Consider the following 72089-nt stretch of genomic DNA (forward strand, 5'->3'; position numbering starts at 1 on the left):
GGCATATATCAAGTGCCAATTTGATACTTGGTATGGTTCAAGAGGAGGCAAGGCGTAGAAGCAAAGACAAGGCCATGATAGCAAATATGCCATGTCCAGAGAAGAGTACAGAAGCCAGACTGGCTAAAGACGAATCAGTCACTCTGGATTTTGAACTGTAGGAAGAAAAGAACCCTTTCCCTTTGTGGCTAAGAAGGCTACTCTGACCTGTCTAAGCTAATTCTCACATCTTAATGGAATTGCCAGTGGAATTCGGGTTTCTAAATTTTCTACCTAAGTTTAAATCTTTAGTCCCCTATTTGCTGAGTTCACTTAAATTGGTCTTAGTGATGCCTGCACAGTGCCAGACCAACAGGTCAATACAGCCTAAAAGTTGATAAAGGCAGAGGAGAAAAATACAAATGATAGTTGACTATGGGTTATTGAATGAATAGATGAGTGAGTTCAATTTTTAAAACCCTGATGTACTAATGATATGTATTTTTGTAGTATAAATTTATTTATATTCTGAGATCATATATTAATTAGCTTTCTAAGTCATGCTGTGGTAACAAATGGTTCCAAAATCTCTGGGTTTACAGCAGTATTTATTTCTCACTCACATGTATCTGCTGCAGCTTGATTTCAGTTTACTTCACTTAGATTCTAATTTCAGGACCCAGATTGACAGATTGAAGAAGCAGTCTTGCGGCAGAGAGGGTGAGTGGTATCACCACATTCTGGCCACATTTAGAATTCTGCAAATTGGGGGCATCTGGCACTTCTGCTTACTTTATATTAGCTAAAGAAAGTTGTGTGGGACAGAGATACATACTTCTACCACAGGGAGCATTTTAAGTTGCGTATCATTGGAAAGTGAAGTACAATTCTTCTACAAATGAAGAAGGACATGAACAATTGGGAACAAAAACATAACCATAAATATCTGAATTAACATTTTCTAAAAATTAACATACAACTATTTTGCCCCCATTTCTTAATGGAAAATGTAGCCTAAAGCTAGCATGTCATTTTTACTTCACTAAAACAACCTCTACTTCACAGATGTGTAAAATTGCACTGTTTTACCTGCTTGAGCTTCTATGGGACACTTCAGAGGCTACTGCCCATTCCTAATACATCTCAATCAGACGGAGTGGCAGATTGTGGTCTTTCTCTGAGATCTTACTCTTGGATATGCCTATTATTGCTCAGAGAGTTTAATGGGTTTCCCCAAATCAAGATTTATTGATAAGATTCTAGGTGCTCGTAATATATGTTAAAAGGCATGCATCGTAGTGACCTTGCTTTTAAAGAATTGCCTCAAGTAAAATGCAGACTGTGTAGTGGATAAATCAGTCACTGTCCAGGGTCTTTGGAAAGTATGACTATCAATACAGCTGGAGCAATGAATGAACTGGGTTTGCTTTACATCCACAGGGCCTCTCCAACCGTCTCCGTCTGTAGATAATACTATAAAGCCAGTGTCTGAGACATCTTTGTTTTTATTGTGGCAATATATCTAAGCCTTCTCTTTATCTTAACTAATCCAGTACCCCTGAAATATGATGCTGCGTCTCTGAAAGAAAGAAAGAAAAAAAAAAAACCTGATAAGATAACCACCTAGAGTGACATTTATATAATTGTCCAGTCAGAACTCATTTCCAGCTGCCTACATGGAGCTTGCTTCACTGTTGTAGCTAGGAAACAGGGAAGGCAAATAGCTGCTTGTGTTTGGTGCCAACCTTCTGAACTAGTCATGCTTAAAGGAAAGCATTCCTGTACTTGCAGTTACACAGATTTGCCTCCTAAAGTCTCATTTTTTTTTGAATGATAATTAGAGGGACCTGCCATTTGAAATCAAACTCCCGATGTAGATTCAACAAGAAAGTGTCTTTATAATTAATAAAATTCCACATGTTTTCCTCCAATTTGTATAGATGCCCCCAAACCCTCTATTTTAACTGAACTTTTAATCTCAAAATTCAGTTGGGTTTACACCAGGGTGGCAGCTGATGTGTCTGCAGCCAGCAGGGATTTTCTGCATTTAGTAGGACTGGCCTAGAAGCTGTTGCTATAAATTCCCATCTGGAGATTTCAGGCAGTCTTTCTAGCCTCTCTCTCCAATTAATGGTTTCTTTGTTTATTGACTCCAGGCACCTCAAGACTTTACAGGTATCAAGAGTCTGCCTTAATGCTCTACTTTTAAGCTAAGGTAACCAGTAAGGAAGAAAATTTACATGACATCATTCTACCCAGTTCTTTCTGATTTTATACGGTATAAAGCTTGGCCTTATTTATAAGCTGTGTTGTTCTTGTCTCCTTAATATCCTTTGTTTCCATGGCTCTTACAGGAATCTAGGTCTACTTACCTTTCAGCATTTCTATTCCTCGAAGCTTTGGAGAAGAGCTTGCACATCTGTTATAGACTTTGAGATATAAACCCTAGCCCCAAGTTATATGGAAATTGGCCTGGGGCCTGGTGGAGTCAACTCAGAGCAAGGTTGACAGTACCTCCACTTCAAAAGTTGGAGTCTTGAAGAAAAGCCAGTCTCATTTGCTGCCACATAAATAATCTTTACTCTGTCAAACTAAAGGTCATTTAAATGGTGAATTACTCAGAGCACAGTTTCAAACTCTTGTGAGTTACACAGACTAACTTAGCCTTAAAGATCTGCAGTTTGGGATAATACAAAAGTTTTGAGGGTCAGTACAAATTTAATTATTCCTTGATACTCATTCCTCAAATCCTGTTTTTTGTCTGACAAAGATCAAATTCCTGAGACATACTATGCAAGAAATTCATAATCAACACTTAGGAATAAGCACTGTTTGGGTATAAACTTCCATTAAATTTTATATATATCTGTGAACATATATCATAAAATTGAGATCATAATGTAGAAATAATTATTTAATTTTTGAGAACATGATTTTAATGACTATACAGTATTTGATAACATAAACACATCTTAATTTATCTAGTCCTCAACTGATATTCATTTAGATTATTTTCACAAGTTATCAGAAATAAGACTGAAACGAACATCTTTATGAATAAATATGGGCTCGTGTGTCTGATTATTTCCTTCTATTTAACATACATTCCTAGAAGTAACTCTTTGAACTCTTTATGTAGCACCTCTGGAATTTAAAACTATATCTAAATAAAAACTTAAAAAAAAGTTTCAAATTATATGTATATATGCACACAATTGCTTAGGTGTTTTTTTGTTTTTTGTTTTTTGTTTTACATTTTTCTAATCTTTCTTTGAATGAATACACTTCATGTTCTACAAGAGTGCTTCTAGAAGAATCAAATGAGTAATACTACAGTTTCGCTGACAGGAAACATTCAGAAATATTTGAAGAATTGTGAATGAATAAATGCATTAATAAATGACTTATCTTCATGCTAACACGGCTGGAAATTCATACTATCTTGTGTTTCTTTTTTTTCTGTCTACCACTCCCTATAACCACTGCCTACCTCTTCTTTTACACATGAATAAGACATAAGGCCAATAACTGGAGGGCTGTTTTCTGTCTGCTCTCAACCAAATCTCCTACATGGTACTACTAATGGAATGTTAGCAATACAAAATTACTGCTCCCGAGGTACTACACAGCAGCTATTTTTGATCCCTCTGTTGGAACAAAATCTGATGTCATTATGTTAGACATTCTCTGTCTATTCTATGTAGCATTTCTATCTGAGAATGCCTCATGTTCATTTTATATTGAAAGGAATTTTAAATAGAACCTCTGACCTATTCTATATAAAAATATGTTTTATCACAACCTTTATGATACTTTCAAAAGCTCTTTGGAAATCTAACATGTGAGTAGCCTGTAAAATACTTACCATTCCTTTTGACAGTGTCAGATGAGAAACATAAGCTGTAGCTTTGGAAGCCAATGGAAAGCCTCATGACTTCAGAATCTGTCTTATTGGCCCTTGTATGAAGCCCTTGAACTCTGACAGGTATTTTATTTTTCCTCCTTATTCCTCTCTGAATCAAAGCTCTCAAGCCTATAGTCATTGTTAGCTGTCTTTGCTTTTTTCTTTTGCTTTTCATTTACATGTTCATTGGAGGGTGGTACAGGAAAAGTGATTCCTTCTCCTGGAAAATGATAGGCCATAGACATGTTTCCCTTCCTCTTCTTGTCTTTTTAGGTGAGAGCAGGATTTTAGATGCTCTGCTAAGACAGATATAAGTCATTGACTTTTATTTAATTCTTCCTGTGGAAGAAAATATTCTTGCAGGATCAATTAACTGCCTTTATTTCTGATGAGTACCAGGCAGCAGGGAAAATCCATATAAGAATCTAATAATTAAATAAATTAGAAGCAGACCTGCCAAGAAATAGAGAAAGGACGTTCACAGAGATATGCTCTGACATATTTGAGGTGATTTTCTCCTTAAATTATAATTTTGTAAGCAACTATTTTATTTCTCCTAAAATGAAGAAAGAGACAAAATTTCACCCTTCTCCCAGTAGGTTAATGACCCCCAAAATGATACCATGTAAAAATCCTGACTGAGACACTTAACTTTTTTTCTTATTGATATACCTCCTGATATGGTTAGGCTTTGTCTCCCCACACTAATTTCATCTTGAATTGTAATCTCCCAGGTGTTGAGAGGAGAACCTGGTGGGATGTGATCGAATCCTGTGGGTGGTTTCCTCCATGCTGTTCTCATAATAGTGCGTTCTCACGAGATTGGGTGGTTTTATAAGTGTTTGGCAAGTTCCTCCTTCATTCACTCTTCTCTCTCCTCTGCTGCCAGGTGAGATGTCCTTGCTTCACCTTCTGCCATACTTGTAAGTTTCTTGAGCCCTCACCAGCCATGAATAACTGTGAGTCAATTAAACCTCTTTCCTTTATAAATTACCCAGTCTTGCGTATTTCTTTATAGCAGTGTGAAAACGGAATAATATGCCTCCTTTCCATTTTTATGAACAGATTGCAACTAAGAAGGAGATGTTCTGGATTCCACTCTCAATTAATTTGCAATTCACTGGATACAACCGTGGAAAAATTACTTAAATTCTTTCAGTCTTCATCTTTAATGCTGAAGCTATTGATAACCTTTATTAAATATTTAACTTTTGATTTTAATGAAGCTTGATTTGATATGATAGTATCTTTAGTAGATATCTATTTTTGCACCTGCACAGATTTTATCCATTCATCTGATAATCACATCAACTTTTCCTATGAAGTACCACCCCTCATTTTACTTTTACCATGTTCAGTTAGGGGTAGTTTACTACACCCCTTTCTTCAGAGGTAGACCTTTCACTGAGTAGCATATTTTTGGATTCACACTGATTATTCAATGAGACGTTTGAGACGCAATCAGAGTAAATGAGAAACAATAAGGTGTTGGCTGGGATTTATGGGAAAAAAAATTCCTTATCTTTTCCTTGGGATTTGAAGCTGAAATAATAGCGATTTTTGGACTGTGGTAGGGTGAGGATAGAGTTTCTAGGAACTACTGCATGAAACCACAAAATGAACGCAGTTAAATGGAAGAAAGACTCAAGAGAGACAAAACAAATCCTGATAATCAGTTGAGTTCCTATAATGCAGCCATGCCTAAAGATAGAATATTTGCTAATATCAGAATTTGGTGTATTTGTGTGTGTGTGTGTGTGTGTGCACATGTGTGCATGCTAATGCCAGGGTATCAGTTGAAATTGTTTTTAGTACAAGTGAAAAAAACAAATTACTACAAATGACTTAAATAATAGAGATAATTTATGGATTTATATAGACAAAAAGTACAAATATTAAAAGAGCATTAGATTTGTTTCACTTATGCAGCCTATACTGTCATTAATATCCACATTCTTTTGATTTCTCTAATCTGATTTCCGCAACAAAAAGTTTCATATAAAAACTTGCTCCCTTATAGCACTAAGACAGCCAGTTGCAATCTGATTTACATATTTCCTTGTCCAAGGCAAGGACAGATCTTCCTTTTTCGTAAACCTGTTAGAAAAGTATTTTCCTTACAAAATGCTACATATTTACTAAATTCAGTGAAATGCTCATTTTTGCATAGTTCCTGTGGCCAGAGGATTGCCATAGTTGAAGAGCTTAGAACCAGATTTCCTGAAGCAATAACTGTGGCCTTGTGGCTTTAACAAGTCTGACCTCACCTACTCAGATGCTGCAGTGAGTCAATCTCATCCACATTCCATGAGGATAACATAATAGGAAAGTGGTAAACGTGATGTTGGGAGACAGCCACGATGTCTGCCACAGTCAGGTCAGTATAAAATTTTTGTCACTTACACGTGACACTATTTTTCTAGTAGAGTATCTCATTTAATTTGCACTTCAGTTTACACAACACCTATTTGAAAGCTGTAGATCAAACTTGGGGGAGAAACCGGAAAGCGCAGTTGCTGTATGTTCTTATTCCATCCTTCCTCTGACCTAAAAATCTAGATGAGACAAGAGGGGAGGACTGTTTACAGAAAAATGGTTTCTGGAAAGTGGATTGGAAACCAAATAAAACAAGAAAAGTCTGTCAAATCCAAAACCTGGGGTCAATCATTAGACCTGCTCTCTACCCTGTATCTAATCCAGCCAAAGCCTCCAATAGATCTTGGAAATTTCATCTGGGCTTCAGGTAGCCTCAAATCCTAGTAAGATTTAAAAGTAAACCCTTTAATAGAGTTGCTATCCTTCGGCTTCAGATCCAAATTGTCTCTATGACACTGCTATCCGGGTGTGGAGCGTCGATCCACCAGGGGCCATATTCCACCAGCTGTAATGCTAACTTCCATGGTCAGAGCAGACCAGAACCAAGATGACAGCCTAGCTAATGATAATGTGAACTAGGAGACAAAGACACTCGGGGTCTTCTGCTGTTAAACACTGAGCTATAAAGTTACAACAGAGATGCAGAGGAGCTGAAATCATGGTAGAACAGACATCACAAACTGTATGAAAGAAACTTATCTACAGAGAGCAGAATGGAGAATGAGCACACAGAAAAATAAGAAAGGATCTTGTGATTCTGGAGGCAGAAAGATGGAGAAGGGCCTGTTCACTGACTTTCTTCCTGTGAAATACAGTTGTACTAAGGACTCTAAATTCTGACAGTACTGCCACCCTTACCCTATACATGTTTGCTAAAGCTCTTAAATGAAATTGAATGTTTTTCTTCTTTTAATAGTGAACAATATTAATTTAGTTAAGCCTCGAGAAGACATATACAAAAAATAAATATATAGGAGATTGATGTCTCTTGATACCTATTATTAGACATCCCTAAAGAAAAAAAGTAATACAGAATCATAAGGGCCCTAGCTGAGAGAAAGTCTTAAAGGCATAGAAATGATGGTCTGAAATAAACAAAAAACTACTATTTACTTTGCCTATAACATTTCATATGACCTTATTTAATCCTCATAACAACCACATGACATGTATATTATGATCCTCATTTTTTCAGATAAGAAACTAAGACTCAAAAGGCTTCATAACTTGCACAGAGGAAAGTAGCAAAGTAAAAATTTCTTCTACAACCTCAGAGGAAAAAGACTCTTTATACCATTTTTTCTTTCTCCTTCCTCCTTTCATAATAAAGATTAGTAATCTTCATATATCAAAGTATCTCTTTCAAGCCAGATACAATTTATGATTTTATTATTTGTACAGGAAGTATGTAGCCAGAGGAAATTGCAAAGGCAAAGGCACATAGGTGTGTGAAGGCCCAGTGTTTGAGAGAACTACATACAATTCCAGTTCTAGAATAGAAGGTTCAACCTTCTATTGAAGGAGTGGTTGGTTGCTGATGATGCTGCAGAAGTGTAAAGGGGATCAATTAATAGAGTCCCTTCTGAGGGATTCTAGTTTTTTTAGGTTTGCCTATTATAATACAAACTCTCTTAAGAATTTAAAGAAGGGGAGTAGAGAAAATGCCATCAAAGGCATGAGGATGTTGTTGCTGAGCTACAAAAACTACATAAAACATAAAGATGCACACACACACAGAATGACAGATGAAGTCTTGCACTGGAACTTTAAGACAAGAAGAAAAGGGATGTGGAATGATGTGACAGTATCTCTACATGCTGAATTTTATTTTTAAACATATGGTATAGTTCTGCATAGGCATAATAATGCTAAAATCTTCACAACTAAATTCAGAGCTCTTTTGTTAAATATTTTGTATAATACCAAAACATTTCTTAACAAGTTCACAAAATGAAATTGCTGATGGAATAGGCATTGGCCTGATGAGCACATAAAAACAAATGTTGCTCCTAAGACCGAGGTAACCTGGACATTCAATTCCCACTCAGTCTGCAAGCTGGTTCTTTGGGTGCCACCTCCCTAGACACTTGCTGGTGTGTAGATGGATGGTGTTAATTTCAGATTGGGAAATCTCATAATGCTGTCCTGAACCTTGCAAACAAGGTCGGACATTTGTAGAAGCTGTTGCCCTTCACAGAAACATATGCTTGTTTATTTTGTCTGCGTATTTTGTCTACAAATTACCTCAGAATAATTTTATGTGTGTCAGGGAACATAATAAATGTTTCCATGTTTAAATTTTCTACGGTTTTCAACAGAAAAAGCAGAGAACTTCCTTGGTTTAATTAGAAAGCACCTTGTCATCAGGCTAGAAAGCATCAGTTGTCTGATGTATAGCTGAAAAGGATGTATGTTTATGATAATTGGTAAAGGTGGCATTTAAACTCGTTAAGACCTTATCTAATAAAAATTGGGAGATGGATGATAGTCTTTCAACATCTCCTAGCGCCTTTTCACTCGTGATTACCCTGTGATGCTTCTCTCCTCCTCGTGTTTTTGTTCTTTTATGTAACTGAAGGATGACTGACCTTGGCATTATATTATCATCATCTAATCAAATTCAACCATTATTTCCTCAGCAGTAGTTATGCACAAAACTGTGTAGGTACTGCAGAATAGGGTCACTGCCCTTAGAGAGCATTTAATTTAGATGAGGAGACAAGGCATTTACAAAAGAAATAGTTTAGTAACAACAAAAATGTGAAAAGCTACTATTACAGAGCTGTTTGGTAGTTTGGTTCCTGCCCAGAGTTTACATGACATCCAAGAAGAAACGGTAACATGGAGCAATCAAAATTTGTAACTAATATTATATCTCCTCATCCCATTGTCACTAACATAGAATCTGACAGACTGAAGATTCAGAAATGACTCCAAGGTATTGGGCTTGGGTGACAGTCAATTATTACATTCTTCACAAAGACAGAAGGAAAACAAAGGGAGCTATTTTTAAAGAGAAAATGCATCTAAAAAACTGCTCTGATTATGTTATTATCCTATTCAAAAATGTCCATGATTTCCTGCAGGCTGCTTGTAGAGTTTGGTAGAGCAAAATGATTACCTTAAGCAGTCTTCATGCTAGGGAGTGGTGACACAAGATGTAATAAACTGTACTCTCTGCCACTGAACTCACTGTAAATAGAGAGTCATGAAAGTGGGTGAACACCTTGAGAAAAAGAGGGCTGTGGATCAATCTAAGAAGAATTATCAGAAAGCATACACACCAGTCTTCTGGAATACCATTAGTGGGGAAAAGTCACAGAAATGAAAGCAGTAACAGTAGATATGCACGACTCTGGTTCTTTGCAGTCTGTGGCAGCACACAAAGACATATTAGACTTCTAGAGAGGGACCTGGCCCTTGGCCTGGGTGTTTCTAAGCTCCTTGACTGGGGAGGTCCCCATCTTTCATGGCATGATTAGGAACTGAGATTCAACACTAGTATGATATTGCAGAACCTAGACTCAAACCTAGCTAAACACTCATTGGTTGAGAAAGCACCAGAGTCTCCCTCCCCGGGAGCAATCAGGAAACTAGGTCCAAGCCTTGAGACTACAGCTATAAGGCTAGCGGAGTGCTGTTCTATCACTCCAGTATTTATGGTTGTGGGAGTCTTATCCCCACGACCAACATGATCAAGGTGTGGGACACAAGTCCTCTAGTTACAGCTATTCAGCCCGGCAGAACCTTGCCCTGAACTCACATTACAGCACTGCCAAGATTGATTGCCTTACGCATTCAGTGTATCAGTTTCTATGAAGCTTTGCTGCAGCCAGTTTAGAAAGAATCAGTCTTTTTTTTTTTTTTTTTTTTTTTTTTTTTTTTTTGAGACGGAGACTCGCTCTGTCACCCAGGCTGGAGTGCAGTGGCCGGATCTCAGCTCACTGCAAGCTCCGCCTCCTGGGTTCACGCCATTCTCCGGCCTCAGCCTCCCGAGTAGCTGGGACTACAGGCGCCCGCCACCTCGCCCGGCTAGTTTTTTGTATTTCTTAATAGAGACGGGGTTTCACCGTGTTAGCCAGGATGGTCTCGATCTCCTGACCTCGTGATCCGCCCGTCTTGGCCTCCCAAAGTGCTGGGATTACAGGCTTGAACCACCGCGCCCGGCCTGAATCAGTCTTGTAATAGCCCTAATCTTCAAATGTTAAGAAGCAAAATTGGATTTGGGCAATTCTAAATTTAGGGGTCAGGAGAAGGCAGAACCACCTAAAGAGGCAGAAAGAGTATCCAAAGAAGTATAAGGTGAATGAGAACGAGAGTATTCAGGGTCACAAAGGCAAAAAGAGAAATGAATTTCAAGTAAAGAAGGACATTTAACTTGCTCAATGCTAGTGAGGCTATAGGGAGAATGAAGCACAAAAAAAAAGATGCAAGATTTAAAAAGAAAGGGGTATATTAATGAGCATGTTTCAGTAGTGTTATACAGTTAAAAACTGGATTAAAACTAGATTAAAAGTTGTTAAGAAATGAAGAGTGATAAGAAGAAAAGATGGAAACGGGCAGGGAGAAGAAGGCAATAGTTTGAGATAGGAAGAGGAAGCAACAACAATCTTTTATCTACCACAGAGATAACCTGACCTCTTGTGAGAGGGGCTATGGAGGATGGAGAAGGTTAAGCTGGTTAGAAAGAAATTGTGTTCTCTGACAAATGGTTTCCAGTTCTTATGAGTTAACATATATCAAAATTAAAGGACATCAATGAGGTCTTAAATAAGGTGATTGCTTTCATTTGATTAAGACTAATTTTATGATTCTTTACTCCAGCTTATGAGAATAGTTCTAGCAGTGGTTTTTCAGTCACCAAGCCTAGCTAAGAGAATTGTATTCTGGCTAGGACACTTTTTCATGATCCTTCACATGTCATCCTCAATCTGCTCCTTTATTACATATCAAACATCTCTACCTATACAAAATAGCATAAGCACATGTTTTTCCCCTCCCCTAGCAATTCCCATCAAAACAAATGTGGCCAAAATCAGGGGTGGATAAACCGCATGGGAATTTTCCTCTTTTCCTGAAAAATTATATTTTTAACTTCTATTTGTTACAAAGGCAAGAACTAGGAACAAGTGGATTGAAACATTTACTTTTTCTCGCTGGAGACTCAGCACCCTATAAATGTAATGTTACATTTTTAGTATTTTTTTAAATGTAATATTCAGTCAATAAATGAAGAAACTGAGGCATAGGAAACTTAAAAACATTTTTAGGATCACAAGAAAGGTGAATAAACATACCATCTATAAACAGCTATGTATCTCTGATTATTTTCATTTAGTTTTCTACACTTTTCTGTTGATACTGTACAGATGAAAGTAGAGTAGCTTATTTTGAAGATAATCTTCAATGTTCAATCTTGTATTAGTCAGTTTGTACGCTGCTATAAAGAACTGCCTGAGACTGAGTAATTTATAAAGAAAAGAGGCTTAATTTACTCACCGTTCTGCATGGCTGGGGAGGCCTCAGGAAGCAATCATGGCAGAAGGGGAAGCAAACACAGATTTCTTCACATGGTGGCAGGAAGGAGAAGTTCCAAGCAAAAGGAGGAAAAGCCCCTTATAAAACCATCAGATCTCATGAGAACTGTCAGGAGAATAGCATGGAGGTAACTGCTCCCATGATTCAGTTACCTCCCATTGGGTCCCTCCCATGACTCGTGGGGATTATGGGAACTACAATTCAAGATGAGATTTGGGTGGGGACATGGTCAAACCATATCACATCTTATCCCAAAGTTGAGCTTCAGCTTTCCACGTTGTTGGATTTTTTCCGTTCTGGGTATTTTTACTATTTTGAGACTTGATGGCTTTCTTTAAGATATGTCTAAGCAATATCATAACATATGATATTGTCAGCCAAGGTCATTTGAGTGACAATGTCAGTCAAAATTATAGCCTGGTATATTGTAGAGTCATTTAACCAGTTGAATAACTGTTTTTTGTTCCCTTTACTTTTCAACCCATCAACCAGAAACATATCCCAACAATATATACTTTTACAAATCATACCATACATAAGATATTTATAAAATTACATCATATTAAGCAAAAGAGTTAAAGCTTTTTCTTGATTCCCAATGCAGATGCTTTGTTACATCATCAAAAGGTTCTCAGTATGTATCAAAGCCATAGATCTTCTTTAGTTTGTATTTGAGATTCAGGGGATGTTAGCTAGAGCCAGTAATAATTACATTCAGAGAACAGGCATATGGTCTAATTCACACTATCATTTTTTCACACAATTGAAAGATGCCAGTTTTTAAAAATACATGATTATTCCGCCTATAGTGGTCTGCCTTGCCAATTTGTAGGTCACAGACTCCTGTACGCTAAAGCTAGAACTCATAAATGCTTTATGGAATATCCTTTCAGTAGTAGAGATGGAGATTGCAGGGGCCAGATGGGACAGTATTCATGGCAAAGCATGAGACTAGAAAGATCATGTACTCTTTTTTTTTTGTCTTGTTGCTCTAAAGATCTTTTTCCTACAACCATTAAAAGCACTAAAAATAAAGAAGTGTTGTTCCACAGAGTCCACTTGCAGTAATTTTAAAAAAGAAAAATGTTTATATTACAAGGAGAATCGTGATATGAAAAATTCAGACATCTGTTCTCTTCAGCTGACTACTGTATCCCACTGATTCTACCTCAAAAATACTTCTTCAGTTGTCCTGCAAATACAGGACCTCAACACTTCCTACTTGGATTATTGCAATGGTTTATTCCTTGTGCACCCCAGGCTTGCCTCTGCACATATATGACAGGATGTATCACTGAATTTATCCACTTGTATATAACATATAATATATTTTACTTCCGTGTCATTTTTTTTCTTCTGCCTGCACATAAATTCCTTGAAGGCAGATACGGTTTTGTTCACTGGTGTTTCTCCATCTTCCAGAACGATGCCTTCTAATTACTATATCCTAGAGGACAAATAACAAAATGTGTCACATATTCATACCCAATTCCTCTCAGTAAATATTTTCTGAATAAATAAATTTGTAGAGAGTATATATCTTAGAATTATATAGAATATATATCTTATATTGCAGGGAAGTTCCTTAAGAGTTGAGTAATGAACATTCTTGTTTTATTATTATTATTATTATTATTATTATTATACTTTAAGTTCTAGGGTACATGTGCATAACATGCAGGTTTGTTACATATGTATACTCGTGCCATGTTGGTGTGCTGCACCCATCAACTCGCCAGCACCCAACAACTCGTCATTTACATCAGGTATAACCCCCAGTGCAAACACTCCCCCCTCCCCCCTCCCCATGATAGGCCCCAGTGTATGATGTTCCCCTTCCCGAGTCCAAGTGATCTCATTGTTCAGTTCCCACCTATGAGTGAGAACATGCACTGTTTGGTTTTCTGTTCTTGCGACAGTTTGCTGAGAATGATGGTTTCCAGCTGCACCCATGTCCCTACAAAGGACACAAACTCATCCTTTTTTATGGCTGCATAGTATTCCATGGCATATATGTGCCACATTTTCTTAATCCAGTCTGTCACTGATGGACAGTTGGGTTGATTCCGAGACTTTGCTATTGTGAATAGTGCCGCAATAAACATATGTGTGCATGTGTCTTTATAGCAGCATGATTTATAATCCTTTAAGTATATACCCAGTAATGGGATGGCTGGGTCATATGGTACTTCTAGTTCTAGATCCTTGAGGAATCGCCATACTGTTTTCCATAATTGTTGAACTAGTTTAGAATCCCACCAACAGTGTAAAAGTGTTCCTATTTCTCCGCATCCTCTCCAGCACCTGTTGTTCCCTGACTTTTTAATGATTGCCATTCTAACTGGTGTGAGATGGTATCTCATCGTGGTTTTGATTTGCATTTCTCTGATGGCCAGTGATGATGAGCATTTTTTCATGTGTCTGTTGGCTGTATGAATGTCTTCTTTTGAGAACTGTCTGTTCATATCCTTTGCCCACTTTTTGATGGGGTTGTTTGTTTTTTTCTTGTAAATTTGTTTGAGTCCTTTGTAGGTTCTGGATATTAGCCCTTTGTCAGATGAGTAGATTGCAAAAATTTTCTCCCATTCTGTAGGTTGCCTGTTCACTCTGATGGTAGTTTCTTTTGCTGTGCAGAAGCTCTTTAGTTTAATTAGATCCCATTTGTCAATTTTGGCTTTTGTTGCCATTGCTTTTAGTGTTTTAGACATGAAGTCCTTGCCCGTGCCTATGTCCTGAATGGTATTACCTAGGTTTTCCTCTAGGGTTTTTATGGTATTATGTCTAACATTTAAGTCTCTAATCCATCTTGAATTAATTATCGTATAAGGAGTAAGGAAAGGATCCAGTTTCAGGTTTCTACTTATGGCTAGCCAATTTTCCCAGCACCATTTATTAAATAGGGAATCCTTTCCCCATTTCTTGTTTCTCTCAGATTTGTCAAAGATCAGATGGCTGTAGATGTGTGGTATTATTTCTGAGGACTCTGTTCTGTTCCATTGGTCTATATCTCTGTTTTGGTACCAGTACCATGCTGTTTTGGTTACTGTAGCCTTGTAGTATAGTTTGAAGTCAGGTAGTGTGATGCCTCCAGCTTTGTTCTTTTGACTTAGGGTTGTCTTGGCAATGCGGGCTCTTTTTTGGTTCCATATCAACTTTAAAGCAGTTTTTCCCAATTCTGTGAAGAAACTCATTGGTAGATTGATAGGGATGGCATTGAATCTATAAATTACCTTGGGCAGTATGGCCATTTTCACGATATTGATTCTTCCTATCCATGAGCATGGTATGTTCTTCCATTTGTTTGTGTCCTCTTTTATTTCACTGAACAGTGGTTTGTAGTTCTCCTTGAAGAGGTCCTTTACATCCCTTGTAAGTTGGATTCCTAGGTATTTTATTCTCTTTGAAGCAATTGTGAATGGAAGTTCATTCATGATTTGGCTGTTTGTCTGTTACTGGTGTATAAGAATGCTTGTGATGTTTGTACATTAATTTTGTATCCTGAGACTTTGCTGAAGTTTCTTATCAGCTTAAGGAGATTTTGGGCTGAGACAATGGGGTTTTCTAAATATACAATCATGTCATCTGCAAAGAGGGACAATTTGGCTTCTTCTTTTCCTAACTGAATACCCTTGATTTCTTTCTCTTGCCTGATTGCCTTAGCCAGAACTTCCAACACTATGTTGAATAGGAGTGGTGAGAGAGGGCATCCCTGTCTTGTGCCAGTTTTCAAAGGGAATTTTTCCAGTTTTTGCCCATTCAGTATGATATTGGCTGTGGGTTTGTCATAAATAGCTCTTATTATTTTGAGGTATGTTCCATCAATACCGAATTTATTGAGCGTTTTTAGCATGAAGGGCTGTTGAATTTTGTCAAAGGCCTTTTCTGCACTATTGAGATAATCATGTGGTTTTTGTCTTTGGTTCTGTTTATATGCTGGATTACGTTTATTGACTTGCGTATGTTGAACCAGCCTTGCATCCCAGGGATGAAGCCCACTTGATCATGGTGGATAAGCTTTTTGATGTGCTGCTGGATCCAGTTTGCCAGTATTTTATTGAGGATTTTTTCATCAATGTTCATCAGGGATATTGGTCTAAAATTCTCTTTTTTTTGTCTCTGCCAGGCTTTGGTATCAGTATGATGTTGGCCTCATAAAATGAGTTAGGGAGGATTCCCTCTTTTTCTATTGATTGGAATAGTTTCAGAAGGAATGGTACCAGCTCTTCCTTGTACCTCTGGTAGAATTCAGCTGTGAATCCATCTGGTCCTAGACTTTTTTTCGTTGGTAGGCTATTAATTATTGCCTCAATTTCAGAGCCTGTTATTGGTCTATTCAGGGATTCAGCTTCTTCCTGGTTTAGTCTTGGGAGAGTGTAAGTGTCCAGGAAATTATCCATTTCTTCTAGGTTTCTAGTTTATTTGCGTAGAGGTGTTTATAGTATTCTCTGATGGTAGTTTGTATTTCTGTGGGGTCGGTGGTGATATCCCCTTTATCATTTTGTATTGCGTCTATTTGATTCTTCTCTCTTTTCTTTTTTATTAGTCTTGCTAGTGGTCTATCAATTTTGTTGATCTTTTCAAAAAACCAACTCCTGGATTCACTGATTTTTTGGAGGGTTTTTTATGTCTCTATCTCCTTCAGTTCTGCTCTGATCTTAGTTATTTCTTGCCTTCTGCTAGCTTTTGAATGTGTTTGCTCTTGCTTCTCTAGTTCTTTTAAATGTGATGATAGAGTGTCAATTTTAGATCTTTCCAGCTTTCTCTTGTGGGCATTTAGTGCTATAAATTTCCCTCTACATACTGCTTCAAATGTGTCCCAGAGATTCTGGTATGTTGTATCTTTGTTCTCATTGGTTTCAAAGAACATCTTTATTTCTGCCTTCATTTCATTATGTACCCAGTAGTCATTCAGGAGCAGGTTATTCAGTTTCCATGCAGTTGAGCGGTTTTGATTGAGTTTCTTAGTCCTGAGTTCTAGTTTGATTGCACTGTGGTCTGAGAGACAGTTTGTTATAATTTCTGTTCTTGTACATTTGCTGAGGAGTGCTTTACTTCCAATTATGTGGTCAATTTTGGAATACGTGTGATGTGGTGCTGAGTAGAATGTATATTCTGTTGATTTGGGGTGGAGAGTTCTGTAGATGTCTATTAGGTCTGCTTGCTGCAGAGATGAGTTCAATTCCTGGATATCCTTGTTAACTTTCTGTCTCGTTGATCTGTCTAATGTTGACAGTGGTGTTGAAGTCTCCCATTATTATTGTATGGGAGTCTAAGTCTCTTTGTAAGTCTTTAAGGACTTGCTTTATGAATCTGGGTGCCTCTGTATTGGGTGCATATATATTTAGGATAGTTACCTCTTCCTGTTGAATTGATCCCTTTACCATTATGTAATGGCCTTCTTTGTCTCTTTTGTTCTTTGATGGTTTTAAGTGTGTTTTAACAGAGATTAGTATTGCAAACCCTGCTTTTTTTGTTGTTGTTGTTCCCCATTTGCTTGGTAGATCTTCCTCCATTCCTTTATTTTGAGTCTATGTGTGTCTCTGCATGTGAGATGGGTCTCCTGAATACAGCAAACTGATGGGTCTTGACTCTTTATCCAGTTTGCCAGTCTGTGTCTTTTAATTGGAGCATTTAGTCCATTTACATTTAAGGTTAATATTGTTATGTGTGAACTTGATCCTGCCATTATGATATTAACTGGTTATTTTGCTCGTTAGTTGATGCAGCTTCTTCCTAGCCTCGATGGTCTTTATATTTTGGCATGTTTTTGCAATGGCTGGTACCGGTTGTTCCTTTCCATGTTTAGTGCTTCCTTCAGGGTCTCTTGTAAGGCAGGCCTGGTGGTGACAAAATCTCTAAGCATTTGCTTATCTGTAAAGGATTTTATTTCTCCTTCACTTATGAAACTTAGTTTGGCTGGATATGAAATTCTGGGTTGAAAATTCTTTTCTTTAAGAATGTTGAATATTGGCCCCCACTCTCTTCTGGCTTGTAGAGTTCCTGCCGAGAGATCCACTGTTAGTCTGATGGGCTTCCTTTTGTGGGTAACCCGACCTTTCTCTCTGGCTGCCCTTAAGATTTTTTCCTTCATTTCAACTTTGGTGAATCTGGCAATTATGTGTCTTGGAGTTGCTCTTCTCGAGGAGTATCTTTGTGGCGTTCTCTGTATTTCCTGGATTTGAATGTTGGCCTGCCCTACTAGGTTGGGGAAGTTCTCCTGGATGATATCCTGAAGAGTGTTTTCCAACTTGGTTCCATTTTCCCCCTCACTTTCAGGCACCCCAATCAGATGTAGATTTGGTCTTTTTACATAATCCCATACTTCTTGCAGGCTTTGTTCATTTCTTTTTCTTCTTTTTTCTTTAGGTTTCTCTTCTCACTTCATTTCATTCATTTGATCCTCAGTCGCTGATACTCTTTCTTCCAGTTGATCGAGTCGGTTACTGAAGCTTGTGCATTGTCAAGTATTTCTCGTGTCATGGTTTTCATCTCTGTCAATTCGTTTATGGCCTTCTCTGCATTAATTATTCTAGTTATCAATTCTTCCACTCTTTTTTCAAGATTTTTAGTTTCTTTGCGCTTGGTACATAATTCCTCCTTTAGCTCTGAGAAGTTTGATGGACTGGAGCCTTCTCTCATCTTGTCAAAGTCATTCTCTGTCCAGCTTTGATCCATTGCTGGCGATGAGCTGCATTCCTTTGCAGGGGGAGATGTGCTCTTATTTTTTGAATTTCCAGCTTTTCTGCCCTGCTTTTTCCCCATCTTTGTGGTTTTATCTGCCTCTGGTCTTTGATGATGGTGACGTACTGATGGGGTTTTGGTGTGGGTGTCATTCCTGTTTGTTAGTTTTCCCTCTAACAGTCAGGACCCTCAGCTGTAGGTCTGTTGGAGATTGCTTGATGTCCACTCCAGACCCTGTTTGCCTGGGTATCAGCAGCAGAGGCTGCAGAAGATAGAATATTGCTGAACAGCAAGTGTACCTGTCTGATTCTTGCTTTGGAAGCTTCCTCTCAGGGGTGTACTCCACCGTGTGAGGTGTGGGGTGTCGGTCTGCCCCTAGTGGGGGATGTCTCCCAGTTAGGCTACTCAGGTGTCACGGACCCACTTGAGCAGGCAGTCTGTCCATTCTCAGATCTCAACCTCCATGTTGGGAGATCCACTGCTCTCTTCAAAGCTGTCAGACAGAGTCATTTGCGTCTGCAGAGGTTTCAGCTGCTTTTGTTGTTGTTGTTGTTGTTGTTGTTGTTTAGCTGTGCCCTGTCTCCATAGGTGGAGTCTACAGAGACAGGCAGGACTCCTTGAGCTGCTGTGAGCTCCACCCAGTTCGAGCTTCTCAGCCGCTTTGTTTATCTACTTAAGCCTCAGCAATGGCGGGCGCCCCTCACCCAGCCTCGCTGCTCCCTTGCTGGGAGATCACAGACTGCTGTGCTAGCAATGAGGGAGGCTCCGTGGGCGTGGGACCCTCCCGGCCAGGTGTGGGATATAATCTCCTGGTGTGCCCATTTGCTAAGTCCTTGGTAGAGCGCAGTATTTGGGTGTGAGTTACCTGATTTTCCAGGTGTTGTGTGTCTTAGTTCCCCTGGCTAGGAAAAGGGATTCCCTTCCCCCTTGCGCTTCCCAGGTGAGGCGATGCCTCGCCCTGCTTCAGCTCTTGCTGGTCGGGCTACAGCAGCTGACCAGCACCGACTGTCCTGCACTCCCTAGTGAGATGAACCCAGTACCTCAGTTGAAAATGCAGAAATCACCTGTCTTCTGTGTGGCTCGCGCTGGGAGTTGGAGACTGGAGCTGTTCCTATTCGGCCATCTTGCTCCGCCCCCAGTAATGAACATTCTTTATCACTTTTCTGCCATTCCCTTCCTTCACTCTGCTCATTGCAGTAGAGACGGATGGCTTGAGATGAAGCAGTTACTGAGGACCATGAGACAAACTCATTTGTAAGAATGGTGAAGCAACTAAATCTACAAAGTCAAGATACCATGTCTCATTATGAGATAAAATTAAGCTTCTATCTTATTAAAACCAATATTATTTTGGGGTTTCTCTTAGAATTGAATTTATCTTTATGGATAGAAATATGATGTAATACATAAATTATTTGGGATGACATGTTGTATCCAAATTCCTGGCATTTTTTAACCCTCTGTCTACTGTCATTTAATTTTATAGCTGTGGTTGCAAACAAGAGTCTCAGAGAGATTTAAATGGCACAAGGACATAGTTTTTCAGCCAGTAAGTGTTCAAACAGTTATTTTTCCAATATTAAAAGTCATGAGTTACACATAAAATCTGGCATTTGGGAGTGCAAATGCATCACAATAACAGTCAGAGTTGAGTTTACATGAGGCAGATGTAATCATACCTAATCTGTTTCATACACTTATATTACTTACTGGGTATATTATGGAAAACACCACATATAAGAAGTTCTCCTTTGTTCTCTCTTCTATTCATCCAATGCTTTTGAACTACAGTACTCCCATTCTAAATAATGGGAATATGGTGGCAACAGGGACTACCAAAGTCCTTACATTTTAGAAACAGAAGACAGACAAGGTTATTCAAGTAAACAGAAATCCAAATAGATATTTTCTGATAGTTCTAAGTATAATGGAGATAATGAAAAAACATGTGGAGAGAGAGACAGTGACTGATGTTAGGGAATGGGATCCTGTGGATTAGATTATCATGAGAACCTCTCTGAGGAGAGGCCATTTGAACTGAGACCTGAGTGACAACCAGGAGTCAGCTATTCAAGACCTAGGGGAAGATGATTTTAGGTGGACAGAATGGCACCTAAAAATAACTTACAATAAAAATGAGAAAAAATAATGTTTCTCAGACAGAAAGATAATTTCTGGTACATCATACTTTACAAGGTGTTGTGAGTCATAGCTACCTAGGAATTCTCCCAATTTTCCTGGGACTATAAAAACGACAAAAAGACATCCTCTTCTTGGTCATACATGGTGGCTGAGGCCTGTAATCCCAGCACTGTGGGAGACTGAGCTGCCGGATCAATTAAGGCTGGCCAACATGGTAAAACCCCATCTCTACTCAAAATACAAAAAATAGCTGGAAATGCTGGGGCACACCTGTAATTCCAGCTACTCAGGAGGCTGAGGCATGAAAATCACTCGAACCCGGGAGGCAGAGATTGCAGTGAGCAGAGCTTGCACCACTGCACTCCAGCCTGGGTGACAGAGTGAGACTCTGTCTCAAAAAAAAAAAAAAAAAAAAAAAAAAAAAAAAGAAAAGAAAAGAAAAAAAGAAATCCTCTTTTCTCTGTTTAAAACTTTCAATTTCAAAAAAAGAAAAGTTAAAAGGCTGACTGTTGCTCAGTAATCCCACAGACTGATTAAATATGTTAAGCTTAACTAATGGAGGGTAATGGTGTCCACAAAATGTTAATTGTATAAATACAACAGGCTGCTAGGTGTACATATGCTTCTGTTCAGAGCCTTTTACTTTTCCATTTTGTTTTATTCAAAATATGCTGAAAGTTATTAGTTCATGAATCTGAAGAAGCAGACTGATGCTCATCTCTTAATCAAGCAAGTGTTTAAAACATAAATTCCATTTAAATGTCAGTGTAAAAACGGAAAGCCTTAGTTGACTAATTTAATGATATACCAACAGCTTTGTGAGGAAAACTGAGCAGTCTATGATTATCATATAATCACAAACACACACACACACTCAGAAACACACATAAGTACATTTTCTTTTAAAACTCAAGTTCACTTAGATTGGTGGAAAAGCTCCTTTCTTAAACAGAAATTTAAAAGTATTAAGTATTAGCATTTTTTCATCAACTCAATAAATTTATCTTGACTTTTTGCAACTGAACGAAATGTTGAGTTAAAAAAAATAAACCTTGGCACGTACCTTAGGTGGGGAGTGCATATGTATACAAACAGCCATTCTTAATTAAGGAAACACCATATCACAAACAATCAGAGCTGAGCTCTTTGAAACGTTCCCTCCTATGCCAGCATAATATTTAACCACTATCAAATTTTCTGCATTCTGCATAATGTGCCGGTAATTAACCTTATAAACTTATTTTCTGAGTAACTCTCATAGTTGATAAATGTAGGTAAGGGCAAAACTCAGCAAGGTTATTGAATAACAATCAGTGCATCCAGAATGAAAAATAACCCTCCTTCTTCTGAAATAAGATATGAATAGACTTCATCCTAGTAATTAATGTTGCTGCATTTTGCATGAAGATGGGGTATTTTTCATTTAAAGCCCACGTGTTAATTTTCCTTCACAGATAAGCCAAAAACCTTGACTCTGTCATCAGACCTTTGGCATCTCCTTCTGTTTCAGTCCTGGGACTGTGCCAATACACAGCTATTCTGTATTTGAACTTCCATACTGGGGTTGGGGCATAGATAGTCACCAGAATTCACTTTGTTTTCAATCAGATTCAGATGAAAAGAAGTCACATAAAAACCAAATACTACTCCTATTAACCAAGCATATGCCAAACATTCGTCTGAAAGACAAGGAACCCTAAAAATCAGCATTCGAAAGCTAAAGATAAAAGCTATTATAGGAGAATGATAATTGGGACCACGCAGTGCCAAGTGATGACATTTTGCAACAATCTCCCAAAGTTACAGTGATTTGGAATCTTCAAATAACTCTGAAAAATTAATTAAGAGACTTGTGTTCCAGTCCAGCTCTGCACCTGGCTGGTGGTAAGGCCTTCAAATTATCATTATGTTTCTAAGAATCTTAATTTCTTTATCTGCACAAAGTGGAGATTGGTCTTGAATACTCCTTAGGCCTCATCCAAAAATAAAATTTGTATGACTTTGGAATGATTCAATTTTTTTTTATTAGGAAAATATAAATTACATATTTCCTAAAGCAAGAAGCAATCGCTTTTGTGAGTAGCAGCTTTTATCATAGTTTTCTGGTTTTAACAATCTTTCAGTAGCTTGCCACTGTCCATATAACAAAGGTATTATCATGGGTCTCATGACCCTACAGAATCATATCTCTATATTTTATACTCATCTCCCACCTGTTGCTATAAATCTTCATTTTAAATTACAGAATAACAAACTATGTGCAGTATTTTGAATATGCAATTCTATTTCACTCTATTGCCAATACTCTTTTTCAACACCCCCATTAATCCAGTTAATTTCTGTCTGTAATCAAAAGCCCCATTAAAGCAAGACTGCTTCCCTAAAGATTATGTTGTGCCAAACAGTTAATCCCTTCCTCGTCTGTACTATCCTTTTGCCACATACCTCTTTTCCGTCATTTACATTTATGAGCTATCATAGTCAATTCAACATAAAACAAAGCTTATATTATGTTCTTCCTTGCATTACCTAGCACTATGCCTTATAGGTAGGAAATGCTCAGTATGTATGGATAAAATTAAAATCCTTGATCTTTGTGATTTTGAATGATCCTTTGTTATATGTGCTAATTTAGTTCCATTTACCTTAATAAGCTAGTTTGAGAATATCCTTAGGACTTGTACTGATCAGTTTAGTAAAACATTTTAAAACAGTCAATTACTGTTTGATTGTACAGTGTCAATCATTAGAGTAAAAATTGTAACACTGGTAGGGATATTTCTGCACTATAATAGGAAGACATCAAATATTTCTTCTGTAGTTTTAAAGTGTAAATAAATATCAAAAATTCTTAACACATGGCCAGTATTTACAAAGATAATCAAATATTTTAATGAAACAGTTGAAAAAATTGTAAGCTATGTATGTCTACATAACATATATGTGTTTTAAATATTAATACTCAATTGCTAAACATAGAGGTGCCATTTGTTGGTAAATATGCTGTAATATACTAAATGAAATGAGCCAGCCCCCAAAAGAAAATATTGCATGATTTAACTTATATATAGAATCTTTACAAGTTGCATACATAGAAACAGAATTGAATAGTGTCTATCAGGAAAGGGGAGAAAGCAGAAACAGGAAGTCAGTCAAAGAGTACAAACTTGCAGCCATGTAGGATGAATACATCTAGAGATCTGATGTGCAGCATGAGGAATATATTGCATTATATGTTGAAATTTCCTACAACTGTAGATTTCAGGTGCTCCCATCACAGAATAAAAGGTAATGAAAGGTGACGGATATGTTAATTTGCTTGACTATAGTAATCATTTTAAAATATATGTATATCAATACATCTTGTAAACCTTAAATGTATATAATAAAAATAAATTTAAAATGAGAAATCTTTAGATTTGTAATAGTGGTTATTGCAAGTCATTTAAAATTTAACATAAAAATTCAATGTGTAATAAATAATGACCTAGAACATGCTGTAGAAAAAACAAAGTGCCAAGTTCAAAAACACTGATACATAATTTTTGAAAGTACAGAAATTAAAAGTATGCCTTGGACATGGTTGATGTTCAACATGTATTTTTGAAATTAAAAAAAGACTATAAGAAATGATTGCTATTGTGATGTGACTTTTTGATTTTGTTTACTTTTATCCATTTAATTTCTACTTTTACTCTATTTTCCCATTTAAGAAATATGCCCAAAATCAAATCTTACTCTCTCACAGCCATAGATGTAATTTCAGAGAAAGTGAAAGAAGTGATGATATTAAAAGAGTAACAAATATTTAGTTTTTAATTTTATATTACAGATAAACCAAAAATACCTGATTACACTCTCTTTTGTGACCAAACATTTTTTTCATTGTTGTGCTTAATAAATGTTGGTTCAGTGTCAGAATGCGTGGATGGAGGAAGGGATGGATGGCTGCATGATTCAACAAATAATAGTGGAAATGAATAACTGCTTATATAACTAAGGCACAGGGGTCATCTAGGGAGTGGCTGACAAGTTGGTGATGTATAATATAGCATCCAGAGTATGTTCGTTCACAGTATTTCAGGATTAATTCTTATTTTTTCAGTCTTTTTCACATTGTCTCATACTAACCAAGCTCATAAAACTGATGCAAAATTGAATGCAAATTTAATAACTTACAAAAAGAAATACAGCTGCTAGGTAGACAATATTTATAGTTTTACTGGCCAAATTATTTACTTTGTAAGAAATTACTTGGAAAATCAAAATATAAAGACAAGATTGCTAATGAAATATAAATTAGTACAAGGGGTGTTAACGTAAATGATTACAATGTTAAACCGTGTCATGTCCAGTGAATACTTCAAAATTAATATTACCAAATTCGACTTCTGTTGAAAATGTATTGTCTAGGATAACCAATATTATTCTAAGCAATTAATTTCCTAGTTTCTTAATTAGTATCAAATGTCTTTTAATCATTAATTTTAACATGTTGCCGAGACAGACATTCCTTATTTATTTTATTTTTATCTAAGAAATTGCATGTCATCACAAGAAACATTTAAAAAATATGATAACTTTTTGTTTTCTTTTGTCTGGTTTATCACCAGCATTTATAAGACCAGACCTAGGGAATGGCTACATGTGGGTACATATGCATGTTCTTAATGTAGCAAATGTTTAGCTTATCCTGACTGTCACATAATCAGAACATTGAGAATATTCACAGAAAATATGATAACTCTTTGAATGTTAGAAAAACAACCAAACATTCATTGATACAAGATAGGATACTAATGTCAGAAGAAATGCTTAATTCAATTGATGGAAAAGAATATCAATAAAAATAATTATTTGGTATCACCTAAATTAAGATACATCAATTTCACTAATGCTTTGTGAAGAAGAGTTTATAACCAGGATAAGTTCTAGACAATTTTTGTTGTTTGGACTCATGGTAAAAACAGTAACATCATATTGAAGTGAATAATTGTAAATGATATCTTTAAAACTGTTACTTAGAATTGTTCTGGCAGTATGACAGCCTTGATGCTCTGAAAAACTATGCAGTATTAAACACCTAGGAATGCTGAATAAATTTTGACAACTATATCTTTAAATGCATAGGAGAGCTCACAAGAGGCTAAAGGAAAATCCAAAGAGGACCAAAACAAAAAGAAAGCTGACACTAAAGTGATAAGCAAGAACTGAAGCCACATCTGTTCTATAGATATATGGTGAAACCAGAAATCCAAAACTGTGAGTATTAATCATCACCTGGAGAAAGGAGAAAAAGGTCGTGGTGGAGCAACAGAATCCTCACATACATCCAACATCTTTAAGCTACTACATCTCCAGTACAAACATAGGCTAGAAATACATACATACATACACACACGCACACACACACACACACACGTGTCAGTAAAACAAATAAGACAGCAAAGTTAAATACCTTTTGTTTTGGTTTTTTTTTTTTTTTTTTTTTCTGCTTTGGTTAAGATTTTGGGGAAAATATATGCAATTATTGGCTTGAATTAAAAAGAGTTAAGATTTTAATTAAGAATACGTACACAGTTTAGGCCGGGCGCGGTGGCTCACGCCTGTAATCCCAGCACTTTGGGAGGCCGAGGCGGGCGGATCACGAGGTCAGGAGATCGAGACCATCCTGGCTAACACGGTGAACCCCGTCTCTACCAAAAATATAAAAAATCAACTGGGCGTGGTGGCGGGCGCCTGTAGTCCCAGCTACTCAGGAGGCTGAGGCAGGAGAATGGCGTGAACCCGTGAGGCGGAGTTTGCCATGAGCCGAGATCTCGCCTTTCAAAAAAAAAAAAAAAAAAAAAGTACTTACATAGTTTAGAAAGCCATAGGCAAAAAATAATCACTCAAATTAGTAAAGATAGATGAAAAAAGATATATAGAGATATAATAGATGAAAAAAGAGAGAGGAAAGAAAGAAGAGAAAAAACTCAAAAAAAAAAAAAAAGAAAAGAAAAGAAAAGAGAGAGACAGAAAGAAAAAAAAAGCAAGCCAGCCTTAAAAGCGACTAGACAAAATGACACAGAAAATACAGAAGACAATGAAAATAATGACAGCAGATTTCTTTGGGGAGAAAAGACTATCCAGAAAACAGTAGAACAATAGCTTTAAAGTATAAAAAGGGCAGACAAAAGAAACAAAACATTAAAAAATAAAAGAAACCTGTGGATCCAAAATTCTATACCTAATAAAATCATCCTTGAAAACCAAGATGAAATAGACTTTCAAAATATATGTAAAATCTTGAATAATTCATCATCAGGTGTCTAAAACAAGCAAATGTTAAGAATGTCCTTCAGAGAGAAGGAAAATGACACCGGATGGAAATCTGGATCCACAAAAGGATTTGTAACTATGGATTAGGCAAGCATCTTTTTGCAGTATATTATTTCATTTATATAAAGTTCAACAACAACATAAACTAATTAAAGTTTATAGAAATCAGAATAGAGATTATCTCTAGGCAAGCAAAGATGAGGGTAGCAGTGGTGGCATGTATTGAAAAGGAGTGCAAAAATATGTTTAATGTGATGAGATGTTCTATGTCTTTTTTAAAAAGTTTTTTATTGTTGTGTAGAGTAGTTTTAGGTTCACAGCAAAACTGAGAGGAATGAACAGAGATTTCTTATATACTTCCTGCCCGTACACATTCATAGCCTCTCCCATTATGACCATCCCCCACCTAAGTGATACATTAGTTACAATTGATAAACCTACATTGACACAACATTATCACACAAGGTCCATAGTTTATATGAAGGTTCACTCTTGCTGTTGTATGTTCCATGAGTTTGGACAAATGTTTAACGATACAAATCCATAATTATGGTATTATTGTGGTAGTTTCACAGTCCTAATAATCCTCTGTACTCTGCCTATTCATCCCTCCCTCCTCTGTATGTCTTGGCAACCACTGATTATTTTACTCTCTATACATTTGCCTTTTCAACAATGTCATATAGTTGGAATACTACAGTATGTAGCCTTTTTAGGTCACCTTATTTCACCTAGTAGAAGGCATTTAAGTAATTGCCTTGCCTTTTCATGGTCTGATAACCCATTTCCTTTATTGTAGAATAATGTTCCATTTTCCGGATGTATCACAGATTATTTATCCATTGAACTAAATAGGGACATTGTGATTCCTTCCAAGTTTTGGCAGTTATGATTAATGATGATGTAAACACCTGTGCACATAAGATTTTTATTCCTTTGGGTAAATTCCAACTCCTTTGGAAGCATGACTGCTGAATCATATTATAAAAGTATTCTTAGTTATATTTAAAAAGGAAACAAACATCAAACTGCCTTTCAAAGAGACTGTACCATTTTCCATGTCTACCAATAATGAATTAGAGTTCCTGTCACTTCACATCCTCTTCAGCATTTGGTGTTGTCAGTGTTTTGAATTTGGCCATTCTAATACATATGTAGTGGTATCTCATTGTTTTACTTTGCATTTCGCTTATGATATTTGATGTGGAGCATGTTTTCATATGCTTATTTTCCATCTACATATCTTGTTTGGTAAGGTCTGTTAAGTCTTTGGCCTATTTTTAAGTTTTTTGTTGTTGTTATTTTCTTATTGTTGAAGTTTAAGTGCTCTTTGTATATTTTGGATAATAGTCCTTGATCAACTATGTCTTTTTCAAATACTTTCCCCCAGTATGGGGCTTGTCTGTTCATTCACTTGAGAGTGTTTCATGCATGGGAGATAAAACTAACTATTAGTTAAGTCCAACTTATCAATTATTTCTTTTTTTCTTAATTTTTTTCTTCTACTTTTAAGATCCAGAGGAACACATGCAGGTTTGTTACAAGGGTAAATTTTATGTTGCTGGGGGTTGGTGTACAATGATCTCATTACACAGCTAGTGAGCATAGTACCCTATAGGTAGCCTTCCAACCCACAGCCCCCTCCCATTCTCGCTTCTCAAGCACTCCCCAGTGTATATTGCTTCCATCTTTGTGTCCATGTGTACTCAATGTTTAGCTCCCACTTGTGAGTGAGAACGTGGTATTTGGTTTTCCATACCTGCATTAGTTTGCTTAGGATAATAGCTTCCAGCTGCATTCATATTTCTGCAAAGAAAATAATTTTGCATTTTTTATGGCTGCTGTGTGTGTGTGTGTATGTATATTTCACATTTTCTTTATTCAGTCCATCATTGATGGATACTTTAGTTGAATCTGTTTTTGCTATTGTGAATAATGCTGCAATGAACATATTAGTGCATGTGTCTTTTTGGTAGAACAACTTATTTTTCTTTGGGTATATATGCAGCAGTAACATTGCAGGATAAAATGGTAATTTTTTAAGTTCTTTGAGAAACCTTTAAACTGCTTTCTACAGTGGCTATGCTAATTTAAATTTCCACCAGCAGTGTATGCATTCCTTTTCCTCTGTAACCTTGCCACCATCTGTTGTTGGTCTTTCATTTAAGTCTTTAATCCATATTGAGTTATTTTTTTTATTTGGTGAATGGAAGGGGTCCAGTTTCATTCTTCTGTATATGGCTAGCCAGTTATCCCAGCACTGGGTTTTGAAAAAGGAGTCCTTTCCCTATTGTTTGTTATTGTTGACTTTGTCAAAGATCAGGTGGTTGTAGATGTACACATTTATTTCTGGGTTCTCTATCCTGTTTCATTGATCTCTGTGTCTGTTTTTGTACCAGATTTATACTGTTTTGGTTGCTGTATCCCAGTAGTATATTTTGAAGCCAGGTAGTGTGATGCCTCTGGCTTTGTTCTTTTTGCTCAGGATTGCTTTGGTTATTCTGGTTCTTTTTTGGTTCTATATGAATTTTCCCAATTCCGTGAAAAAAATATTGCTAATTTGATTGGAATAGCATTGAATCTGTAAATTGCTTTGGACAGTATGACCATTTTAACAATATTGATTCTTTTATCCCTGAGCATGAATGTTCTTCCATTTGTTTTTGTCATCTCTTATTTCTTTCAGCAGTGTTTTGTAATTCTTATTGTAGAGGTCTTACTGCCTTGGTGAGCTGTATTTAAAGGTATTTTATTCTTTTTTTGGCTATTGTAAATGGGATTGCATTCTTGATTTGGCGATCAGCTTGGATGTTTCTGATATATAGAAATGCTACTGATTTTTGTACATTGACTTTGTTTCGTGAAACCTTACTGAAGTTGTTTTGCAGTTCTAGCAGTCTTTTGATAGAGTCTATGGGGTTTTCTAGGTATAGAGTGTGCAAAGAGAGACAGTTTGACTTTCTTCAGGGTTTGTGCCTTTAATTTCATAACTGAAATCTCATTGCCAAACCCAAGGTCATCAAGAGCTTCTCTTCTGTTGTTTTGTAGGAGTTTTATAGTGTTGTGTTTTACATTTAGGTTTATGATCCATTTTCAGTTAACTTTTGTGAAGAGCCTAAGTTCTGTGTCTAAATTCATTTTTTTCAAGTGAATGTCCAGTTATTCTCATACCATTTATTAAAGAGACAATTTTTTATCCATTGTATTTTCCTTACTCCTTTTTAAAAGATCAGTTGATTATATTTATGTGGGTCTATTTCTGAGCTTTCCATTCTATTTGTAGATTTTTTTTTCTGCCAATATCACACTGTTTCTTTTATTATAGTTTTATAGTAAATCTTAAACTTGGGTAGTGTCAGTTCTTCAAATTTGTTGTTCTTCTTCAATATTGTTTTGGCTATTCTGGATCTTGTGCCTCTTTATATGAACTCTAGAATTAATTTGCTAATAGCTAAAAAAAATAATAACTGTCTGGCAGTTTGATTGAGACTGCATTGAATCTGAAGATCCAACCGGAAATAAATGGCATCTTGACCATACTGGAATCTTTGCCTTGTTCTCAGTCTCAATAAGAAAAACAGCTATTTTCTCACACGTTAGAATGATGTTAGCTATAGTTTTTTAAATAAATGTTTTAGATCAAGTTGGTGAAGTTTCCTGGTATTCTATTTTGCAGGGAGTTTCTTTTAAATCATAAATGGGTATTGAATTTTGTGAAATGCTTTTTCTGTATCTATTGATTATAATTATGTGGCTTTTCTTCTTCAGCCTGATTATGTGATGAATTATATTAATTGATTTTTAAAAGTTGAATTAGCTGTGCATTCCTGAGAACATTCCCTCTTGGTTTTGGTGTACAATTGTTTTCATACAATGTTGGACTTTGTTTGCTACTATTTTGTTAAGGATTTTTGCAACTATGCTTGTGAAAGTAATTAAAATCTTTTTAATTATTGCAATGCATTTGTCTGGTTTTAATATTAGATGATGCTGGACTTATAGAATGAGTTAAGAGGTATTCTCTTTGCTTCTATCTTCTTAAAGAGATCCTTTTTTTAAATTGATACAATTTCTTCCTTGAATGTATGGTAGAATTCACCAGTGAATTCTTATCCGGACCTTGTGCTTTCTGTTTTGGAAGAGTTTTAGTAAGTTCAGGCTGCTATAACAAAATTATATAACCTGGGTAGCCTATAAACAAAAGGAACTTATTTTCAATAGGTGTGGAGAATGGAAAGTCTAAGATAAAGTTGCCAAGTTTTGGTGTCTAACGAGGGACATAGATAGCTTTTCATAGATAGCTTCTCCCTGTGTTCAATACACTATGTGTATCGAAAGGGGAAAGACAGCTTTCTGGTGTTTCTTTTATAAGGGTTCTGGTTCCATTAATGAAAGCACTATTCTCATAATCTAATCACTGTTCAGAAACCCCACCTTTGAATACCATCACACTGATGATTAGATGTTCAACATATAAAATCTGGAGGGACACAAACATTTAGATCATACCATTCCACCCCATCTCCACAAAATTTATGTCCTTCTTGCTTGTAAAATACATTTATTCCATCCCAATAGCCTCAGAAATCTTAACATGTTCCCACATCAACTCAAGTCTGAAGTCCAAAGTTACATGAAAATATTATCTAGATACGGGTGACACTCTCTAGTTGTGAGCTTATAAAATAAACAGGTTATGTTCTTCCAAAGTACTGTGTTGGTACAGGCTTAGGATATACATTCTGATTCCAAAAGGGATCATTAGGAAAGATGACAGAGGTAACAAGTCCCAAGCAAGTCTGAAACCAAACAGGGCAAACGGAATTAAATATTGAGGATCAAAAATAATCTTTCACTCAATGTCCTGCTTTCTGGAAATACAGGATAGGGGTTGGGCACCAGAATCCAGGCAACCTTGTCCTACAAAACCGAGATGGAGATAGCCACATCCCAACAGTTCATGCACTCTGTGCTCTGGAGAAGATGAGATGGCACACAGTGGACACTGCCAACGTTGAATATTTGTGCCCTCTGGAGAGGTAGCCAACTCAGTTCACACTGCACCTGAACCCACTGGAGCCACACCTAGGGCAGCCAAGGAGCATTGTGCTAAAATTCATGGAGCACAGCCTTGAAATCACTTGGACCTCCAGTTCCTTGTACTCTGGGCCTATGATGGGAGGTGGTAACTCCAGTAATTTACAAAATGCCCTCAGGATTATTCCTCTATTGTCTAGATGAGTAGTCCCTGGCTTCTCTTGAGATAGCAAATCCAGACAAATTTTATGAAAATCCTTTGTCTCTACCTTTATTCTCTCCTAAACATATTTTATCATTCCTTGCAACATGAGTAGGCTGAAAATTTTCCAAATGTTTAAGTCCTGCTTCCTTTTTGATTAAAAGTTTGGTCTTTAATCATTTATCTTTTCTTACATTTTATTGTAAGAATTGAAAAGGGCCCAGGACACAATTTAAGCACTTTGCTTAGAAATTTCTTCAGCCAAATACCCAATTCATTGCTCATAACTTTTGCCTTCCACAAAACACAATTCAGCCAAGGTTTTTGTCAGTTATAACAAGGATTGCCTTTTCTCCAGTCTCCAATAACATATTCTTCATTTCTGTCTGCAGGGATTTTTTTCCAATATTTACTGTGAGAACCTGGGTAAACTCCTGGAGGGGAAACTCATGAAAGTGTGGGGTCCCCACTATGACTAGGTCTCTCTGGAGTTTTTAACTCTCATACTTGTCCACACTTAGCCTCCAGCAATGTCAAATACAGTTTAGGTTTTATTACCTTGACAGTGGTTCCCATGGAAGTTTTTACTCTGATACGTTGTGATTCCCTATATCCCCCTGTCAGTTTCTCCAATTTTAGGGACAGTGGTTTGCCCTGTGATCTGACTTCTCTTATGGATCTAAGATTTTTATTTTTTTTATTTTTCAGTTTGTTCAGCTTTTTGCTTACTATTAGGATGGAATGGTGACTTTTAGGCTCTTTATTTACAGAACCCAAGATTTTTTAGATATGACACCAAAACCATGACCCATAAAAGAAAAAAACATGTAAATTAGACTTTATCAAAAGCAATACTTTTTAATCTTCAAAAGTTTCTGCTAAGATAATTAAATAGAAAGACATAGGATGGAAAAAATAAGCATTTGTAAATAATATTTTTGATGAAGTACTTATATCAGGAGTATGTAAAAATGTCTTCAAACCCAATAGGGAAGCAAACAACCCACAAAAAGTCCGCAATGCATTGGTGCACCTTACTAAAGATACAGATATAAGTATGTGAAAAGATGTTTAGCTAAATCAGTCATTATGGAAATATCAAAACATATCTTTCAGAATGTCTCATACAGTGTTTGCTAGTGAGAGTGTAAAATGGCACAAGCTTTTGGAAAACTATTGTATTTTCTTTTTTTAACTTTTAATTTTAGGTTTGAGGGTACATGTGGAGTTTTGTTACATAGATAAACACATGCCATGGCATTTTGTTGTACATATTGTTATATCACCCATGTATCAGTACCCATTAGTTATCTTTTTTGCTCCTCTCCTTCCTTCTACCCCCCGCCCCCACCCCAAGTAGACGCTAGTGTCTACTGCTTTGTTCTTTGTGTTCATAAGCTCTTATCACTTGGTTTCCACTTTATATGAGAACATGTGATATTTGGTTTTCTGTTCCTCCATTAGTTTGCTAAGGATGATAGCCTCCGGCTCCATCCATGTTCCCATAAAAGACACAATCTTGTTCTTTTATGGCTGTATAATACTCATGTTTTGTATGTACCACATTTTCTTTATCCAGTCTGGCATTGATGGTCATTTAGGTTGATTCCATGTCCTTCCATTAATGGGCATTTTGGTCAATTCCATACTGTGAACAGTGCTACAGTGAACATTCACATGCATGTTTCTTTCTGGTAGAATGCTTTATGTTCCTCTGGGTATATACCCAGTAATGGGTTTGTTGGGTCGAATGGTAGTTCTGCTTTTAGCACTTTGAGGAATCACCATACTGTCTTCCATAATGGTTGAAATAATTTATACTCCCAGCAACAGTGTATATATAAGGGTTCCCTTTTCTCTGCAACCTTGCCAGCATCTGTAGTTTTTGGACTTTTTAAATTATAGCCATTCTGACTGGTGTGAGATAGGTATCTCATTGTGCGTTTGATTAGCATTTCTCTAATGATTAGTGATATTGAGCTTTCCTTCCTATGATTGTTGGCCACATGTATTTCTTCTTTTGAGAAGTGTCTGTTCATGTCCTTTGCCCACTTTTTTAGGAGTTGTTTTTCTCTTGTAAATTTGTTTAAGTTCCTGATAGATGCTGGACATTAGACCTTTGTCAGATGCATGGTTTGCAAATATTTTCTCCAATTCTGTAGGTTGTTTGCGTACTCTGTTGATGGTTTCTTTTGCTGTGCAAAAGTTCTTTAGTTTAATTAGATCCCATTTGTCAATGTTTGCTTTTGTTGCAATTGTTTTTGGTGTCTTTGTCATGAAATCTTTGCCTATTCGTATGTCCAGGATGGTATTGCCTAGGTTGTTTTCCAGGGTTTTTATAGTTTTGGGTTTTAAATTTAAGTCTTTAATTCATATTGTGTTGATTTTTGTATATGGCATAATGAAGGTGTCCAGCTTCACTGTTCTGCATATGGGTAGCCAATTTTTCCAACACCATTGATTGAATCTTTTACTCATTGTTTGTTTTTGTCAGCTTTGTCAAATATCAGACAGTTGTAGATGTGTAGTCTTATTTCTGGGCTGTCTATTCTGTTCCATTGGTCTATGTGTCTATTTTGTAATAGCACCATGCTGTTTTGGTCACTGTATCCATGTAGTATAGTTTAAAGTCAGTTATTGTGATACCTCCAGCTTTGTTCTTTTTGCTTAGGACTGCTTTGCTATTCAGGCTTGTTTTTGGATCCATATAAATTTTAAAATAACTTTTTCTAGTTCTGTGAAGAATGCTGTTGGTAGTTTCATAGGAATAGAATCTGTAATTGCTTTGGGAAGTATAGCCACTCTAATGATATTGATTCTTCCTATCCATAAGGATGGAAATTTTTTCCATTTGTTTGTGTCTTCTTTTATTTCTTTGAGCTGTGTTTTGTAGTTCTCGTTGTAGAGCTCTTTCACCTCCCTAATTAGCTGTATTACTAGGGCTGTGTGTGTGTGTGTGTGTGAATTATGAATGGGATTGCCTTTCTGATTTGGCTTTCAGTTTGCTTGTTTTTGGTGTATAGGAATGCTAGTAATTTTTGTACATTGATTTTGTATCCTAAAACTTTAGTGAAGTTATTAGCTAAAAGAGCATTTTGGCAGAGACTGTGGGGTTTTCTAGGTATAGAATCATGTCATCTACAAACAGAGATAATTTGACTTCCTCCCATCCTATTTGAATGTCCTTTATTTCTTTCTCTTGCCTGTTATGGCTAGCACTTCCAATACTATGTTGAATAGTGTACCTATTCAACAATACCTAGAATCCAATACCTAGCTTATTGAGCTATCTCAGCTCACTGAGATAGTGGCGCAATCTCAGCTCACTGCAAGCTCCACCTCCCGGGTTCACACCATTGTCCTGCCTCAGCCTCCTGAGTAGCTGGGACCACAGGCACCGAACACCATGCTCAGCTAATTTTTTTTTTTTATATAATTTTATTAGAGTTGGGGTTTCACTGTGTTAGCCAGAATGGTCTCAATCTCCTGACCTCGTGATCTGCCTGCCTCGGCCTCACTCTGTCAGCCACAGTGCCTGGTGGGATATTGAATTTTATCAAAAGCCTTTTTATTATTATTGTCATAAGTGGCTCTTATTATTTTGAGGTATGTTCCTTTAATACCTAGCTTACCGAGCTAGGTATTACAAAGCGATATTGAAGTTTATCAAAAGCCTTTTCTGCATCCATTGAGATAACCATGTGGTTTTTGTCTTTAGTTATTATGTGATAAGTCATTGATTTTCATATGTTGAACCAACCTTGCATCACAGGGTATGAAACCTATTTGATCATGGTGAATTCACTTTTTATGTTCTGCTAAATACGGTTTGCAAGTATTTTGTTGAGGATTTTTGCATTGATGTTCCTCAAGGATATTGGCCGGAAGTAGTAGTAGTTGTTGTTGTTGTATCTCTGCCAGGTTTTGGTATTCAGATGATGCTGACCTCATATAATGAACTGAGGAGAAATCACTCCTCCTGAATTTTTTGAAATACTTTTCATGGAATGGTACCAGCTCTTTTGTGTACATCTGTTAGAATTTGACTGTGAATCCATGAGGTCCTGGGCTTTTATTGGTAGGCTATTTATTACTGATTTAATTTCAGAGCTCACTATTGCTCTGTCAGGGAATCAATTTCTTCCTGGCTCAGTCTTGGGAGGGTGTATGTGTCCAGGAATTTATCCATCTCTTCTAGGTTTTCTAGTTTGTGTGTGTAGAAGTGTTCATAGTAGTTTCTGATATTTGTTTTTATTTCTGTGGGGTCAGTAATAACATTCCCTTTGTCATTTCTAATTGTGTTCATTTGGATCTTATCTATTTCCTTCTTAATTAGTCTATCTGGTGGCCTATTTCATTAATTTTTTTCAAAAAACCAACACCTGGATTTGCTGATCTTTTGAATGCTTTTTTGGGGTCTCACTTTCCTTCAGTTCAACTCTGACTTCTGTTATTTCTCATCTTCTGCTATCTTTGGGGTTGATTTGTTCTTGCTTCTCTAATTCTATCAGTTGTGAAGTTAAGTTGTTGATTCGAGATCTTTCTAACTTTTTGGTGTCGGCATTTAGTGCTATGCATTTTCCTCCTAGCGCTGCCTTAGCTGTGTTCCAGAGTTTCTGGTATGTTGTATCTTTGTTCTTATTACTTTCAGATAATTTATTGATTTCTGCTTTAATTCCATTATTTACCCAAAAGTAATTCAGAGTATGTTATTTAATTTCCGTGTAAATATATGGTTTTGAGCAATTTTCATTGTGTTGACTTCTATTTTTATTGTGCCTTGGTCCAAGAGTGTATTTGGTATGGTTTCAGTTCTTTTACATTTGTTGAAGATGATTTTATGCCCAATTATGTGGTTGATTTTAGGGTGTGCACCATGTGGCAATAAGAATAATTTACATTCTGTTGTTTTTAGGTGGAGACTTCTGTAAGAGTCTATCAAATCCATTTGGTCCAATGCTTAGTTTAGATACTGAATATCTTTTAATTTTCTGCCTCAATAATCTGTCTAATACTGTCAGTAAAGTCTTGAAGTTTCCCACTAATATTCTGTGGGAGTCAATGTTTCTTTGTAGGTCTCTAAGAACTTGCTTTATGAATCTGGGTGCTTCTGTTTTGGGTACATGTATATTTAGGATAGTTAGTTCTTGTTGAATTAAACCCTTTGCCATTATGCAATGCTCTTCGTTTTTTTTTTTTTTTTTTTATCATTGTTCTCTTGAAATCCATTTTGTGTGAAATTAGGATTGAAACCCCTGCTTTTTTCTGTTTTCCATTTGTTTGGTAGATTTTTCTTCATCCTTTTATTGTGAGCCTATGAATGTGATTGTGTGAATGATGGGTCTCTTGAAGATAGCATACCATTGGTTCTTGCTTTTTTATCCAGCTTGCCACTCTGTGCCTTTTAAGTGGGGCAATGAACCCATTTACATTCAAAGTTAGTATCGATATGTGTGGATTTGATCCTGTCATTTTGCTGTTAGCTGGTTATTATGTTGGCTTGTTTGTGTGGTTGCTTTACGGTGACACTGGTCTCTGTGTCTAAGTGTGTTTTTGTATTATCTGGTAGCAGTCTTTCCTTTCTATATTTAGTATTCCTTTCAAGTCCTCTTGTAAGGCAGTTTTGGTGGTAATGAAGTCTATCAACTTTTGCTTACAATAGTAAAGTTTTGGCTTTGTGACTTGATTTAGCCAACAGAATATGGTTGAATCAACACTGTGCTAGTTCAAATCTAGGCTTTAAAAAAGCATTACAGCATTTCTGCTCACACTCTTGGACCTCTACTTCCATGAGGCAAATAAGCCCAAGCTAATATGCTAGAGGATGAGAGACTAAAGCTTATTTCATCCATAGCTATAACAAAGCGCCTAGCCTAAAGATCCTCCAATTGGTTGCAGACACTTGAACACACCTAGCTAACATCATCCAAGCCCAGCTCATAAGAGAAGGACCAGCCACTTGAACACAGACCTAAGTGCTGATGTATAGAACCATAAGCTGGATAAATTATTATTCCAAGTTCAGAGTAGGTTGACAAATAGTAAAATCTAACTGATACATATGTGAAGAAGTTATACAGAATATAACACAGATAGACTTGCAGAGAGAAAGATTATAAGATTGGCTGTGAGACTTCAAAGACAGCATGCAAAGATCTAATGCTCACTTTGAAATTCTTAAAGAAAACAATAGAATAAGGAAGAGATATTTGAAAAGTTAATAATGTTTGTGGTGGGTTAAGTAGTGGCCCATCCCCTACCCCAAAGATAATTTCATCAAGAATCTCAAAATGTTACATCATCTGGAATAAAGATTTAATTCACAGATACCATTAAAATAGGGATCTGAAAATGAAATCATACTGGATTAGGATGGGCCATAAAAGCAATCATGGCTGTGTTTATAAGAGACATAAAATGAGAAGACACAGAGAGGAAGGTTACATGAAGATAGAGGCAGAGATTATAGTGATATATTGATAAGCCAAGGAGTGTTAAGAATTGCTGTGTTCCACCACATCCGAGGAGAAAGACACTGAATGACTCTTCCCTCCGAGCCTGCAGGAGGAACCGACCCTGCTGACACCTTGATTTTGGACTTCTGGCCTCCAGAACTATGAGATAATACATTTCTGTTGTTTTAATTACCCACTTTGTGGTAGTTTGTCATGGCATTCCTAGAAAACTAATCCTATGGTTAAGGAGTTTTAAAAACTAATGAGGAATATGAATTCTCAGTTTCAAAATTCTAACACTTATTAAAAGAGTGAAAAGGAAAAGACAGCTATACTTACACAAACTGGTTAACTCACTATCAAAGATAAGGTTATATGATAAAAAGTCTCCTAGCCACCCAATTCTCTTCCTCCCTGACACAACTACTCTTATCTTTTGTTTGCATGTATGTATCCCCTGCCCTAGATTTTGTATTTGGTACAAAATTTAATATTTTTAAAGATATATTTCAGTATTAATTGTTCAAATTAAAAGTATGTACATTTTCTCCACATTGAGAATAGTCTTAGTTCTTAGGGGGTATTCATCTGTTTTTGTCCCTTAGGGTAAAGTGGGTGTATCTAGGCATTCTATATTGTAGTTAATTTTGGTAAACTTTCTTTTACCAACCTAAATATCCATAATTAGCCATTTTGGTTTAGGGGTGACAAAGTAACAATCCTCAGACAGCATTTATTAGAGGTGAGTTTGGTTTGGCTAGCATTTTGATATTTATTTATGTTTTTATTTTACATTAAAGTAAAAAATTAATTTAAAATTCATTAGGCTGGGCTTGGGTTTTCTGGTGTTTCACAGACCTCTATTGTCTAATTTAGACACTGAGGTTACCTGCTTGGTCTCTTCTAAGCATTTACATTTTCTGTAACTTATTATAACAAAAACTTATTAATTCATTAACAGAATAATACCACACTGTTATAAGTGATATTGGGATAAAGTTTTATAACAAAAAATTATGCTCTTGATAAATGGTTTAGTGGGAATAAAAAAGATATGCTACATGATGCTATGAGAATATTTAACTTGTAATACATAAGGAAAAAAAACATCCGGGAGAAACTTTACCAAAATGTTGGCAACAGTTATTTCTAGGACAAGATTGTAAATATTGCACATTTTTGCTTACGTAAATGTTCAAATTTTTATATAATAAAAATATATTACTAACATCATAAGCTATTCTAAAAGTTAGAGGGAAAGAAGAAAACTATTGTTTTTTTTTTCTCTATTGGACTTTGAACTGTATTTATCATTATTTAATTACATTCCATTTTCTGTTAGAAACAACACATTGATAATTAAAACGACCAATTTTTTAAAAACCTATAAACTAAAATACAATACTACTTGTATTGTAGAACAGCGATCCCCAGCCTTTTTGGCACCGGGAACCGGTTTTGTGGAAGACAATTTTTCCACAGACCAGCATGATAAGGGAATGATTTCAGAATGACTAAAGGGCATTACATTTATTGTGCGCTTTACTTCTATTATAATTACGTTGTAATATACACTGAAATACTTATACAACTCACTATAATGTAGAATCAGTGGGAGCCCTGAGTTTGTTTTCCTGCAACTAGATGGTCCCATGTGGGAATGACGGGAGGCAGTGACAAGTTCTCATGAGGAGTCCGCAACCTAGATCCCTCACATATGCAGCTCACAATGGGGTTTGCATTCCTATGAGAATCTGATGCTGCCACTGATCTGACAGGTGGTGAAACTCAGGCAGCAATGCAAGTGATAGGGAGCAGCTGTAAATACAGACGAAGCTTCACTCGCTCACCAGCCGCTCACCTCCTGCTGTGTGGCCTGGTTAGGGACCCCTGTTGTAGAGGACCAATACATTCACCAATACGAAACTTTCAACACCTCTTCTTGTTCTTTCAGCTTAAGGGATTTATTACAAATGCAAATAGTCAAAAAAGATTAGAATTCTACGATGTTTTGAATCCCAACTTAATCATACACTTCCATTATGATTTTGGTAAATTTTTTAATCCCTTCATCTTAGTTTTCTCATCTGCAAAATCTACAGTTGTTTCAAAAATGTTAAAAAAGATAGTGTTGAGAAAGTGTCAGGCATGTTGCAGATTCTCAGTAAAGTATGTATAACTTTCCTCTAGACTTTAATTTTTCCTTTTCAATTGATATCAAATGAAGAAAATCTGAGTGTTATAAGACACCAAAAATATGTTTCTTTTGTTTCTCTGGCTTTTTAAAAAGGGGTTAGCTTCTTTGTGATAGATTAACTTAGTTTTTAAATAATTACAATGACATGGATATATATTGAAACTGTTACATTTTTTTCTATATATTTTTACATTTCCAGTGGTTGGAGACCACATTTCTATTTTTCTGCACTCTTATTTACTTTCTACACATTAACATATGGGTAATTTTTGCACATGCAATATACATTATATTGATGTAGCATGCAGGTAGCTCTCTAGGGTAGCACTCTCTAGCTTTCCCTTCTCCTCTGTTCTTCGTATACATAGTCACACAAAGATATTCATGTACAATAAAGCAAAAAGTTTATAACAATGTAAAGCACTGATTTACCTTTTCCCTAGCTCTATATGACTGCTCTTTTCTTCCCTTCTTCAGTTTTAGAATCTCGTACTCATTGCAAGGCATTAATATTTTGAGTCACACTCTTAGAAGTAATCCAAATCTCACATTCATTTACATGTACAATCTGGTTATTAGAATTCATATATATCCAGTTTTTAATGCTTAAATTGAATCACTTTTCACAAAAAAACTGCCCCAATACATACTTTTAAAAAATTTTGCCTATCCTTTTATACTAATTTGATTCATACCAGTTTTGATCTTCTGTGATTTGTGCATAGCTTGGGCATTTCATTGCTCAAAGGGATAAACTATTAGTTCCTTTTACATGCTTCACAAACTTATCACTTGATAAAGGAAAAGGTACCTTAAACAAAACCCTGGAAGTAATTGATATCCTACAAAGCCTTCTATTTTATATCTACCCTACTAGGTAAGTACCAGAACCAAGAGTAAAGAAACCATCAATATACTCTCCTAAATAAATAAAACTACATAATTGTTTTAATGGTTCCTCACAAAGAGTAATTGAGATTTAGTATCACATTATGGTTTGAACTTTTATTGACTTTCTCCCGGCGTAAACCGGCAGAGATATTTCTTTATAATGTTCAAATGTGCTTCTTTTTTTTCTTTTCTTTTCAATTTTACTCTGGGCACTGATTTTCTTATTACAGGCAATATATTGTAACATTTATGTTATTCAAACTATTTTAGTTTTAATAAATAAATCTATAATCTGTCACTCTTTCTATATAAAACCTAAAATAATTTTATTCCTCTGATCTGAAAATCCTAGCAGCCTTATATCTTATTTATATGGTATTGACAGAGGCCAATCCCTTCCTGGAACCCTGGGCTCCTGTAAATTATAGTAAGCACAGAGTTGGGTAATGAGATATGCTGATAAAAGGGATGTTTAATGGAAAACTGAGAACATTTCACTCTGAAAATCAGGGTGAACATTTATATTAAAAGAAGCAATAAACACTTTCTTGAATCTATAAATGTGCTTAACTATATTTTCTCTTGAATTTTTACTCTCGCTTCTTTATTGTACTGCAATGTCTTTTCTTACTCAAATGCTGAAATGTAAGATCCTGGTCAGGACAAAACTTTCAGCACTTTCTCTTTTCTTTTTGGCTTAAGTGGCTTATTATAAGTGCAAGTGGTCAATAAATATCAGAACTCAGTAATATCACTGTGAATCCCTACTTAACTATAAACTTGCATGGCTATTTTTATTATCTCTTCACCTTAGCTTCCTCATCTTCAAAATAAAGTTTAGAGTCACTTCAAAAAGGGCTAAAAAGATAGTGTTGGAAAAATTTCAATTGTATTGTAGATGCTTAATAAGGTATTGTGACTTTCCTCTAGATTAATTTCAAGTTGATTAAGTTTTTTGAGAACATTGTAAAGATTGATTTCTACATAAACAATAATATCAGCTCAGGTGTCCATTTATTTCAGACATTTGCGTGTCTAATCCCCTCTGAAACTCACCACTTATTGCTTGACTTACTTGTACTAATCCTTTTCTTCACTAGACTCTATGTTTGCTCTTTAAACTATGAAGATGCCAGGTTGGCAACTGTGCCTTCCTTGTTCACTATTGCTACTCTGAGATTTATCAATAATGTCTGACACATAGTTAATGCTCTAAATAATCTTTATTGAGTGAATTCACTAGTGAATTTCTTCTCTCTCTCTCTCTCTTTCCACCCCCCCCCCCCCCCCCGCTATCTGTGTCTCTATCTCTTCTCCCTCTCCTCTACAACTTTTCCCATTCAAGTTAGGCATCCATCATAAGTACTTTAGTAACACCCTCTAACACTTCTGTGGCACATGCCATATGATTACTAGATTATAATCTTAAAGCAGCAATTGGCCTTTTGTGGTGTTTGCAGGTTGAGCCCATTTGCAGTGTTAAACACATGAATGACTTTCATAACTTAGCTATTGAGTGAGTAGAAAAGTAAACAAAAGAATAATCCATTCGTTACTAAAATTTTAGTATTCAAAGAAGTTTAGGCACTAAAGAAAAAATGGAACAAGTTTGACAATGACTAGTGATGGGGTGAGTGATTGTGCCATCCATTCATCCATCCATCTATTCATCCATTCATCAATTTATCAACTAGCAAGCAGGTCTTGAGAATTTGTTTATGACATCAGCAGCAGGCTTTGAGAGATAGAAATAAAGTATATAAAATATATGAGAAGTGGTTCCTAACCTTAAATTGTTCACAATATAAACAAATGCAAATAAAACTACATCATTTATCTGGAATTTTGAGGATTCTGGACCACTATTAAGTGGGTAATAAAATGTCATATCAGATTTTTCTTCAGTACATGGGCTTGCAGTAATGAAATACTCCTGATCGTAGTTATTTGAAATTATAACACAACTGTCTAACGTATAAGCTAAGCTCATTGGTTTTAGCACCAGTCAGAATTCATGCACTTATTGCACATAAAAAGATAACGTATTTAGAAATAAAAAATATAAGCAAGTAAATGAGCTTTCAGGTAAATAATGTACTAAATTTACTATATTAATAAATAACTGCCACTCATTTGTTTCAGCAATGCTATCCATCCAAAATGTGCCAGGTCAGTTATGACTCCAATCCCAAATGTCATTCTTCTGTCAAAATATGGCAGTCACTGGTGTTAGATGTTTCTTCCAAGAACAAATTATTTCCGGCAATAAAAACCCATCTGTTTATCCAATTTGTGGATGTGCTCTGCCTATATTATCATTTGCTCAACTAGCCTTGAAATGAAATATCTCATATGACAAAAATTATAGGCCCTGCCATGACATCATTTCTCTACACAGCTATTGGAGGAGAGCAATTTCTCTAGCTTGGGGAATGAAATACTCTGGAGCTAACAAACAATTCACTCTCCAATAATAGGTGCCAACTCTGCTGAAATACTGTGTCAGGTACCGCTGGGGATGGCAAAGGTTAATTACACCACCTGAACCCTCATGAAGATTACAATTTTCTGGGAGCCAGAGTAGTCTATTGTAGCACATTTATTATTTTAATTGATTTTTTAAAGACATTCTCTTTGAAATAAAAAAATAAAATTAAAGGTCACTAGAATTTAAAAAAAACAGTGCTAAATATAGTGAAGATTTATGTATATTACACATAACAATAAAAAGCTGGAAATGCAGTCATGCTTCATATAACCTTTTAGTCAACAACAAATATTATATTTGTTAATGATAATAAATGACTGTTACTAGTTTATGTTTTTACTCTACTTTTATATGTATACTATATATGTTTGTGTATATACTATACTTTTTAGTGTTATTTTAGAGCCTACTCATTTTGCTTATTTGAAAACAAAGTTAACTGTAAAACAACCTCAGGTCTGTCCTTGAAGAGGTGTTCCAGAAGAAGGCATTGTTAGCATAGGAGATAACAGCTCCACGGTGCTACTGTCCCTGAAGACCTAGCGGAACAAGATGTGGAGGTGGAAGACAATCATATTGACGATCCTGACCCTGTGTAGGCCTAGGCTAATGTGTGTATTTGTATCTTAGTTTTCTTACAATAACATTTAAGAAGTTAAAAAAAGTCCATAAATAATGTTTAAAATAGAAACAAGCTTACAGAATAAAGATATTTTAAAAGAAAATACTTTTATACATCTAAACAATGTGTTAGTGTTTTAAGCTAAGCGTTACTGCAAAGAGTCAAAAACTTTTTTTAAAATTAAAAAGTTTACAAAGCAAAAATGTTAGCATATACCAAGGTTAATTTATTATTGAAAAATATTGTTTTAAAATAAATTCAATATAGCCTAAGTGTACAGTGTTTATAAAGTGTGCAGTACTGAACAATATTGTCCTAGGCCTTCACATTCTCTCACCACTTACTCACAGGCTCACCCAGAGCAAATTCCAGTTGTGGGAGTCTCCTTCAGGGTTAGAGTCCTATACAAGTATGTCACTGTTTATCTTTTATACTTTATTTTTACTGTACCTTTTCTATGTTTAGATACACAAATCCTTACCATTGTGTTACAGTTGCCTACAGTGTTCAGTACAGTAACATGCTGTACAGATTTGTCACCTAGAAGCAACAGCCAATACCATATAAACCAGGTATGTAGCAGGCTGTACTATCTAGGTTTGTAAATGTTCTCACAATGCTTAACAATGCATTTATCAGAATGTATCTCCTTTGCTTAGCAATGCACGACTGTATACTAATTAATCAATTATAGTGATAAGTCTCACACAATGGAGCCTTTGAAGTCATGTCTATGAAGATGTTAATATAGAATATTTTACTTTTTACTTGCATATATCCCTCCAAAAAAAAAAAAAAGAAAAAGAAAATCTCAAATGAAACAAACTGCAAAGGAGATTGAGAAAAAAAAAAATCACGTCATCTGAAGTGATAGAACTGTAAATACAGGAATTAATTTTTATTTCTTTTCTTCTGTGTTCTCTAAATTTTAAAAAACATTTCGTATCATGAAAAATCAAAATACATCCCACATAAATTTAGCTTGCCCTTCCAATCTACCTACATTAACTTGTACATAATCTGGGGTCCAAAGCCTCTAGATTGGCAGAAATGTTTTTTGTTTTGTTTTGTTTTTAAATAGGTTTATAGATGGAAATTTTTTTGCAGGACCCCTTAAACAAAGACAGTATTTAGAGTACTTTGTATTTCACCAAATGCTTTCAGAAATACTATGTCATTATTTTTTCACCAAATAACCCTGGACAAAGACATTATTCTTGTTTTAGATCAGGATATTCTAACTCAGGTTAAATGGCTTGCCCCAAATGGAGGATTTAGTAAACATCAAACTGAGCTTCAAATCCCACCCCCATTTCATAACTCTGGGTCTAAGGTGTTTATTCTGCACTTATTGTCTCTCACTACAATAATAGCCTCTGACTTCACTTGTATGTTAGGACAAGTTATTTCAACAAAAGGAACATTTTAAACATTGGTTTCCAATAATTTTTTTTTCCCACGGTTATACATAAACAATTTGTTTTGCCTTTAAAAGTAAAAGCCCATTTGACATTTTATTTAAAATAATGCATCCAATGTTCAACATAAACGAAAATGTATCTGGGTGGTTATTTCTAGGTCTCAAATGCCTCTTGTCATCCCTTTCAGGTCATAATTCATAATGCTTTTCTCTGTCACCCCAGGAAGAAAAACAGGATGATATGCAATGTAGCCTAAGTGCACAGAGTTTATAAAGTGTACAACAAGTGAGAAAATGTTTCCATGAGTGATATTAATATCCAGGCTTCCAGTTGTCTCACCTTTGCTTTAAGTTTTCAATCCTGTCTGAAAAGCCAAGTTTGTTTTGGAGAGAGATAAACAAGATGCTACTTAGGATATATCTGTGTGGGATGTGTGTTTTTAATAGGCGGGTGGTGGTGGTTGCCATATCCTGGCTTATACGATGGGAGAAAGTAATACGGACATGGGATTCATGGTTCTGAGTCACACACATCACTGTAGTCCTGGCACTATTGATCTCCCTGTTCAGGTAAGACATACATCTTTATTTATATCTATAGGTAGAGCTATATCATCTGTCTAACCAGCCTCATCTCACGTTCAAATATTGCCTAATAACCTATTACTTCATTGATCTTCATTACAATTTCATTTGAGGAATGCTAACTTAGCCTAATAATAAAAATATAAGTAGTATCATTTATCAAATTAACTGAATAAAGAAGAAAATCATAGGATTATCTTAATAGGTAAATAACAATTACTTGTTAAATGTAAAAACTCAGTCATGATAACTACTCATTGAATTAAATTAAAAAGAAAACTCTTTGCTCTGATTAACAGTACCTGTGAAAATTATGCAACTTTATACTGAAGGTGAAATATTTAAAGCTTTTCCTAAACTGGAGAAAAAAACAAGGACATGTGTTACCAACATTTGTATTCCCTTGAATTTTAGAAACTAGAATTGTGCAATAAAGATAAAAATAGGATGTAAAACAATAAATGAAACAGATAATATAAAACTAATTATTTATAGATGACATAATGATTCAGGAAGAAAATCTAAGTGAATTCGTATGAGAATATTACAAGGTCACTAAATATTGTAAATATGTAGAATCAACTGTATTGCTAGATATTAGTAACAAACAGAAAAGTTCATTTTAAATGATAATATTTACTATATTATAATAAATATAACCCATTAATCATTTTCATGAAAGATATGAGGCATATACACTAAAACAATCTAGCAACAAAAACAGCAACAAAAAGCCTAAAATACCACTGAGATAAGGAAAACTACATAATTGGAGGCAAATGCGATGTTCACAGGTTAGAAGATTCAATACCATAAAGATGGCAACTCTCCATCAGATTTATCTATAAAGGCAATGCAGTCTTAACCAAAATCTCTACATTATTTTCTTGAAAATTTACAAGCTTATTTTGAAATTTACATTGCAATACAAAGAGCTAAGAATAGCCAAGACAATCTTGAAGAACAAATCCAGGGCACTTATGCTTCCAGAAATCAAAACGTGTCATGAAACTACAGTAATTTAGATGATATTATGTTGGTATGTAGAAAGTCCAGTAGACAGAAGAAATGGGGAAAAAAGAAACCTGATTCAATGCAGATTCACACAAATGTAATAATTTGCTTTATAACAAAGTCACTTGCTTTATAACACTGCAGTGCATAAGACAAAGAAGGCCTTTCAATAAATGATGCTAGGGTATTAGAGTTTCCATATGGGGAAAAAAAAAATTGAATCTTTACCTCTACCTCGCACCACAGACAAAAGCCAGTTCCAGATGGATTACAGATCTAAATATAAATGTTAAAATAATTAGCTATTTGGACAAAGACAATATAATATCACCATAGTTGTGAAGAAAGCAAAGTTTTAAAAAATGAAACACAAAAAGAACTACCTATGTTGGAAAATATTGGTGAAATGAAATTTATTTAAAATGAAAACTTAGATTAAAATAAAATGAAATCAAAAGTTTCAGAGAATGAAAATACAGGCCACAGAGTTACGATGGATATTTTCAAAACATATATGCCACAATGAACTCACATCCAGGATATTCAAAGAACTTTTACAAATCCATAGGAAAAGTAAAGACTCAAAGGAAAAATCGGCCAAAACTTTTGCAGATGCTTTTCAAAACAGATATTCAAATAACTATTAAATATATGAAAAGATGCTCACCCTTAGACACCAGAGAAATGTGAATTAAAATTAGAAAACCTATCAGAATTGCTTGTAATTACAATGAAAGACAATATTAAGTGTTGCTGAGGCTATGAAATAACTGTAATGCCCATACAATGATGGAAGTTATATAAATTGGTACAACACCTCTTGAAACTGTTTAGTAATAGCTACTAAAGCTGATGACAGACACAAGTTATACCCTGGCCTTCCCAATCTAATTATACCCCACAGAAATACACACATATGTTTACAAAGACACATAAAGCAATGTTCATAAATAGCATGATTATAGTAACCACCCAATGTTAGAAGAACTGACTGATAAATTGCAGTATATTTTTACAGTGCAATGCTATATATCAGTGAGAGAAAAACAAACTATAATTAGAAGTAACAATAAATACATATCACAAACATGGTTTTGAGAAAAACAAGGAACATACACTGTGATTGCAGTTATGTAAGTTTCAAAAGTAAGCAAAATTAACTTATGGTTTTGAAATTCAGAATAATGATTCTCTTTGAAGGGAATACTTGTGAGAAGGGTCATGAGAGTGTCTTCTAGAGTGTTGATAGTGTTCCGTATCTCGATCTAGGTAATGGTTAAAAGTTTGTCTTTACTTTGTGAGAATTAATCAAGATGTACATTGAGTGTGTTTCTTTATTATGTGATATTTTAATGAACTGTAAATTTAGAAAAGGGAGAAGGTACACTTCTCTTTTTTCCCTTTCTCTTTTCTTCTACTTGGAATATGAATGTGATGGTTGGAGCACAAGCAGCTGTTTTAAGTCAGCAATCTTGAGACAACATTCTCAGGATGGCGGAGCAATAAGAATGGAGGATCCTGGGTCCCAGATAACATGAAGCTGCTATGCCAGCCCTAAACTGGCAACTTCTGGGCTTTTCTTACATGATACACATATTTTTATCTTGTTACATATAAAGTAAGGAAGCAGTATTTTTTTTCCTACGCACTAAACACTAAGACAAAATTAGAGTTCATACTGCCAGAGTTTAGACAGTCCATTTCTTTTCTTCTTGACTAAAAGGAATAATAACAAGGGCCTTAAAAGTTAACCATTCTTCAGGCCCACTTTTGAATTTCTCCACAATTTTCATTAGACATACAATCTCCCAAACAGATTAATGGAAAATAGGTAGATTTAATTATTTTCCCATGGGCATTAACAAAAGCAGTAACATGCACTTTCTTTATTGGGGTTGTTCTACACCATCACAATTATTTGGGAGACTTTTCTCATCAGCATTCTTTGCTTGAAAAGAGTGATGACTTTTCTGCTGAAGTTTTAATTCCACCACTCAGCTTTAGCGAACACCCCTTAGCACATTAATGAATAATATTTGTGCATTAGCAAACATGCTCCAGAGACAAAATCAAATCAAATGGGCTTGGATGTTCATAAATTCTGACACTTCTAAGCTCTCCTAGAGAAACTGCTTTATAATGAATTGCTCAGGTTACATGCATTCCACCAGGAGACTTAAGGCTCTGCTGTGCTTCAATAGAGTGAAATTTAGTTAAGGATAAAACAGCAACAATAATTAAGAATTTTCACAAATCCATAAGGATTTAATTAAAATTTGACTTTCTAATCATCAGCTGTGTACATTCGGTGTTGATTTAAATCACCTAAACTTTGGCAATGTTCTTCCACATACTGTAGTATACACATTGATCACACTGTTTTTCAAAAGTCTCTACCCTCTCCCAATTATGTTAGTTCCTTTTAGGTGCTGGGATGATGACAGAAGAATTTCTACAAAGGAGGCTTAGAGATTAAGTGGATTTCAAAATGAGTAGTTTGCAATGGTTATTGCTTAAGAGAAGCAGAAAAAAAGTTTTAAAATAATTAAACCACTAATTGAATACAGATCTTGATAAATCTATAGTTCTAATTTCTTTGTGTAAACCTTCCCTCCCATTAAAATTGATCTCATTATTTCCAAGTTGTCTATGAATATCCTTTTCTGCTCTTGCTCTAAATTCTCTTCCCATCCAAACTTTCGTTAGTGATGCTTATACTTTCCATTGACATTTTCACACTTGCCATTCAAATTTAAATCATAAACTGTTTTACTACCCTACCACTTGCTGAAAACTCAACTTGCTGCAACCTTCTCCAGCCTCCTTGTTCTTGAACACAATGGACACTTTTCAGTCTCTGTTTAACTTGTGTAGCACTCTTAAGCATTTCACAATATGAATGAGTTATCTTTTGGGAAGAAGTCATTGTTCCCTGGCTTCCTCACGTCTTTGTTTCCCATCATTTCAATGGACTTCTTTCAGTTTTGTGTCAGTTCTTCTCCATCTGACCTTCATTTAAGTTTGTCGTTGTTGTTATTCAAGGTTCCAAACTAAGCTCTTTTGTGTTCTCACTCTGTTACTGCCCTTGGAAACAGCCCATGCACTTCCATAGCTTTACCTACCTTCATACCACTAACTCCAAATTAAAGATCTTCATTTTGTACTCCACACCTCTAAATACAGCTCTCTACAGACACTACAGGCCCAGAGAAGGTATCTCCACTTGCGTGCCTTCCAATGCCTCAAATATTAAAAGTCAAAAAAGGAACTAATTAAAATCTGACTTTCTCATTTTCATCTAAGTACTTTTTAGGTTTTGATTTAAGTTGTTAACCTCTGGCAGTGTTTTCCTTTTTAAATATGCTAATCTGATATGCCCGTTTGAACAAACAATGTATTTGATTATAATTATAGCTGTAGAATAGGGAGTTATCTCTCATCGCTTTCTCCACCACCACATCTTATCATATTATCACATTTTTTAAAAATTCTGTATTTTAAGTGGTTCTTAGAAATATATACTTACTGCTATCACCATTGATCTCAGTCCAATTTACTACCTTATCTTTTCTAATTATAATAGCCTACTAGACGTACACTAATTTTTTAAACAATTATTCTGGTAGACCTATGGGGCATATAGGATATAATTTCTCCTCCTCCATAGATGTATCATCTCACTTTGTTCCTCACTCTATAGCCACAGTGACTGTTTTAAAACTAAATCTGATCATGTCACTCTCCTTGAATTTGTTAATGATCTCAGCACCTTAAGATAATGTAGGATTTTAAAACTCTTAATCCATTCATTCTTCAGATATATTTTGTTTGGCACTTTTTGGTGTTTTAAAAGCATTAGATTTGAATGTATTCAATTAGTGGCTTCACTCATCCCCTTCAATACAGAGTTCAACCGTTTCCTAGATCTTACTTCCTGACATTCTTCATGTTAGAAACCTTTCTGCCTAATCCATGAATTCATTTGAATTTGGGGTTCTTTAATGGTTTACTTTGTCTTTTCTGATTGTGTCCATGCTGATTCCAGTCTTCACGATCGCTGAACTCTTTGCTTCCCTTGGCCTCCTTGGGTCTTTGTTTCCCATAATTTCTTTAATGGTTAACTTCCTCTTTTCTGATTGCTTCAACCTAGCCAAAATTGTATTTCTTTCCAAAAGCATACAAAGTTCAATCTGTTGTGCTTTGCATATACGGATCCCTCTGTCTCAAATGCATGCCTTCTCCCTTTCATACTAAATACACTCATTTTAACACTCAGATCAAATGATCGGCTTCCATAAACATTTTAATTCTAACCTCAGATAAACGACCACTTCTTTCTTTGTGTCAACACTATAACATCAGCATGCTTCTAATTTAGACTCATTGCCATGATTACAATTTTAAAAAAAAATCCATATACCTTAATAAACCATATTTTTTTTGAATTTCATGTACTCCCAGTGCCTAGCATAATCCAAGATGCACAGTGGTGGCTCAATAAGAATTTTTGACTAAACAACACATAAATGGATCACTTTACTTTTTTTTTTTTTGTAAAATTTTATTATCCTGAGCCCCATCTACTGGTCACTCCTTCAAGCTACAGACACATAATCCCTGGAGCTTTTAAGGAAGTATTAGCTTTTAAAGATTGTCTTCATAGAATCAATTTATAATGGATTTATCACAACCACATCACCCCTAGTAGAAACTATAAGTGCAAGGATGAATGCCACCCAATTAAAAAACCCAAATGTCTTTAGAAACTGAGCTTCTCCAGCAGGAGTAAGTAATTATTTAAAGCTCTCCAAAATGTGGGCCACAGACTAATTTAGTATGTCAGGATTTTACAACTTAATTGGACTCAATGCATAGAAAGAAATGCTTAGGCCCTTTTCCAACAGCTGTTAGCCATGGAGGAGTCATATGGTTACCATTTTCATTGCTGAAAGGGTGTCTCTGATAGCACTATCCAACTTTATGACTTCCAGACACTTTTTCATTGTTTTTTTTTTCCCACAGGAAACATTATGTATATCAAAACAAATACTCTGTCTTCCACATCTGACTGTTAACCAGGAAAAGTGTAGATTTACAAGAGTTGTCTAAACAATTGTTTCTTAATTAGTTACCTGCTTTGTGTAATTTAGCTTGAGCTTTTTACTTCAGAAAGAATGTTCTGTGCAGTCTTTTCTTGGTTTTCTACAAAAAGCAAGAAGCTAGGTAAATCAAAAAATGTTCGGTAGGTGATGTGCTTAGCACGACTGGTGAACATTTACTGTTGATCTTTAAGTGTATAAGACACAGCATTCACTTTGGAGAATTAATCTGAATATAATCCTTTTGTCTAAATATATTTGGAATCTACTTGCTTTCCACTGTTTCTAATGTCGCCTACTCTGCTGGGCCAGTTTAATTACCTGCTTGTGTAACTGGAGTTGAATTTAGGTTCTTGGCCTCACTGACTCCGAAGAACGGAGTAGTGGGACACGGTCCAGCGGTGAGTGTTGCAGCTCAAAGAAATTCACAGTGCAGAAGAGTGTGCAGTAGCCGGTTAGTTTATTGAGCAAAGCAAAAGTAAAGCTTCCACGTGGTGGAAGGAGACCTGGAAGAGGGTGCCGTTGCTAGTCCGACTTACCTCCCCATATTGTTCCCTCCCCTGTTCTCCCTTTGTCCACTCAAAAGAGTCTATTTTTCAATCCTCCTCTTGATTGTTTTTGAATCCTCTATTTGATTGATTAGGAACTGAATCCTCTAACCTCCGTGTTCTGGTTTGTCCTATAGGGCAACGAGGACCTGTTTTTCTTCTTTTTGTGGTGGGAAAGTCTCTATATTGGAAAGTTCCTGCCCGACCCAGGAAGTTTCTTCCATTTGTGTCCCTCACTTGGACAACTGCTATAGCCTGCTAACTGGTTTCCTCACCAATTTCTGTTCTCTTGATATAAATTATGCAATTACCCCAGTGTCCTTATTACTATACTATAATAATTCTTAAGATAAAGGTACAATCCTCAACCTGCACTCTAAGTCCTTATAGGATCCAGTTCTGGCTTCCTTATCTAGCTTCATCTTGATGTGTCTTTCCCTTCCTTTGGGAAGTTCTGCCATAGTGGCCTTTTTTTTTTCAGAGTCACATCATTCCCAAGTCCTTTCTGAGTGCAGTGATCACTACTTTTCTCTTCTTTATACTTAGAACCTTCTCTTCACTCTATCCCTACCACCTTGGCCAGGGCCTATTTATTTTTAAACTTTCAGCCTCTCACATGCTTAGAGGATCCTTCTCTATCTTGTCATAAAATCTTGGGCCACCCTATTATTTGCTTTAGTAATGGGCCCTGCTGCAATCCAGACAACTAAAAACAAGTTAGTTGACAAAATAGCATGAATTTACACATTCATATGAGGGTCACCCAGTACAAAAGTTTTTTTTTTTTTAATCAACTTCCGGAAACTAGTTGAAATAATACATAAGCAATAGCTTTAAACATCTAAAATTGATTCTCATGATTTTGGATGAAAATTTTCCGAACTAAATTATATTTTCATGTATTTTTAAATCATATTGAACAAAATAATTGCTTCAGTGACATGGGGCTGTTATGATGAATATGAACAATTTATGTGAGAGCAAACTGGACCTGCTGCTGGAACCTCGTGCTTATTAACCCTCCTGATTCAAGTTTTTCTCTAGGCCTTCAATGCTTCCAGTGGAAAGGTCACTGTTTGAGGTAAAAAGGTAGAGCTGAGCTTAATCTAGTAAATTATTCTTTCTCGATTTCCTACTAGGTTACTATTGAAAGACGATTTTCCATGCACCTGCATGGTGAGGGCCTTTCTTTGAAGAACAGTCTTACAGATGATGTATGCCTCCAGAGCGATCTGAAGACAAACCTTCCCAGAACTACCTAAGGATAATAATCATAATGCCCTCTTTTTCTCCTTCCTGGAGACATTTGCTTCTACATCAGGGTAATATGTTTTCTCTCTCTCTCACTCTTTCTGTCTCTGTCTCTCGTGACAAGAAAGGTAGATGTGCCACCAGCCCCACAGAAAGTCAGTCTCCTATGGTCACAATTCCTGTCCTGTGATGTAACCCTGTGCACACACAGGTAACACTTGGCCTTCATCATATTGCCCTGTGGGAACTGGGGTGCTAGGAAGTGATGCAAGATGCTGCTCTGCCTGATCTTTTTGCTTTAAAAATCGTCTATTTCTCTCATCCAGTGATTTTGTGTTCTTCTGTCACAGTTACTGACTTAAAAATAAATTATTTCAATTCCCCAAAGGTAAAAAGAGTAAAAAGACAAGAGAGACATATAATGTAGTCTGGGACAACTCCTCTTTCTGGAAATAAAGAAATGGGAAAAAAATGTTTCCCCTTTTCTAACAGTGATGACCAGGATACAGGTAAGAGGAACAGCAACATAGTACTTACTCGTTATAAATGCTTACAATAATCTCTTTACAAAGAAACTTACTGTTATCTCACTTAACCCCAGCAATTCCATGGAAGAAGTACTTTTATCACCCCCACATTTTAAAAAAGAAGAAATTAAAAATTAGAAAGGTTAAGAGACTTCCTCCAAGTCATGATAATATGTGTAGAAAATTGAATAAAGGCCCAGGTCTGCTTGACAAAAAATCCATGCTCTCTTTTGCTAAGTAATAATGAAAGGACTGTAAGGACTGAGGTTGTATCATGTCAGTCTTGCTGAATGCTAAATTTTTACTGCCTACCATAGTACCAGACCCTCAAAATACATTACCTCTCCATAGGTCAGCTCTCAGCCTGGCGGCTTGCTTTCCTCAGATCCAGCACATGAGAGGGCGAGAAAGGGTTCTCAACCTGAAACCTTGTTGGGATCTAATCTTGGAAGTGACATGTCATAATTTTTAATGAATTCTAATTGTTAGAAGCAAGTCTGTAGGTCCAGCCTACACTCAGAGGGATGATTACACAAGGTGTGAATACAAGGAAGCAGGGATCCTTGGTAGCCATTTCAGAAGCTACCTAAAGCACAGGGTAAGATCTCTCCTTGCCATTGCTGGTAGGATACTGGCTCTAACTTCATACCATGAGAGCTATGGTTCCTGGTTTATCCTGCGGTGCTCTGCTAGAGAGAGGCACTGGCTTCCCCTATTACCTCTGGATAGTTCTCTACTCTTTTAATACACTTTGAAGGTCTTGACTTTACTGTTTCAACTGCTCTGTTTTCTGTAGCTATTCTTCTTGGTACCCTGAAAAAGAATTGCTAAGAAAAAAAAAAAGAAATAAGAATGAATGTACAAGAATCTTTGTATTCGTTTTAACTAAATTCTCCTCCTATATGACTAATATTTCTGAGTCACTTAAAAACTTAGGGATATTCAATGATTAATCAATAGCAGTTGCTGCAAGTCTAATGTTTTTATTTTTTATATATATTTGATGGCAATTGATCCACGAAAGAGCTACATATATGGCTATTGAGTGTGTTCACATTTACATGTGTGCTTGTGTATAAAATAAGCTTATGACAGTGATCTACATGAAATTATACCACAAATGTAGCCCAGTTAATGATCTCTTACTTGGTCTTTCACCAGAAAATAGAAGTTTCAGCTTGATTTTGTTTTTTAAGCACTTCATTTTTTCAGAATGAACATTTCATAATGAATGTTGGTTTATATTTAGAAGTGGTGGTACATGGTTTGTTTTGATCTTTATCTTGCTTTTTTTTTTGTACCCGGTTATGAAGCTGCTCTTTACCTAGGAAAAATAACCAAAGATAAAATAAAATAAAACAAAATAAATAAAATAAAATAAAATAAAATGTTAAAATGCACTCAGTGGGAGAACTGTATTTTAGTTTTGTTGTTCAAGTTTTCTTGTTTCTTTACTTGCTTGTTTTTAAATGAGAACACAGAGCACACACCTTATGCAACCTGAAAATGAACAATTCTGGGCACCCATTTGTTTGGTTTTAAATAAATTACCAGAATCTAAGGGTATACCCTAAAAAAATGGAAGTAGTTGGGAGAATTTCTGAATTAATGTAGGCCTCTAATGTATGTTCAGCCAGGGGAAAACCTGTCCATCAGCTTGAGTCCCTAGTCAGTCATGAGCATAGCTCTTCAGAAGGAAGGTGGTCACAGAAGTTAGACTGGACAGACAGTAGCCAGCCTCTCTTTTCAAAAGAAAACAAAATAGAATTTGGAGTTGTTATTCGGGAAACTGGGATGTCTAAATGGCTGCATAACCAATTATTTTTTCTTTCTTTTCTCCCAGTGATTTCTGGGCTATTTTTCAAACATGGGATACTTCTAAAGTATTTAAGATTTAATTATCCTAAGCAACTCTCTTTCCTATGAAGCAACTATCTTTCCTCTTAAAGCCAGTGACTTTAAGAGGAAATAGGGTTTACAAAAATTTCATTTTTATTTATTTTCAGAGACTAATCTGATAATTAGGATAAAGTGCTAACAATCTCAAAATATAGAAGGATACAAATTTTTCAATGCAATTATTCTGTATTAACTAATCACTTATTCTATATAAATTATTATGCTTGGCATAGAGATGAGAAAAATAAAATACACACTTTTAAGAAGTTCACAGCCCTAATGGGGCAAGAAATACATACACGTAACTCTACTGCAAGAAACTTCTATTCTTCTGGTAAAATTCACATGGAAAGTTTCTACTTCTACCATAGATCTAAATTCCAAATTGAGACATATGAAAAACATGACTTAAAAACACATGTAGTCTTTAACAATTTTTTTTTTTTTTTTTTTTTTTTTTTTTTTGAAACGGAGTCTCGCTCTGTCGCCCAGGCTGGAGTGCAGTGGCCAGATCTCAGCTCACTGCAAGCTCCGCCTCCCGGGTTCACGCCATTCTCCTGCCTCAGCCTCCCGAGTAGCTGGGACTACAGGCGCCCGCCACCTCGTCCGGCTAGTTTTTTTGTATTTCTTAATAGAGACGGGGTTTCACTGTGTTAGCCAGGATGGTCTTGATCTCCTGACCTCGTGATCCGCCCGTCTCGGCCTCCCAAAGTGCTGGGATTACAGGCTTGAACCACCGCCCCCGGCGTAACAATTTTTTTTTTTAAACTTACGTGATTCTGAAATTTAAGACTCTTCATATATTTTTTATAAACGTGCCTTTCCATACTGTATCCCTTGAAATCAATAGAGCTCAGAGGAAACTTCCAGGGAATCATAAATAGAACAAGAAAGGGGAATATGGAAAGAAATGGCAGGTGATTGACCAGGGCTCTAGAGTCAGTCTATCTAGATGGCAGGTTGACCAATTATGTCTTGTTGCCAAATCGCACAATGTGTTTTTATAAATAAAATTTCACTGGAAAACAGCTATAACTATTTACTTATGTATTGTTTGCAGCCACTTTATGATTCAACAGGAGATTTTGTTGCAGGAGTTGTGACAGAGATGAGTTGTGACAGAGATCATAAAATGGGAAAAATCTAAAATGATTACTGCCCCTGTCTACGAAAAGTTTGCCCACACTTGATCTATATTTAATTTGAGTCAGATTTGGTGATCTTATCTGTTTTACATATGGGATTAAAATATATAAGTAGAAGAAAAAATATGAGAAAAAAATTAAACTACCTTTTCTACCATAATCAAGGGGAATAGTAGCAATTGCCTTAGAGGTCAAAGACTCTTATTCCAGAAAATATCACTTCTATTCAGTTTCATTGAAGTAAAAGTGCTAAGCAAAATTTGTACATATTTAAGATATTTAAGGTGTACAACGTGATGTTTTGTTACACACATATATTGTGAAAAGATTGCCTCAATCAAGCAAGTTACTATATCCATCACATCACAGTTACCTTGTATATGGGTGTGACAAGACCATTTAAGATCTACTCTCTTAGTGAGTTCCAAGTATACAATACAGTAAGAGAGATCATGCAGTATTTGTCTTTCTGTGCATAGCTTATTTCACCTCCAGGTTCATCCACGTTGTTGCAAATGGCAGAATTTCTTTCTTTTTTAAGGTTGAGTAATAGTCCACTGTATATATACACCATATTTTCTCTATCTGTTCATGCAATAATCGAGGATTAGCTTGATGTTATATCTTGGCCATAGTAAATAATGCTGCAGTGAACATGGAGTGCAGATATCTCTTCAGCATACTGATTTTATTTCCTTTGGATATACACCCAGAAATGAGATTTCAAGTGTCATATGGTAGTTCTGTTTTTAATCTTTTGAGGAATTTCTACATGTTTTTTCCTAATGACTGTACAAATTTACATTTTTACCAACAATGTAAAAAGGTTTCCTTTTCTTTCTATTCTCACTAACACTTATCTTCCACCTTTTTTATAATAACCATTCTAATAAATGTGAAGAAATCTCTCTCTGATGTTTTTATTTGCATTTCCCTGATAGTGATGTGGAGGAACATACTATACTTTATTTGCTGAGAATTTTTATCGTTAAAAAATTGGATTTTTTGGACTGCTTTTTCTGCCTCAGTTGAGATGCTCACACAATTTTTATTCTTGATTCTGTTAATGTGGTGTATCACATTTATTCATTTGCATATGTTGAATCATTGTTGATTCCCAGAGATAGATCTCAGTTGATCATGGTATATGATTCTCCTAATATGCTGTTAAATTTGGTTTGCAGAAAATATCTTAATAAGCCTTTTGGTAAAAAAGCAAAGTTCTTTGGTCCTGATATTGATAAGAGCTTTATACCAAATATGCAAACTATACTTATTATAATATAAGAAACGTGCTCAATTTCTTCCTGCTATACCTTTGAAACAAAATGCTGTCAGAATGGTAGTAAGAGTGACCTTGGTGTGCACAAGAAGCAGAAGAGAGAATTAATGGAAGGGCGGATGTGGGGAGTTTGCTTTGCAACATGATACCAAGTGAAATCTCAGAAGATGACCTGTAAGAATGTTCTTGTGGTGGAGGTGGTCAGTGAATTTTAGAATTCAGGGTATTAAATTATGATTTGTTTTATTCTTTTTGCTAAAAGTATCCCAACACCACTTCCATGATCTGTAAAACTTTAGTAATAATGTGATACTAATAGCCATGTTTATGCTACAGGGAAAGTAGAGAAAGAGCTGCTCTAACCTGGGTCCTTCTGTGGGAGTGCAGACCATGTTTCAGAGATGCTGAAACAATGCTTATGAACTAGATAACTGCAGAAAAGCAGGCTGCCAATACTCAAGAGGTACATTCAGGCAATTCTGCTTTCCCTCCAGGATAGAGAGGAAGGAGATGATTGATGAAAACTGAAGTAGGGAATAGATTCCACTATTATATGAGATAAGGTTTAAGTATTTCCTTCTGTTTTATTTTTTTGTGGGGGGCAGGGAGAAGGGAGTGACAGGAATTTGGATTATAAATGTGAGAGACTGAGTATACCAATGGACAATGACCAGACCATGTATAAATATAAAAATCTGACCCACAGCTGGCAGCAACCTGCCTAGGATCCCAAGCAGGAAGCCAGCCTGCCATAAGCCAGACTTGTAGGAAGCCAGATTGCCATCTCGAGTAACAATCTAGAAGCAAGAACTTCTGTAACAATCAGCTCTAAATACTCAGAACTTAATAAATTACAACCTTTCTAATTTTGGTTTCCATGTCCAACTTAGGACCAACCAGAGAAACCCAGATATGTATCCCTTAACCATCACATAGGATGTCCCACCTCTAGTTAGCCTGTAGCATTCCATGCCAACAGTCTTTGATCAGGGCATAATTGAAACCTTCTCTTTCTCTGCTGTTTAAAACTTTTCCACTACTCTGCCTGCCTTTGAGTCTCTGCCAAAATGCAAGGGACAAGGGCTGACCCCTTGCTATAGCAAGCTTTGAATACATTGCTTTTGTTTTCTAATTTGGTTGGTCTTTGTTTATTTCCACAAATGTAAGATTTCACTTAAGATATAGGTTGAGATTTGTGTCCCCTTTCAAAAAAAAGTGGAAGCCATTTTGTAATCCAACATTTTTATTATATAGATGGGAAACTTGATTTTGGAGAATATCATTGACTTGACATTAGACCAATGATTCACAACCTCCTGCACATTAGAAGCAGTTGGGGATTTTGAAAATATCCAATGCCCAGGTCCTTACCCCTAGAAAGACTGGGGTAAAGCCAAGTATAAAGATATATATTAAAAGCCCCCTAGAAAATTCTAATAAGCCACAGAATCTAGACTCTCTGTCTTACAAGATGGTAAAAGTCAGATGCATGTGCAGGAAACTGAACTCTTCACCTCACTGTTTTCCATTATCCTCTGACATCTGAAACCTTTCATCTCAATGGAGAAAATGATAGGTAATCCAAAGAAATACAGTAACATCCCTCCTGGGTAGAATTTAAATACCAAGCAGCTTCATCTGTCTAAAAAATAAAACAAAGGAACACAAAAATGACCTCTAGGTAGTCAAAATAGTGTCACTTATTCATAGAGGACTCCCTCAAGCCTTCACTCAGAAAATAGGTATTCTTATTTTACACATACCTCTGATATGTTTGGAAATCCAGTTTTCAGATTTGCAAGTTTTAGGAGAAGTACAATGCTTCATGCCCTGCCCGTTTTTATGATTGCCCTGAAAAATGATACTCAAGAGCAATGGAGAAACTGGGAAACTTACAAAAGCCAGAAAATCCAGGACCTGCATAACTTCTATTGCTATACATCTCAGTAGATACTGGGATCACAAAACAACCAGAAATCATGTATCTGGAGAAAGAACAAAAAAAATTAAAATACATATCTGTTGTTTAGTTAAAAACATTCCCAATTATTCAGACAAGTGGATATTTCAAAGAGCACATTTCTCTAAACTTTTGCACAGCAGAAATGCTTTGAAATTTACCAATATTGTGTTTTAAATAAACGAGGAGAACTGTATCAGCTTTTGCTTCCAAAAATGCTTACCCAGTGAGGTATATTTTACAAACACCAAAATATCAGTCAAAGCTATGAACGATGCTCCATTTTTAATGTATCTGCTTTAGCACTTGCTGCTTTTTCAAAATATTTTTCTCTTAGAATTGTATTTAAAATGAATTCTTGACTGGGTGCGGTGGCTCACACCTGTTATCCAAGTGTGTGGTGAGGCCCAGGTGGGTGGATCACTTGAGGTCAGGAGCTCAAGACCAGCCTGGCCCACATGGTGAAAAACCCATCTCTACTAAAAATACAAAAACTAGCTGGGAGTGGTGGCGGGCGCCTGTGTTCCCAGCTACTCAGGAGGCTGAGGCGGGAGAATCACTTGAACCTGGGAGGCAGAGGTTGCAGTGAACCAAGATTGTGCCACTGCACTCCAGCCTGGGTGACACAACGAGACTGTCTCAAAAAATAAAAAAATGAATTCCTGTAATTTATAGCAAGTGAAAGAATCATTGGTTAAGATATTCCTACTCCCATTGTTTGTTTAAATAAAATCCTCCTAGCTAAGCCACAAGTGAAATTAACCCTCAGTATGGAGAAAAAGTCCTCTGTTGAGCCTTGGGTTTCTGTCAGTTCTAATCTTTACTGCTTATATCCTAAACTAATAAACCCTTGCCCTTGAATACCCTGCTTGAAGGGTGATCGTCTGAATGACACGAAGGCAAATACAGATAATATGTATATTCATTTAATATTTAATGTTCCTTTCCTGCATACACTTTAAAGTGAACACTTTGCATATTGCCTATACTGGTACTTGAAATAAAGTGGCAGCTTCAGCAATAATAGATGCAACAAAAATATTCATTTTAGTGGAGATCCCAACAAATTTGTGCACTTACCTTCCTAGCCCAGGTGTCTTCTTTCCTAGGTCTCTATCTGAGGCCTTGGGCAGAGTTTCTCTTCAGGTGTCTCTACCAAGGCTTCCTTATGGTTTGCAGGTGGGGGCTTAAAGACACTTTTTCCCACTTTGATGCAGCACCCAGCATTTTTCCACTACTACCGCTCTCCCTTCACCTCTCCACCCACCCGAGTCCATAACATTGCCAAGCCTTTTGTTGGAGGCTCCCTCAGCTGTGAGAGGACTCCACATCTGTATTGATTCACCTGACCTGCCATAGGTGCTCTGTTCTGTGGTGGAAAATGGAGCACAGGGAGTCTGTGTTTTCTCTGGTTTTAGCCTCTTGCATATACCATAGCCGTAAGAGATTAAAATCTTAAGGCTTTCTTTTTTGACTTATTGCTTTATTCGGCTATCCTGACACCTGACAGCTCAGCAATCTCATTCTCTCCCAGCTTAGCTGAATTCCTGACACTACTTTCAACCCATATTATGATCCAGTTCTCAAAGAAGGATCTGAATGAAGTGTTTCTGCACTGTTGATAAGCTTTGAGAATTTAGTATTAGTGTGCCTCATTTCCACAATTTTAAGGGAGCATGTTGTTATCAAAACCCACAATGCTCAAAGAGTGTGACTACTTGAATGTGTGAAATATGGGTCTTCTCCAACCTCCACTAGATTACCTCATTTTTCTCTTTTATTAATTTCATTACCACATTCTGAGAATCCCAGTGCTATCCCTTAGCAAACGAAAACCATGGACTGTCACAGTACATGGTAATTTGCTTCTCACAAGCCTACCCTCTTCTTTATATGTTTCAAATCTAACCAGAACTTTCTTCTTTAATCTAAGCTCTTCTCCCACTACATACCTGTTGCTTTTGCAGATTGATTTTAATGAGCCACATAGGAGAGTCTGCTGGATAGTTTTATTTCAGGAGGCTTTCTGCAATGCTTACACCTATTTCTGTAGGCAGATACTTATTCTTCATCTTTGTAATATTGAATCTGTACCTTCCTGGGTAAGACACCAGCGTGATTTATACATAATAACTATTCCAGATTGGCAAAAAAAGCTGTTGGATGTATTGCAGCTCAGAAAATAATTCTCCAAAGTATGGCACTTTGGCATGCCAAGCACTTTGAACTGAAGAAAATTAAAAGGCCTTGGAAGCAGTCTCAGAACCATGGACTTCCTGACCTTCTGTTTCCACCCACAAGCACCGGGTGAACTCTCTCTCTGAAGTTCCCTTGTCTGAAGTTCCTCCAGGAGGAAAGCATTTGCCTTCCAACCCCTCCCTAAAATGTCTTAAGCAAGAAAAATTCAACTCAGATTGTAGAAAGGAAGACTGAGGAATGTCATCAAACATAGACTGACTGTCACAAGCCATTGTGTGTTCTTCAGTCCCATTCAATTTCCAAAAAGAATCATTTACAAACTATGGTCTGTTTTGGAGCCCATTTGATGATCCTAAAAATCATGTACTACCCCTCAAATTTACCTACTTTTCCCCTGTCTCCCTCTTCACTATGAAGAAGAGTATATAAGCTTCTGCACCTCACTGGGTCATTGGGTAATCACTCTCCTGTGGTTTCCTTGTACTCATACTAAACATTCCGTTTTCTTCCGTTAATCTACTGTCAGTGTTGTTTGTTTGTTTGTTTGTTTGTTTTAGCTAATTCAAGCATTTGAAGGGTAGGGAAAATTCCCTTTACCCCTACATGTTAGGAAACTCATTCCTGGGAGTCTCAGTCCACAAATGTGAAGAGTAATCCACACAAATGGTTACCAGAAATTACATAAAAAAGAAAAAAAAAAACAGAAATATTGAAATGCTGATGGTGATGATTGGTGGTATTGGAAGCTGAGATTTGACTAAGATTACTGCATACCAACAGGAAATTTCTTCTGATGTTTACTTTTAAAGCACAAAAACAGATACACAATGAATCTTACAAATGAAAGCACTCTTCAGGCTACAAAAAAGCAGATAGTTGATTAAGCAGAGATTTCCCAAAAGAAGAGATTGCAGAGAAAGGGCTGTAAAATGTCCTGGCCCCTGGGGCATGCCCGTGATTGTTTTCCTCCATCTCTGCGAATACATATGTAAGGGGCATCACTATCCAGGGTTAATCCTTTTTCCTTGAGGTGATTGAGCCAAGCAATAGATCTAGTATAGTGTAAGCTTTTTGAGAAAGTAAGCAAGGTTTCATTTCTCGTTGTTACTATTATTACACTCCACCCAGTAGCATTTATTGCCTCAAGGAGACGTATACATTAGCCTAGAACAAACAGGACATAATAATTTATAAATAAATATTTTTGTTTGTGTAGCAGAAATAAAAATAAAATTCAGAGCACTTATTAATACAAGCCTGGCTTTCATCGAGTAAAGAATTTTCGGAATTCTTGAAACTTGACTCTGGGTATTATGAGAACATTTTAAAGGAGTTATAGTTTTGAGTGAGTAAAAAAATGTGATGATTAAAGAGCAGTTTCCCTAATCTCAAGAAAGACTGTGCTAATTGAAGATCTTCTTTAGGATTCTGAATGCAGGGAGAGTTAGGATTGGGAGAGAAGAGCTGGAGAATTTAGAAACAACTTGGGGAGTTATATCACTAACCCACATGTGTTCTTTGTAGATGAAAGTTTAATAAAGGAAATTATTAAGTGGTGAATTGACAGCAAAATTATCTGTCATGAGTAGAAATTATGTCACAAAGGTTAGTCTGACTTTACTTATAGAAATACAAAGCAAGTTCCCAAAAATACACTGATGCTGTGACTATGTATTTATTTATATTTGAATAAATTTAAGTCTATATAAATATCTATTTATATTTAGATATAAATATATTTATTTATATTTAATACATAATTATATACTACATTATAACTATGTACTATATTATATAAATATGTAATCAGTTGTGTATATATAAGAATAGATATTATATTTGTTTAAACTCCTGTTTGATACTGTGCTGTCATTTTGGATGGCAGAAACCAGAGGATAATTCAGCAAAACTAAAACTTGGGTCCAATGCCTAGAGGACATATGCTGTGTAAGTTTTCCAAGGACAGATATACATATTAGTCTCCTATTGCTTCTGTAACAAATTACCTCAAACTTAGTGTCTTAAAACAACATGAATTTATTATTTTGTAGTTCTGGAGTTCAGAAGCTCTAAAGTCCAGGTGTCATCAGGGCGGCCACATTCCTTCTGAAGGCTCTAAGGGAGAACGTTTCCCTTGCATTTTTCAGCTGCTAGAGGCTATTTACATTTCTTGGTTCATGACCCTTTCCTTCATGTTCAAGGCCAGCAGCTTAGCATCTTTAAATCCTTCTTTTATTGCCTGACCTCTGCTTCCATTGTCTCATCTCCTTTTCTGAATCTGAACTTTCTGCCTCCCCTTTATAAGAACTTTTGCAACTCTATTGGGCTCACTCATAAAATCCAGGATAATCTTCCAATATTGAGATTTTTAAAGTCTACAAAATCTCTTTTCCAACATGAAGTAACACATTCACAGGTTCTGGGATTAGGGCATGGACATCTTTTGGGGACTGTTATTCTGTTTCCCACATTACAGTTTCAAGCGTAATATGTAAACCTCATTAAATCAGAATCAAGGGTAGAAGTTCATCATTTGACAACAAAGCTTTACTGTCGGAATGTGAGATTTTTGGAACTCCAATTAATCTCTTATCCAATTCCTATAGCAGTTTCTGGTCTCATCCATCTCAACGAGACAGGAAAAGGAAATTAGTTAATTTGCTAAGATTGGAATTATTGGGCAACTACTTTCTACCATTATAGGCAAAAGGATTATTTTCAATAGATTTAACAAACATAGGGAATCTTTCATGTGCATGACAACATCATGCCATTGATACACTACAATTGTTTTATTATTCATCTCATTTGAAAGCAAAAAAGCAAAAGGAAAAGAAAAGCAGTTTCCAAACTTTGTTAAGTGTATAGTTTCTCCAAAATAATATCATACTTAATAAGTTACACACTTTTTCACATAAAATGTTACTTTAAAATATGTATCACAGATACTTGCATGAAAACTCATTAGATAGAAAAATTTATTTATTATTTATTATTTATTTTGAGACGGAGTCTCACTCTGTCAAAGGCTGCAGTGCAGTGGCGCTATCTCGGCTCACTGCAACCTCCTCCTCCTGGGTTCAAGCGATTCACCTGCCTCAACCGCCCAAGTAGCTGGGACTACAGGCACAGGCCACCACACCCGGCTAATTTTTGTATTTTTTAGTAGAGATGGGGTTTCACCATGTTGGCCAGGCTAGTCTGGAACTATTGACCTCAGATGATCCAACTGCCTCGGCCTCCCAAAGTACTGGGACTACAGGCACACGCCACCACACCCGGCTAATTTTTGTATTTTTTAGTAGAGATGGGGTTTCACCATGTTGGCCAGGCTAGTCTGGAACTACTGACGTCAGGTGATCCACCTGCCTCGGCCTCCCAAAGTACTGGGATTACAGGTGTGAGCCACTGCACCTGCCAGAAAAATTTATTTTTATAAACCTATGAAATCTTTTGATAGTCCATCTTTTATTCAAGAAGAATTAAAGTAGACCGTATGTTTGAGTTAGTGTCACTTTTAACATTCATAAGTGTATGGGTTTGATAAATTATATGACCACCTCAGGATAATTCTTTGTACATTAAAACACAAATAGAAGATAGTTCAATTTTTTGTCTGCCTTCTCCATAATCAATATATGTTGAGGATAAAAAATTTAAAAAAATATGCCAATGCCTAGAGGTAAAAGGGGATATCTCTCAGAGATGTTGTTAAGGACCTTAGAGACTGAGGGCAAATGGGGTCAGATACAGGATTAGAACAGTAGTCTGGGGCCTTTGCTGAAAGCTGGGAGAGGGCTGAGATAGAGGAGCAGCAGCCAACAATGTTGTGCGGTTTCTCAACTGGAAACATTAATGAAGCAAAAAACTACCAGACATCCAAGAAACACCAGAGCCTAAAGAAACTGAAAACAAACAAAAGACATTATATCCAAGGAAATAGATGACAGAGCAGCTAGAAAAAGTCAAACCAAATAAAACTAACAATTTCCAGAAGACGAGAGACGGTATTTAATCAAAGGAACATCAGCAGAAAGAGTTAGAAAAAATGTATAAACAAATATCTGGAGATGGTGAAGGTGAAGATAAAAAATAAAGTTTTAAACAAAAACAGTCCATTGTTGCACTAAACAGTAAACAAATCCCAATTTTGATTTAGGAATTTTCTTTCATTACATCAGAAAAGAATAATGAGATGACAAGTATAATATAAAAATTTGAAACAGGAAGACAAAGAAATGGAATTCGAAGAGAGAAAAGAAAGTCTGTAATTGTAATTACTGAAGCTAATGGAAAAACACTACTACTTTTAAAATATTGATCTTGTATTCAGATGCCCTATTAAACTTTAAAAAACTTAATTCTTACTTAAATTTACCCAGTTATTATTTTGATTGTCCTATATAGGTAAAATGGCATCTGAAAATAAAAATATCTTCATCTTTAATTATGTTACCTATACTTTCACATGAATATAAAAAGATGTTCACAATAATTCATAACAGCAAAAGTATTGGAAACAGCCTTTATTCCATCAGGGAAGGAAGAAATCAATTACATCATGATGAAATGCTATATAACAATTAAAAATAATGATCTGATTTATAAGTATCAAAATAAATGAATTTTTAAAATAATATTGAGAAAAGATTTTGCAAAGAAAAGTGCAGTGAGATACATTTCAATGTAACATCTTAGAGTGAACATCAAATATTTTTGTTCATGGTTCATTGACTTTACACATATAAGAAACAGTAAAAAAAAATAGATTAGCAACATTCACCTTAAATATGTTAAAATGGATGTCAGAATAGGAAAATAGAATTGGGAATGGGGTATAAAAGTATTAAAAATGAAAAACAATGGGGTATTACTTGGACCAGTGAAGAAATGATGTCACCAAACTAAAGAATATGAATCAAAACAATGTTTTCATTTCCACCTAGTCTGGTGGATCAGGATAAAACCAAACCAAATCCAAATCTAAAATAATTTTTAAAATAAAATTAATACATAAAAATAAATGAGCAGAATTTAAGAAGAAACAAAAGGAAACCCATTTGTATCATAATGAGCATCTATTCTGGCAGACAATGAGAAAGGAGGAAAGATACGGATTTTTCTAACTTATTATTCAAAAAGTAGTTACAATGGACCCTTCTTCACCTAAACCCTACAAAATGCATTTCATGTATATAGGGTGATATTGTGGGAATAAGAGGACAATTTCTTATTGATACTTTCAAAGCTTAAAGAAATAGAATTCAAAATGCTGATTCTTATAGTTCCCTCTGATAACAATCAAAGTCTTGATTATGAAGGATAATTCAGGACAGCCAGTATGTGAGCAACAGCATGAAAAGTGCCAACCTTGTTCATTGCACCTAACTGAGCACTATCTGTATGCACCAACTCAGAAAGAATAAAAAAGAAATAATATTTACTAATTCATATGAAAAAGGCACCCAAATCTAATGGAATTATTGAAACTAACAGAAGTAAACGACTTGGTAGGGTGACTAAACTCATCTCTAAAAAACTAGAGTAAGATTTATTTCCAACAATTAGAAGAAAGGGTTTCTAAATGTGAAAGCAAGCTTTATTTCAGGCCTAAAATACATGACTTTTACAGTAGAAGTTCCTTCACTTTTAAACCTGTTTCTTTCTGGTTATAAGGGGGAAGAAGTATTAACACATCTAAAAAGGGCTGACCATACTGCTCATGTTTAGTATTTGAAATACCAATGTTCTACAGCCTATAGAGTTGTTTGCTCCCAATTTAACTTCTGTCAGTTTGAACAGTGTTTCCATTCATTGGCTGGTATGATGATTTCTGGGGATTTGGATGCCACGATTGATTAACTCACTGCCAAACCTTTACTAATACACAATCTGGACCGGGACAATTGCTTCCCTGAGGGTTGCTTCTCAGCATTAGTTACTGAATGCAGGGAACAGAAACAAATTGGTCTTGTTGATCAACAGATAGAATCAAATACACCTCAATGGCAGCCTATGGGACAAATCTAGGTTTGTTATTTTCTTAAATAACTCTAATAAGGTTTCATTTTTTTTCTAAAATGCCAATTTGTCTAAATTTCTGATCTGGATAAAAATCTTGATGTTCAGAATAGGGCAGGGAAATAGAAAGATCAGTGTTACAGGTAGTGTTTCTAAAGTTCAGTCTGTGGACCACCGGGTTCAGATTCATGGGGGTGTGCTTATTAAATATTCGGATTCCTGGTCCTTACTTACTACCGAATGAACTCTATAAAGCAGGCACCAAAAACACACATTTTAGAAGTTTCTTATAATCTAGAAACTCAACCTAGAAGATTTTAATTTTAACTCAGTAGTCTTAATAATTCTTCATTATTTCTCATTAGAGGAGTTCTGTTGAATAATTCAAAGTCATTGATTATTAATTTTAAATGCAATATGGGTCCTTACAGGGATCTTTCCTGAATAGAAATCTGCCCAGGCATCCTAGGTCCAATTTGCAGTGGTCTGTTTTCATGTATTAAAAAATAAAGATGAATTCCATTAGATAGAGACTTTGGATTTCAAATCTGAAGTCTTTGCAAAATGACTAAATGATACGTGAAAATTCAGAAACTTTTTGACAAATCTCATAGGAGAATCTTTTCATTAGCCTACTGTTAGATCAGAAAGAATTTTCGTTAGAATATAATATTGTGCTGCCAATTTTAGTTATTTAGAAGTGAACGCTTTACATTTGGAGGACCACTACATGGGACTAGGAGGATATTCAAGGGTAATTGGAGGGGAATGTGGTCCAACCATGGTAGGCACACAGCAGAGAGCACGTTTAGGCAGTAAAGGACAGAAACCTAGATTAGCTTGAATCAGAGTCTGAATAGATAATGTAAAACCAAAATATTATATTCAGAAACTTCTAAACTGCATATATGTTGACTTCCATCAATTTTTTGATGTTTCAAAATGTAACAGACATAGCTTATAACCCAATAAATACCCGCATCATAGAAAAATATCAGTAATAATTGGAGAAAGAAAAAATAGACCAACCTTCTTATTAAAAGTATGTTTTAGTTTTTAGAGCCAAGCTAAACATGACCAGGAATTTTATTTGCCTCATTATTTAACAAAAATGAAAAAGAAAGATCAATGCTAAGCAATACTAATAAGAAAAATGAAGTAGGGTAAAAATAAACTGAATTAAGACAAAATTTTACAAATATAAGGTTAATGAGCTAGGATAATTACATAATGTTAAAAGATGGTTGATATGAAAAAATCTTGAAGAATAAAGTAGAAAAATAAGATTTGAAAAGATAAAACACTTATGAACACAAACTTAAAAAGAGTTTTTTAAAAGGACTAGAAATCTAAGGGATAAAATAACAAGACAAATATATAGGAATGCAAGAACCACTTATAAGGATAGGGGCTAAAAGAAAAATTCAGGCTGTATATAGAAAAGTCCCAAGTTTAACATCCTTGAGAACTAAAAATAGTCTTCTAGGATGAAGCACTAGTAAATCTCTGGAAAACGTCTTGTCTTTACCCCTGGCTTAGTCCATTGAGACTGCTATAAGAAACTATCATAAACTGGGTAGCTTATAGGCAACAGAAACTTATTTCTCATGGTGCTGGAGTCTGAGCAGAGTTCAAGATAAAAGCACTAGCAGGTTAGTTTCTGGTGAGGGCCCACTTTTGGCCTCATAGTCAGAGTCTTCTTTCTGTGTCCACTTTTATAAAGGCACTAATCCCATTCATGAGAGCACCACCTTCATGACCTAATCATCTCCTTGAGCTGTTTCATGTCCTGCAATGTCATGTGATTGGTTTATTATAACATAGTGCTCAAATGCCACAAGTACTTTCATAATTCTAGTTGATTTTAATTTGTCTGCTCTTGATATACTTCATTTACACTGGCCAAATATGAAATCATTGCCCCCTTTTAACCTTTTAATATCCACTCTTTAAGAATTATTTTAGCTTGTTCTATGGTACTCACTACAAGAAGTGGGACAAATACTATTTTGCATCAAAGAAAAGGATGCATATTGCTTTGCCTCTTTCTGCACTTGCACTTCTTACTGTATATTTTAAGAATACTAGTAGTAATCTGTGTGGTAAGTTACTTAATCAAGCTTTGTACAGTAAAATATAAGGTCATATTGCTGGATGTTTACTAGTTGCAAAAATATGCTAATGGTACATAATTGCATATTTCCTCACCACACACTTCACCCTCTTAAATGAGGAAATAGCTGTAACAGCATTTCATATTCTGGAGGGGCCATTTCTTCTTAAAAGGAAGTTTGATACACAAGTTT

General features: G+C 35.8%; 1 non-coding gene across 1 annotated transcript; it reads right to left on the minus strand.

The window, feature by feature from the left end:
- Positions 1-25221: 25221 nt before the first annotated feature.
- Positions 25222-25352, minus strand: LOC126933264 (small nucleolar RNA SNORA72). Its single transcript, XR_007718503.1, has one exon. It is a non-coding gene; the product is annotated as a small nucleolar RNA SNORA72 (small nucleolar RNA).
- Positions 25353-72089: the final 46737 nt, after the last annotated feature.

The sequence above is a fragment of the Macaca thibetana genome, chromosome 12, assembly GCF_024542745.1.
Source record: "Macaca thibetana thibetana isolate TM-01 chromosome 12, ASM2454274v1, whole genome shotgun sequence".
In the NCBI taxonomy this organism is placed as follows: Eukaryota; Metazoa; Chordata; class Mammalia; order Primates; family Cercopithecidae; genus Macaca; species Macaca thibetana.